The sequence below is a fragment of the Cryptomeria japonica genome, chromosome 8 (assembly GCF_030272615.1).
Source record: "Cryptomeria japonica chromosome 8, Sugi_1.0, whole genome shotgun sequence".
NCBI lineage: Eukaryota > Viridiplantae > Streptophyta > Pinopsida > Cupressales > Cupressaceae > Cryptomeria > Cryptomeria japonica.
Window position 1 is genome coordinate 255,105,617 of NC_081412.1, and position 72,089 is coordinate 255,177,705.

General features: G+C 36.1%; 1 protein-coding gene across 1 annotated transcript; it reads left to right on the plus strand.

Annotated features, from left to right (window-relative positions):
* Positions 1-15,073: 15,073 nt before the first annotated feature.
* Positions 15,074-44,369, plus strand: LOC131059988 (uncharacterized). Its single transcript, XM_057993059.2, has 6 exons — positions 15,074-15,334; positions 15,919-15,946; positions 43,389-43,616; positions 43,713-43,776; positions 43,862-43,921; positions 44,036-44,369. The coding sequence occupies exons 1-6, from the start codon at positions 15,258-15,260 to the stop codon at positions 44,095-44,097; spliced, it is 519 nt and encodes a 172-aa protein (XP_057849042.2). The 5' UTR covers positions 15,074-15,257; the 3' UTR covers positions 44,098-44,369.
* The last annotated feature ends 27,720 nt before the right edge of the window (positions 44,370-72,089 follow it).

The window sequence follows — 72,089 nt, forward strand, 5'->3', positions numbered from 1 at the left end:
CTCTCACATGCCAAACTAATTTGGGATCTCATTGAGGACAAAATCACAATAGAGTTTCCTCAAAAAGTATAATGGTACCTCATAATTATTATATGGAGAATGATAAAAAAATATCCACCACCTATCCCAAAAATAATTATTACCATCGGTGATGGCACCAAAGGATAAGGAACCTCTTTCATGCACCATGTAAGGTTTCATTGGTTCATGGGTTGGTGAAGAATACACAAAGTCGGATTTTTTAAATTTTTTAAACTTTCTGATATGATAGTTTTTTAATGTAAAATTAATTTTTATGTTCCCTCTTGCTAGAACAAGTATTAATTTGTCCACTCACTAATATTACACGGGAGACAATAGATTATAGTGATTCAGTAAGGTTAATCCTATGAGAGTTTGTTGCTCCAAAATCTTAGCTTAAAATAAACTCCTTGATGTTTTCTATTATTTTCAAGATTTTCCCTAATATGTTTTGTTGTGTTTCTGAAGGATGTCAAGGAATTGAGAGAGATGTTTGTTGCAGTTGTTGTTTATGAGGGTTTTGATGAGGAGGTCATTCAAGATTTTTAACATTTGGAGGTGCATTAAGTCAACTCTTAAAAATTAAAAAAATAATTCAATCTACTTATTTGATCCAAATTTGACACTAAAAAACAAATATACTTACTTCTTCGACCTCCTCAACATCTTGATGACATATTGCCAATAATTTGACAAAGACGAGATGAAAAATGGGCTTAATAGGAATGTGAGCACAAAAATGGGATGCACAATTGTACAACCACAAGGGTTTTCACAGCATAATGAGAGATTGAAACATATAATTTTATATTTATTTCAAAATTAAACATAATTTGATCATGTTATAACACACTCACATAATGTTCTCATGGGGGCCAAAAAGAGGAGTGGCCACTTTTTGGTCCCCCATCTTGGTGCACACACCTAGTCATATTTTAATATTGTTGACCTTAAAAAATGTATTACTTTTGATTTGAAATGTAAAGAGAAACAAACTAGAATGTAAGTTTTCTTTTCAAACCAAGATAAAACTTATAGGTAGAGCTCAACAAAAGAGGACAAATGACAAAATAATATAAGTAATAACCTCAAAAGTTGCCAATGAATCCATTATTGATATGTGGATGCTCCTTTGTTAAAAGACTACCAATTTTAATAGCATATACTTAGCTCAAAGCCGGTGGATATGAAATAGATGGATTTAAAGAATTTTAGAAGAGACAATGGATGGTTGAGATTTGATGGTAAGATCAATAGTGAAAGATGCTAAAGAGGATTTCCCTTGGATCACAAAAATAATGGAGGGCTAAGATGGAGGTTGTTAGAATGTGAACGACTAAGATGAACTTATTAGATTTGGCAAGTGGTTGTAACCATGAGAGATATAAGGGACATGTGCATCTAAGAGGCCTATATTCTTGGGTTAGGTGTAGAGGATATTAGAACCATAAGGACAAGTGTTCTTAAGTGTCCTTTATTCTTAGGGTAGGCTGAGGAAATGTGAGCATAATTAAATAATAATATTTATTTTAAAAAAAAAGGATAATTGGGGATGAAATCTTGTTTCCATAGGCAAGAAGAATCATATCCCCTTTTCAATTGCTTTCTATATTTTTGTCTAATGCCCTAGGCTTGTTACAACCACTGTCTTCTCTTGAATTAATAGTTAGTAGGGTTGTTAGAGATGAATTTCTTCCTGGAAACAAACTTCTCCTTGCAGTCCAACATTATGATTTCTAGAAAGGGCAAACAATTATCAGGGGTCTCTTTCCCCGTCACTTTCTCCTTAATAGGCATACTTATACTTCAGTCTATGATAACATCAAGAAAACTTTAGAAATATAGAGTGTTAGATATATTCAACAAGCCTTAGATAATCATGATAGGGTGCTCAGGCAAGACATGACAAAAAGAATTCAGAAAAAGGTCAATGCATTGCTAATCTTGTTAAGTCATGACCATGTAGAAAATGTTCCTCCTCCCCAACAACCTTTGGTTGCTCAAGGTTCACATGCCCAGGTCAACACACAACCTCCAATTGTAGACCTTAATAATCCTTCAAGGATGATAAATATAGACAATGTAGATGACACAACAAGTAATTCACAATTGTCGACTGCACAAGAAATTGGGGTGCCTCAAGAGTAGCAAGATGAAAATGAGGTTGACCCGCAAGCCATGGAGGAATGAAAATACTTGTGCAAAACTCACAATTTTGTTGATTATGGGAAATGATGACTGGTTATCTCTTTGTGACTATATTTTTTTTAGTTTTGTCTTCTAGATGGTTGCAGGTGACTATCCAATAATATTCGACTTTAGCTATTAGAAGGGTTGGCCAATTTGTTATGTAACTATTCAAAACTTTGTATGGGATAATTAATGGCCATGTTAAAACATGTAAATTTTGGCATTGTACAAAGGAAATGATAAATTAGTAGTTAGGTTAGTAGTAGAAAATGTTATAGCTAGCTTTGATATGGTTTGTAAGATCTTTGATTTAATTTGAGCTATAACCAGAGGTTTTCTTTCTAGTTCTTTCCTTATGCTCTTTGAACCAAATTTTGTCTAGACTCTTCTTATATTAATATATATTAGTGACTTGCCACTTTTGCCAACAATATTTATTTATTTTAGCCACGTGTGAGGTAAAAAATAGTTAGAAATGGAGATGGAAAATGATATTTAATTGAGGGACCTTAGGTGAAGGGGACTTAATTAGGTGATGAGGACTTGACTAGGTAATGAATTTGATACAATCTAGGACTAGGTACACTTACAAAATATTTAGGTGCCTAAAAAAATGATGAATTTTTAATTTCAAACTAGAGAACACAATCACTAGTGAGATCTAATAGAGGTAAAATAATTTGGTAAAATAGACTAACATTGTTACAAATGAAAGATTTAATTTAACATAAGATGATAAGAAGTTCAAGATTATTGTAAAATATTGTATCATCATAAATTGTACACCCTTAATTGGGTGGTACAATTCCACACTTAGGTTAGCACCCACCTTAGTGTGTTTTCATCTTATATTTAAAATTTTTGTTTAAGTATTTAATTAATTAATTTAATTTAATCTAATGTCTTCTTTCATCACTCTACACATCATAAAATTGGGCCCTTTACATTAAGTGTGCCCCTTTTTATTTTATTCCTTCAATAAATCATTTCATCAAATACCCTAATTATGTCCCATTTTGACCTTCAAGACCCGATTTCGCATATCTAGACATCTCAAGTTCCCATATACTCCTGTAATTGACTTTAAAATCACAATATCTTGCTTCCTTGAAAATTTGGCAAAAATTTGGTCGGACCGTGTGTTCGGACCAAGTAGGTAGCTAGTTTCATAAATATAGCATTTCCTTTCCTCATTTGAAGGAACTGATCTACTAGCAATTGAAGGAACCTCTTATGAAGTGAAAGTGTAGGTTATGTGGAGTCTACAATCAACAAATCAAGCATTCATCAATAATTTATCAATCATTTTCAACATCAATTAGGAGCTTTGGAGACATTGAAGAATAGTAGGAGATCACCGATTGTTGATTGGCTTGTACCTCTCCCTCAGGGTTTGGCATGGTTTCATGTTATTTTCATGTCTTTGTATGAGCTTCATAACATTCATTTTTAGATTTACATTCATGTTTTAGATCTATTATTTCATTTGTGATTTGAATCATTTGCAGTTACATTTACATTCATTTAGGGTTTACTCTCCAAAGCGTAGGGTAGAACTCTAGATCTACTTTCTTGTTCATTTAGGATCTTGCATAGACACGAGATTCCTGTACACACATTTTCAATACATTATCTACTATATGTGGAGGTGGAAGCCACCAAAACAAGGGTTTTGACTAAGGCAAAACCTTATATAGCCACCTAGACACCCTTTTTCAAGTTGTAGGTGCAGGTACAAGAACCCAACTCATGCACAACTTTCAAGACCGACATAACACACAGATACAAATGCAACCTCAGAATTTGACCTCAGTCTTTATGGACTAGGGTGTGGCACCCTGGTCCTCCTAGGATGAGGGTGTAGCTCCCTGGTCCTTTGGGTTTTTCAACATTTTTTGGCAATTCTGCATTTTAGGTCTTCAAAATCCCAGATCCAACAATTTTAGCCTCCTACAATATCAGGGACCAAGGTGCCCAATGCCCTGGTCCTACCCAATTAGCTCCAAATTTTAGGCATAGGTGCATATCTAGATTCCCCTCCCTGCTCTATGTTTAGTTTCTCAATTTCAGTCAATCATATTCTGCATTATCATTTTATGTTGACTTCATTGTTTATCTCCTAGCATAGTTGGTTATTGCATCATATTTTGTACACCTCCTCTATATTACAACAAAGGAATAGAAACCCTAAGAGATATTCCTTGACTCTCTCTCCTCTATAAGAAGTTAAAGTGAGATATCTCCCTAGGCTCTTTCGTATTCCAATGTGTGTACATGAGAGTAAGATTAGGTCTTAGCTACTTGGTTCCATTTTTATGCATCACATTTTGGTGAACTTGACATGAATACCTTTAATTCTGATTTATGTTCTTAGATCTAAGTATTAATGCAATTTTAAATTCAAATTTTCATTCACAAGTTTGATTTCCTTGCAATTTTTTTTAAAAAATTTGAGGTTAATTTCACTAAAATCCTAAATTTTAAATTCAAAATTGAACTTGTGCATTGCTTAATTCGGATTAATTATTTGATTTGGGAACATTTTGAACTCTTAGATCTTATCAAATTACATAAATTTAGGGTGCTTGCATTGGTGAAAACATCATTGAACATTATTCTCTATGTTGAAAAATTGTTGGCATAATGCCTTCATTTCATAGATGTGGTAATGGGTTAGCCTCCCTTGTTTCAATTTACCCCTCTTAAAGATCCTCCTATTCATGAAAATATTTTAGTGCAAAGAAGAGTTGTTAACAAGTCCTTCAAAACTCTCTCATGTTCTAAGGATGAAGATTTGAAGAATGATGTTGATAATTCTCCCAAAATGTGCCTCTCCTATGATACTATCTTAGAAGAAGAGGATGATATCATAAACACCCTTCTTAAGGTTACCCTGCCTTCCATACATGATACTTCTCTTAAAGAAAAAGTGTTGATGGACATTGATTATCTTCTCCCGAATTTGGTCTTACCAATGGGGGCACATTAGTGCAACAAGAGGTTATGAACACGTCTTTTAAATATCTCCTTCCTAAGTATGAATCTTTGAAGAATGATGTTCATTTTTCTCCTAAAAAGTACTTCCCCCACGCGGACCATGTGGTGCAAGAAGATGGTATTGTCCCTACTTTTTCTAATTATAGCAAACCCTCTTTTGATTTGAATAAATTTCCTACTAGAGATGAAGCATTAATAAGTTATGCTGGTCCTTTTCCTAAATATTGTCTTAATAATAAAGATAGTTGGAAGAAGAAGAGAAATTATAAGTAATTTCCTAAATTCTCTCTCCTCTAAGGATCCTATTAAAGACATTTTGAGGCAAGAGGATGATTTCAACAACACATGTATTAATTCTCTCCCTTCTAAGTATGGAGCATTAATAAATGATGTGCTTACCTCTCCCAAAATTGGCCTTAACAATGGGGACATCATTGTGCAAAAAGACATTTTTAGCACCGCTCTCAATGATCTCCCTCTTTGGGGTGTGCCTTTGAAGAATGATGTTGGTTACTATCTTACTATGTCTCTCCCTCGTAAGAATACCTTGGCCAAATAAGATGTCATCATGATAAAAGAGGGTGATATGATTGACAACTCCCTTAATAACACCCCACCTTCTATTCATTTCAATAAACCTCCCTCCAAGGATGAAACATTGATACATAATGCTCTCCGCCTTCCCAAACTTGGTCCTACTCATAAGGATACCCTAGATCAAGAAGAGATTATTAATATCTCTTTCAAAGATCTTCCTCTCAAGGATGAAACTTTGAAGAGTCATGTTGGTCCTTCTCCTAGAGAGTCCCTCTCCCATGTATATCCTTTGGTGATAGAGGATGATATGATCTTTCCTACTAACATTGTACCCTCTTTCAATAACTTTATCTCTAGAGATGAAATATTAATGCCTACTTCTAGTCTATCTCCCAAAATTGATCCTATCCATGATAACATTTTGGTGCAGGAAGAAACTATCAACACTTCTTTCAATAATCTTTATCATACGAATTGTGTTTATCCTTCTTCTAAAATTCATAAGGACACCTTGGAACAAGAGAATGATCTTAGGTCACAAGGGTTTGATATTCCTAATCCATATTTGATTAATATGATACACGTGAATGGCTATGAAACACCTAATAAAACCCTCTTCATAGTTCAAGGTGCTAGTCCTTCTCCAAATTCTCAACCCCTAAACAAGCCTCTCTTTGTGGTTCAAGGTGTTTATAGTAATGACTTCTTTTACACCCCTAACAAACCAATTATTACTATGCAAGGAGGTTATCCTACTAAGAGCCCTTATTAGTATGATAAACAAATCACCTGAGAGAATTACAATGTGGTTTCTCACACATATAATACATAGAACAATAGACAACTTGGTCCTCCTCTGGTTATTCCTTCTTCACTTCCTACTTCTCAACCTATTCCTCCACCAGCACCTCATATATCACAAACTCTTAGTAGGGAGTATGATCTTATTGAACAACTTAAAGCTACTCCTGCCAAGATATATCTTTTGGATTTGATTCAAAATTAATCCACTCATCATGGAATGTTACAAGATGATTTAAAAAACTTAGATGTCCCACCTGCAACGACACATAATAATATGGCTTCTTTGATTGACTCCATGACAACACCCAAAGCTAAAATTGTATTCACACAAGATGAGTTGCCTTCTCATGATATCCAACATCAATATGGTCCTATTATGATTGTTGTCCTTATCAATGGTAATTCTATAAGCAAAACCCTTGTTGACAATGGCTCTGGCCTTAATGTTTGTAGCATTAAATTATTGCATAAGATCAATGTGGATACATCTCTTATTAAACCAGATTCTCTTACTATTTATGGCTTTGATAATGTTGCTAGATCTTCTTTAGGTAATATAAACTTCCCTATTAAGGTGGGACCTATTATTTTTCCTACACCTATTCATGTCATGCTCGATAATTTTACCTACAATCTTCTATTAGGGCGACCTTGGCTTCATAATATGCAATTTGTCCCTTCTACTCTTCATCGCAACGTCAAGTTCATTTATAACAATAAGATGTATACTTTGTACATTGATACAAATTTACAAGTCTCACTGCAAACCTCATATTCTTGTTCAACCACTTCTAATCCTTATTCAAATATTCCTACATCTTCAAGTATGCCTATTTCCTTGAATACCCCTATTCCCTTCAGTGATTCCACGACTCCCAAAAAGGATTCTACTCAATCTAAATCCTCTCCCAAAGATATCTTTTCTCCCAAAGGAGTACTCTCAGATGATAGTTCGGGATCTCTAGACTTTAACCCTACTTATGTGGGAGAATATAGAGTCTCTTGGAAAGGATCTAAAATTGAGAAGGAGAAAGATAAAACCCACTTTGTCTAAACAATTAAGTAACAATTTTGTGGCTGCCTCTAATTCAAACAATTCTTCAAAATTTTCTTCTTCATCATCTAATTATGGCATTGAGACCTATGAGGCCCCACCATCTCTTTCTTATATGGCATCCTTTTATGGTCCAGGTTTTCACATTTTAGCTAAGAGTGGATATCACGACAATGGTTGTGGCGCCAATGAACAAGGAATTAAGGTTCCTTTATAAAATAACATATGTTAATCTTCATTTGGACTTGGATATAATCCCTCAAAGCCCACCAAAGCATCTAAGAGACCACATCTCAATGTGAATGCTATATCTAGTAGTGATAATGACTTCACCTCAATTGGATCATCCTCTACATCTCTCAATACTCATCCCACTCATAAGGAAATCATGGTGATTGACAACTCTCTTTATGAATCTCCTCAACAGATTTCCAATCCCACTTATGAGGCCTTATCTTCTATTCATTCTAATATCCTCTCTTATAGAATTAAGGTCCTAATGAATTATACTTATCCCTCTCCTAAGGCTTATTATGTTCAAGAGGAACATGACTTAGCTACCTATTCTTCTCATACAAACTACTCTCTTGATCAAGCTTCAATATTTATCATCTTATACATGTTTTTAATCTCATAGATGGTAGAGAATTTAACATTTCATAATCAAATTCTTCATCTAATATGTCATATCTTCAAATAACATTAGTGGCTATTATGTTGCTCATTATTATGTGACATTGGTAGCTCACTTATTGGGGGCTCATTGTCATTCATGATAGTACAATTTTACATGCAATCATACTTTGGAAGCAACATAATAGCCCATTTTTGTCCCATCTCTTGTCTCTATGTGTGTGGGACAGGAGTGATTTCAAACATCTCTCCTTCTTAAGGTTAAAACTTTCCCTTTGTGAACCAGCGTCTTCTATAAGGATTTCTTATTGATTGTAGAGGTGTATATTCCTATTGGGAACTCCCTATCTCATATTGGAATAAGTATTCCTAATAAGGATCTTTAGTACATATCCTTAATTGGACCTCTTCCTTAGTGTGGGAAGTCTTTAATCATGCATCAAATTATTTTCTTCATTGGGTGGTATCTTTTATAAGGAACTCTTCTATGTTGTGAACGTGCATATCCTTGATGAGGATCTCTTTCCTTCTTTTAGAAGAATGTTTCTTTTATAAATGATCTCTCTTTAATGTCCCTGTCTCTATTCTTGGGGGCAAGGGTGATATTTCAATCTTCTCTCTTTTTCTAAAGATCCACTTTTCCTTTATTGAGTGGTATTTTTCATTTAGTGTCATTTCCTGCACAGAATTTGTGTCTTCCTTATCTAGGACCTATTATCTGTTCGAAATGATACATATTTCATGAACAATCTCTCCTTAGTGAAAGTGTGCAATCCTCCGCTAAGAATCCTCTTTTCCTAAATATTGGAGAAGGTTTGTATTCTTATTTTCCTCCTCCTCCTCCTTCAAGATGTTATCTTTATCAAAGATCCCCTCTATTCTCAAAGGCAGATGTATTTGAATAATGATGTCTTCCTCCTTTTTCAAAATTTAAAAGGAAATTCTTTTCTAAACCCTAATTTTGCATTTCTTTTCCACTTAATCTTTCATCTTGTGTTAGAGAGCTCCAATCCGGATACTCTTGGTTGTGTTGGAATTGGGTTCAGTTCTCTTTCTTACCAAATGTTCCATGATGCACTTCGATCTTGTATCAAGCTTCGTTGTGAGCATTTTTCATCACCTCTTTTCACAATTCGCTATGGTAAACATGATACCCTGTTTCACCTCACTAATTAGCAAGCCAAAATAGGGGGGCATATAGCTACCTGTGAATTTCATCACTTTCATAGTAAGCATTAGGTGATTTTGTGATTTTATCTAACAAGTGGTTTTGTAGGGTGCGGTTCCTAACAGTGTAATGCAGATATCGCTAGGGGATTCGTCTGACACTTTATAGATATATCCTTTTTCATGAATGTTTACTTTTCTACACTTTAGCTTGCATATGCACATAGTGTCATATGACCGCTAAAGTGGGGGGTAAATGTTGCATCGTAAATTATACACCCTTAATTAGGTGGTATAATTCCACACTTAGGTTAGCACTTGCCTTAGTGTTTTTGCATCTTACATTTAAAAATTCCCTTTAAGAATTTAATTAATTAATCAAATTTAATCTAATGTCTTCCTTCATCACTCTATACATCATAAAATTGAGCCCTTTACATTAAGTGTGCCCCTTTTTATTTTATTCCTTCAATAAAACATTTCATCAAATACCCTGACTATGTCCTATTTTGACCCTCAATGCTCGATTTCGCATATCTACACATCTCAAATTCTCATATATTCTTGGAATTGACTTTAAAATCACAATATCTTGCTTCCCCAAAAATTTGGCAAAAATTTGGTCAGACCGTGTGTTCGGACCAAGTAGCTACCTACTTGGTCTCGAGTACTTTTTCTCCTCGAATTTTGGAAGCATGTTTTGGTGATATTTTAATATTAAAATCCAAGAGATTGGTGGGAACTATTATTTCTAGGTTGGCCTATGACTCAAAACAAAGTTAGGGTTTCATAGATATAGCCTTTCCTTTCCTCATTTGAAGGATCCAATCTACTAGCAATTGAAGGAGCCTCTTATGAAGTGAAAGTGCAGGTTATGTGGAGTCTACAATCAACAAATCAAGAATTCATCAATCATTTTCAACATCAATTAGGAGCTTTGGAGATATTGAAGAATAATAGGAGATCACCAATTGTTGATTGACTTGTACCTCTCCCTTAGGGTTTGGCATGATTTCATGTTATTTTCATGTCTTTGTATGAGATTCATAATATTCATTTTTAGATTTACATTCACGATTTAGATCCATTATTGCATTTGTGATTTGAAGCATTCACATTTACATTTACACTCATTTAGGGTTTACTCTCCAAACCGTAGGATAGAACTCTAGATCTACTTTCTTGTTCATTTAGGATCTTGCATACACACAAGATTCCTGTACACACATTTTCAATACATTATCGGCTATTTGTAGAGGTGGAAACCTCCAAAATAAGGGGTTTGACTAAGGCAAAACTCTATATAGCCACCTAGACACCCTTTTTCAAGTTGCAGGTGCAGGTATAGGAACCTGACGTATGAATGACTTTCGAGACCGATAAAACACACAAATACAGATCTAGCCTTAGAATTTGACCTTAGTCTTCAAGGAATAGGGTGTAGCACCTTGGTCCTCCCAGGAATAAGGCATGGCGCCCTGGTCCTCTAGGTTTTTCAACATTTTTTGGCAGTTCTGCATTTCAAGTCTTCAAAATCCTAGATCCAACAGTTTCAGCCTCTTGCAGTATGAGGGACCAAGGCACCCAATGCCTTGGTCCTACCCAATCGGCTCCAAATTTCAGGCACAGGTGCACATCTGGATTCCCCTCCCTGCTTTGTGTTCAATTTCTCTCAGTTTTAGCTCAATTAGATTTTGCATTATCAGTTTATGTTGACTTCATTGTTCATCTCCTAGCATAGTTGGTTATTGCATCATATTTTGTACACCTCTATATTACAACAAAGGAATAAAAACCCTATGAGATATTCCTTGACTCTCTCTCTCCTCTACAAGAAGTAGTCAAAGTGAGATATCTCCCTAGGATATTTCGTATTCCAATGTGTGTACATGAGAGTGAGATTAGGTCTTAGCTACTTGGTTCCATTTTTATGCATCGTAAGTATAATGTTAAAGATCAAATTAAATATTATGCAAAAACCAATTACAATTGGTTTTTACATCCACTTCCTTTATTTTAAAATTAATAAAATAATATTAAATTAAATAATTAAAATGTTAAACAACTACAAAATGTGTTGTTGATTCTTATGAACACTACTTTACAAAATTTAATGTAACTTCAATCTATTAAACACTTCACATCCACACCTGTGTTATTGCAATAAAATACATAATGCCTTTATCCATTGTATTTGAATTTAATCTCCCTCTCATTGACATCTTTGAATCTCCACAAGACTTAGATACTGAAGATGTGAGTCAACTTCGAGATCATCCCCCCTTCTTGCTAAATTTAGAAAGGCATGCAAAGTATGGGGATTTTTCCAAGTTGTAAACCATGGAATTCCAGTAGATCTTATGGAAAGGGTTGACAATGTTTGTCAATATTTATTATCTGTGCCCATTAAGGGAAAGGGCTAACAATGTTTGTTGAGATTTATTATCCGTGCCCATTGAGGGAATGTGATGGCAATGTTTGCTGAGATTTATCATCCGTGCACATTGAGGTCAAAGACAAAGCCTTAACAGGTAATTCGTTGGACACTTATATCTGAAGACCAAATTTTGAGGGCTTTCACATTCCAAATTTTGATTAATCCAACTTCTGTTGAGTCATTCCCATCGAGGTCAAAGACAAAGCCTTATAGGTAATCCAATTGGACACTTATATCTGAAGACCAAATTTTGAGGGCTTTCACATTCCAAATTTTGACTAATCCAACTTTTGTTGAGCCATGCCCATCGAGGTCAAAGACAAAGCCTTAATAGGTGATCCATTAAACACTTATATCTAAAGACCAAAATTTGAGGGCTTTCACATTCCAAATTTTGACTAATCCAACTTCCGTTGAGTCGTGCCCATCGAGATCAAAGACAAAGCCTTAACAAGTAATCCGTTGGACACTTATATCCGAAGACCAAAATTTGAGGGCTTTCGCATTCCAAATTTTGACTAATCCAACTTTCGTTGAACAAATGTGTGCAAAAATATGCCCAAAAGGGAACCCAATATCTTGGTATATTTTTTACCTTTCCTTTTCCTTTAAAGTTAAATTCATTTTTGTCTGTTGTATTTCAATGGGAGCATGTTGATTGAAAGTGTGTAAATAAAATCCATTTTTTTCTAAGGATAACTGTCGTGCTCTGTGAAGTGTACCTATACCTACAACCACAATGCACTCAATAAATCATTACAAGCAATGGTTAGAAGATATAATCAATGAAACACAAAACCATAGCTAATCGACTTATTGCCTCCTAGTAAATGCGAGTATGAATTTTGCTCTTAGATCTTAGTATGCAAATTCCAGTGACTTGACTACACTTCGATGGAGGATTTGAATGCTGAAAATGCATGATCTAGCAAGAATAGCATGATTAAGCTATATGAATGATTGATTATCCTAGCATGATTAAGTTAAGATTTAAGCTAAATTGAGCATGATAACATTGCTAATAATGATAAACTATAAGCTAGATGCCTATAGTAACAATGCAAATGATGAAATCAAATTGGGACCAAATGAATGTGAATTGGCATGAATTCGTAAATTGGCCATTTGATCTCCAAAATAGGGTCTATTTATAGGATTTCCCAAGGCTAGGGGTGAGTTGGCATGAATCAACGGTTGAGATTGATCTAAAGATATCAATGGTTAAATTGGAGGAAGTTGGCAAAGGGAGTTGGATCAAAGGGAACACTTAGTGACAAGTGTCACAAAAGTTCTAGAAGATGTTGGATGAAAGGGGACAAGGTGGTAGGTAGAATGGGTTAGGTTTAGGAATGGTTAGGTTTAGGAGTGGTAGAAGTTAGGATAATTTGAATTTAGAAATTCAAATATTAGGAAAATGACTAATTAATCTCAACAACTCATAAATTTGAATTGTTTTAATTAATTAGGAGATTTAGAAGAAATGATTTTGGTGGAGGGAATTAATTAATTAAAGGGGTGAAATGAAATGAACCCATTTAATAAATCCTTATATTTATTAATAAGTAGATGAAAAGGGAAATATAATCAAATTGCTTAGTGAATTCAATTAAATTGGGAAGGGAGATTAACTAAATAATTCCTTATTTAATTGATTATCTTCAGACCATTTTTAGGTGTATACATTAGATTAGTTATGGTTTTGTGTTTCAATTTGACTAATCCAACTTTCGTTGAACAAATGTGTGCAAAAATATGCCCAAAAGGGAACCCAATATCTTGGTATATTTTTTACCTTTCCTTTTCCTTTAAAGTTAAATTCATTTTTGTCTGCTGTATTTCAATGGGAGCATGTTGATTGAAAGTGTGTAAATAAAATCCATTTTTTTCTAAGGATAACAATAAGAACAAATATAAAATAAAAATCTAATGATATGATAATATAATAATAATAACAATAATTTAGTCTCCATAGCTTTTTTGTTTTTGTAAAGAGTTTGTAAAAATATAATAATATAATAATAAAAATTTAGTTTTAAAACTTTTTTGCTTTTGTATAGAGTTTAATAGAAATATAATTATAATATTAATATATTAAAATATAATTATATATAATAATAATAATAATAATTTAGTATCAATTACAATAGCATAATATAATAATGACTTAATATCAATTATAATGTAGCAATATAATAATTGTTGAAGTGAAATAATGAACAAATATGAAATATATCTATAGTTTTACATAAATTTTTCAAAATATAGGTATTCTAGTTATTAGAACTCTTGTATTATTGTTTGACATCAAAACAATGGTAAAATAAACTTTGTCTTTCATCTTGAAAAGAAAATAAGAGAATGATACTTGAAAGCATGGGGTTGAATGCCAATAATATCTACCACTCTCACTTTGAGAAATTCGTATAAACAACTATCCATCGATAAAATATTTTTTTATACGTAGGACGTATCCCCATGACCTAGCCGAGCGACTAGCAGCTCGTACCCTGGGTACCTGTGCGAGCTAGGGAAAGACTATCCATCGATAAAATATTCATATAGAAGAGTAGATAAAATATAAGGAAAAACAAAAAATAAGATATATATTTAACTAAAATTATCATTCATTCTATTAAAGGTTTCTATTTTTAATCTATTCTATATTGTATGAAATTTTTTCTCGATTTCACTCTGTAAAATATTTATCAATTCTATATTCTTGCGGTAAAAACCTTTTATCAAAGAAAACATGTACTTTTTTAACTTTGAAAAATTTATTCAAATCAATTAAAGAGATAAGAGTCCAGAGTCCATGCTGAATTTCCATGCCGAATTCATATATTATGCTTCTGAATTTAGTTGTGTAGAATGTTTTTCTATATCAATGTTTTGAATCACACTTGAATTCATATATTACAAAAAATTCTACACAGCGGAATCGAGAAGCATAATATATGAATTTATTCAAATCACCAAACTCCTCAACACCACACACAATCTATATTAAAAAATAGTATTTTAAAACTTTCATTAAAGACACATTATTTAAATTATATATTATAAAAAAACAAAAAATTCCCAAATTTCGAAAAAAAGTAGGATCGACATATTTTCCTAGCCGTTAAATTGAGCCAATCGAATTCAAACGTTCATATCGTGGACTCCAAACAGCACAGCTAACGGCAATGCAATTGCTTCTGAAGTCCGTCGATGATTAATAAATACATTTTAGTGATCACTTTTCCTGCACATACAGTTTTATAAAAGCAAGCTGTACAGTTATTTTACTTGCGTGGCTCTGCGGATGATTAATTATAATTTTCCACATTGCCATTGAGATTTGTTTCGTTGGTTGGTTTTTCTGTGATCTGTGGGTGTGAAAAAAAGTTCGAATACAGTACTGCGAATACGCGCATAATGCCCAGTGCACAGGCCGCTTCTGAACAAACCCAAGCAATGGCCAAGCCCATCGATAGCCGTGCTGCATCACGAAGGTTAGGGTTTTTTTATTTTCCACTTCGTTGCTGATATGCTTTAGATGTAGGGTTTCTGTTATTTTGGATGGTTTGGATTAAAAGGCTTGGTCTTATGTTGTTTGAGTTGATTTGGGTAAAAGTTTAATTGGGTGTCTGTTCTTTCGATTGATTTAGGTAAAGTTTTAATTGGGTATGTGGTTTTGCGTTTTGTTTCAATGAAAATCTTAAATGGGCGTCTGTTGTTTTGATTGCTTTCAGATTGATAAAAATTTGTGTCATTTGGTTTGTTCCAATAGAGCATTGCATATAATTAGGTGTGAGCGAACGGTGAGGTTAATCCTGGGTGTATAACTTACTTTTTGGCTCACTTTGGATGGGTTTTATACTACTTTTGTGTTTGCAAGTTATAAGTTGTGAAGCACCTAATGGGAATTTAGTAGTTGAGACCAGGATAGTTTATGGTGTGTATCATGATGTAAAAATTATTTGCAGGGTGGGGTTTGATGATCTATTTCAGTAACAGACAAATAGGGCTAATGGTAGGGTGAAAGCAATTGCAGGTTGGGGTTTTGATGAACTTTCTTTTTGTGTTTCTTTGACAGGTTGCAGTCTGAGCTGATGGCATTGATGGTATGCTATGCCTTAATGCCCCTTTTATGCATATTTTGTAATAACTGTAAATGTAGTGGGCTTTCGAAAAAATTATATTTGTACCGTGATGGTGCTGTTATTATTTCTTCTTTCGTTGAAGCTTTTGTCTTGCTAATGTTTAAGGAACCCAAAAGGAGATGAGCTGAAATACGTCTTAGAATGGGTTATTAAATATAGTTATACGCCTTTACTTTTGAAAGCGTGTACAGTTCCTTTGTGTTATTTGATGCATTGGTTTTTTTTTATCAATTTAGGTGGTAGGTACCTCTGAATCCTAGAGAATATCGCATGAAAATTTGATGCTATGCTTTCGTGTCTATGGATTTTCTCGAAGATATACTTTTTATCACGGAAATTCATGTCTCTTCTTAGGACTTGAGCTTTGCAATTATCGGTATTGTAGGAAACTAGTGATTGACTCCTGTGAGATAATTATAGCCAGGCCAGGAAATATATCCAGATATGTAGACATTCAAATTCTTTTCATTTATTATCATTCTAGTCATGTTTCATACTGTAGAATAAGAGATTGCAACTTCATTGCTGATGATTGTTTCTTAAGGTCGTGGGTTTTGAATGCTTAACCAATATTTCTCATGGGGCAGGGTGTTTCCTTTTCTCAGTTATTAGCTGGTGGCCATCTTTGTTTAGTTGAGAAAATATGGGACAATATGTTTAACAGGAAGATATATTTATTTCAACAAAGGCATAAAAACTATTTTCTTATTTAGAATGCCTTCCTGATCATAGGCCTCTTCTAACCATTACATGAGGTGATTGCTGAACATGGCAAAATTCCCAATTGGTGTTGGTAAATTCTGCCCGCTCTGTGCCTAAGGGATAACTGATTCATTCTATTGTTCATCTATGCATATTTCTCTTTTTTGCATTTCATACCTGCATGCGTATAATATTATCTAATATTGATCCAGACCAGGTGATTTTTAGTGTGGTTGGATAGTTGTTGGTTTTGGGGTTAGGAGTCACTATGCCTAATAGGTCAAATTAGGGACTATGCATTTAATGGCATGCCCTCAAAGTGGTGGTAAAGGTGGTAGAATGAATGTGTATGCACTTTTCCTTACACCCACACACATGGCCTGGGAGAAGTCCCTCCACATAGATCGACTCAAGAATTTGAACAAGTTGCTCCCAATCCCCAGCTGCCATCTAACCATGTTAATATGGAAGAAAAGAGAATAGAAAATCAATCCCTAAAGAAGAATGGTTTGATGATTGAAACTTGGACAGTTTCATGGAATGATTTGATGATTGATCTATACAGTGAAGGACCTGTTGATGTGTGTTTTATGCACATGCAAGCATCAGAATAAAATACCAAAGTACTTTACCCTTTCTTGAACAAAATCACCTGATATGCTAAGGGTAAGATCAACTAAAATGATTTCAAGGTTTTTACAAATAGGTCTTGAGGAGTGGGTAACTCAATAGTTTTCACTTGGGGACTTACACAATTGTTCGAATCAACTTCGCGTATAATGAATATGGAATGGGTGTGCTGATAACTTAGGATTTAACAATGAAGCTCTTGACTCAATTCTAACAAGACTTTTAAAAAAAAAGACAAAAGGAATAGGGTTCATGAATTCTATTCTAAAGCCTAGAATGCAAGAAGTGGTGAACAAATTCAGTGGAATCAAACTAGGCAAGGTCTCACCATCAAGTCAAATAGATTTTGACACCAGCTTAGTGCAACCATCTAAGGTGTATTTCATAGATTTTCAAATTACTACCATCAAACATTGATAACATCCAAGTTGATGCATAACAATGGACGTATAATAATCGAAGTTAAGCTTGCATAAACTTCCAGTTGACCACGCAAGACACACTTACAATCAACAAGAGGCTAGTGGTATGGATAAATGGATTCCACACAAATACATTCAACAAATTCTTTCATTCAATCTAACAAACTTGAAAGCAAATTCTAAACTAAATTGGAGGAATTGAGAATCTTGAATGCAAGACAACACTTAAACAAAAATCACCATCAATTCGAAGAATGATTTGTATTCAAATCTGCAACATCTACCAACAATTCTAAAAAATCTCTCTTACAAATGAGAGGCAATGGGGTATATATTGAGTCTCATACAAAATCGATGGCCAAGATTAAATCAAAATCAAGGGCCAAGATCATGCCAACACAACCCTACAGTTGCCCTAATTAGGGTTTACATAAAAAATGGAGCCACCAACATATGGCCCAATAGAAAGACACCTAGTCATCAAATAGGGAATCTTCTAGAAGATTCCGTCTTGCATCTCTTTCTCTCATAGCATAATCCAAGAATCTAGCGAATATAGAATCTAATTCTTCCATTGAAATGTTGGGTAAGGTATCCTGTTGTAGATCAATCATGTCCAACGCATCGGAGCAAGCATCCAAGGTGTTCTCTCAATATGGCATGAGCTTCTGCGAATTGTAAACATGAATCAACAAAGACACTAAGTCATCCATCTGACTCTTCTTCAAAGAGTTCAACTGATTGAAGTACATGAATTTCATTTTGTCTCTCAATTTTGCTAAGTGTAAACCATTGGCTTCATTGACATCAACTCCCAATAGTTCCTCAATTGAGGCAAGGATCTTCGACTGAATATCATGAATTGTTCCTTCCATCTCTGCACAATCCTTTTTTATGTGCTCATAAGTTGATTTCTTCATGGCCAATGAACAATACCAGCCATGGAAATCGTATCTGTCTCCATCGTGCACAATATTCTCTCTGATCAATGTGGACATAGGAATTTTCTTCAAGGCTCTGAGGCGTGGAATAGTCTTCTCCTGAACAGGTCGGAATTCTTCCCAAACTCCCTCCAAATACTGTATCCTGAATATGAGCCCTATTGTCCTGTCAAAAGCCTAGACAAAGTGAGTAAGGAAATCATCCGACCGTCTCTTCGTATCTTCAATCCATTTCTCCACTTTCGAGAGTGTATCTCTCGCTGTCTCATAATCTGCATGTAGTCCATGATCAATTGCAATAGGGGAAATAAGGGTAGGATTCTCACGCCTTATCCCTGCAATGTATTCTCGAAGTCAGATATTTTCTTCTTCATACTTCTCTTTCTTTTCTATCTCCTTGTCTAACCTTGCATTGATTGCCTTGAGAATATCACCAACTTCCTGGAATTCCTGTTCTTTTGTAGTATGACCAAGGGCAACTAAAGTAATCTGGAAATCCATGGGAGTAGCAACATCCTTCGTCAAATCTTAGCTTTCTTTGGTTCTTTTTCCTTGTTGATCTTGGCTAAGTAGTCATCAATGTCATCCATTGGCTGCGCCTCTACCATTTTCTTACTTTTCTCCATACTCTTCATCAGCCAATCAGGAATAGCGGCCATCTCCATACCATCATCGAGACACATCACCATCATCGAGACACATCTCTCGATCAAACTCTCTCAATGTCGAGATAACATCATCATCATCATCAGGATTATCCTTAGTCAAATCATATACATTCTTCCCCAAACTAACCTCGAAAAGGACAATAGGGGATCCCGGCTGATCATCATTACGCGAATATGAGAATAGGAGAATACGAGAGTACGAGAATACATGTACGGGAAGAAGATTACGAGAATGTGCCTTTAGGGTTAGGGTTATTCTTTGTTAGCCAACTTTGTATGTTGCCCTAAAATTACATGTTATAAGCGGCTGGAATGCATAAGGCATTGTAATGATGTACTGATTTACTGGATAATAAGAAAAGATTGGATGACTGTGTTTGGTGGATGTAGCCCATCTTGGGTGAACCACGTTAAATCTCTGTGTTATCTGTGTTATGCATTTTTTTTTCATCTTTGTGTTTGTATCTGCATATAACTGTTAATGTGTATTTGCTCTGGATCTGCCTAAACCCTGACAATTGGTATTAGAGCCGTGCATTTCTGTAAATTGGTAGCAACTTTCAAATTTGAGTGGGAGTAATGGAAGAAACCAAATTCAAGGTCAAGAAGTTCAACGGCCAGAATTATCAGTTATGGAAAATGTAGATGGAGGATTACCTGTATCAAAAGGATCTGTGGCGGCCACATCAAAGAAACCGATCGCGATGTCAGATGAAGATTGGGATATTCTGGATAGAAAGGCACTGGGAACCATTCGGTTGTGTCTTGTGCCGTCTGTAGCATTCAATATATCAAAAAAGCTACAACGATTGTAGATCTGATGTCGGCATTGGCTAAATTGTATGAGAAACCCTCAACTTCGAATAAGGTATTTCTTATCAAGCGTTTATTTAATATGAAAATGAGTGAGGGAGGATCTGTAGCAGATCATTTAAATGAATTTAATATAGTTTACCAGCTAATTGTTTTCTGTAAAAGTTAACTTTGATTAAGAGGTTGGCTCTCTTAATTTTATGTTCTTTGCCAGAAAGCTAGAACAGCTTGGTTATGGCTGTAAGTAACTCTGTCTCTGGTTCAAATATTTTGAAATTTGATGATGTTGTTGGTGTTATCCTAAGCAAGGAAATGCGACGGAAAAGCACAGGTGAGACTTCAACATCATCGGGTACTGTTTTAAATGTAGAGATCAGGGGAAGATCAAAGAAAAGAGGAAAAGGCCCTGGGCGTGAGAAGTCACGAGGGAAGTCAAAGAAAGGATGCTCTCAATCCAGAGGAAGAAAGGATTGCTGGTACTGCGGAAAGCTAGAACAATTAAAGAAAGATTGCTGGTCTCGAAAAAACAAACAAGGAGACGAAAATGAAGATTACAGTAAGGAAGCTAATGTTGCAAGTAATACTTTACAAGATGCCTTGATTTTGTGTTTAGATAATGTTAATGATTCTTGGGTAATAGATTCAGGGGCTTCATTTTATGCCACACCCCATAAAAAATATTTCTAGATTATGTTCAAGGTGATTTTGGACAGGTATATTTGGGTGATGACGAGCCCTGCCAAATTGTTGGAAAAGGCAAGATAAAGATCAAGTTGCAGAATGGGAATGACTGGTTGTTGTAGGAGGTAAGGCATGTTCCTAATTTAAGAAGAAATTTAATTTCTGCAGGACAACTAGGCAGTGAAGGCTGCATAGTTACCTTTATAGACAATGTCTGGAAGGTCACTAAAGGTGCATTAGTAGTAGCTAAAGGTGCAAAGAAGGTAGGCACATTGTATTTTTTGTACTGGTAATACTTATTCCACCTTAGCTACTACAGAAAAAGTTGTTGCAGGGACAACTACAATAGATGTTGCAAGGACAAATTTAAAACTGTGGCACCATAGACTTGGGCACATGAGTGAGAAAGGGATGAAAATCCTTCACTCTTAAAATTTGTTGCCAGGATTGAAGCAGGTTGATTTAGAATTTTGTGAAAATTGTGTTTATGGTAAACAAAAAAGAGTCGGATTTCTCAAGGTTGGGAAGAGAAGAAGAGTGAGAAATTAGAGCTTGTGCATTCAGATGTGTGGGGACTGGCTCAGGTATCATCTCTTGGTGGCTCTTGTTATTATGTTATTTTTATAGATGATGAAACCAGAAAAACATGGGTATATTTCCTAAAACAAAAATCAGATGTTTTTGAAACTTTTAAGAAATGGAAAGCTTTGGTTGAGAATGAGACAGGAAAAAAGTTGAAGTGTCTCAAATCTGATAATATGGAGGCAAGTATTGTAGCAAAGAATTTGAAGATTACTGTTCTTTCCATGGAATCCGAAGGCAGAAAACAATTCCAGGAACTCCCCCACAAGAAAATGGTGTTTGAGAGAATGAATAGGACTATCATGGAGCGTGCAAGGAGCATGAGATTGCATGTTGGACTGCCCCTACAATTTTGGGCAGATGCTATACATACTGTTGTTTATTTGATAAATAGAGGACCTTCAAATCCTTTGGATGGTGGCATTCCAAAGGAGGCATGGATTGGTAAAAAGGTAAACTTTTCTTTTCTAAAATCCTTTGGTTGTGAAGCTTTTGTCCATGTTGATAAAGAAAACAGAACCAAGTTTGATGCTAAATCTCAAAAATGTACCTTCATTGGATATGGTATGGATGACTTTGGTTATCGGTATTTTGAAAATCAGAATATAATTAGAAGTAGAGATGTTATATTCAATAAGAAGGTCATGTATAAAGAACAAATGCAGGAAAAGAAGCATGAACAAGTCAAAAAGGAATATGTGGTGCTGGATGAGATTCCAGAAAATAAAATGCCATTGGTACTCGATGCTCAACAACAACAAAATATCCCACAAACTCCTGCAAGTGTTAGAGGAACCCCAGAAGAAAATGGTGTCTGAGAGAACGAAACCCCACAAGAAAATGGTGTCTGAGAGAATGAATATGACTATCATGGAGCGTGCAAGGAGCATGAGATTGCATGCTGGACTGCCCCTACAATTTTGGGCAGATGCTGTACATACTGCTGTTTTTTTGATAAATAGAGGACTTTCAAATCCTTTGGATGGTGGCATTCCAAAGGAGGCATGGACTGGTAAAAAGGTGAACTATTCTTTTCTAAAAACCTTTGGTTGTGAAACTTTTGTCCATGTTGATAAAGAAAACAGAACCAAGCTTGATGCTAAATCTCAAAAATGTACCTTCATTGATGCTAAATCTCAAAAATGTACCTTCATTGGATATGGTATGTGGATGACTTTGGTTATCGGTATTTTGAAAATCAGAAAATAATTAGTAGAGATGTTATATTCAACGAGGTCATGTATAAAGAACAGATGTAGGAAAAGAAGCATGAACAAGTCAAAAAGGAATATGTGGTGCTGGATGAGATTCCAGAAAATAAAATGCCATTGGTACCTGATGCTCAACAACAACAAAATATCCCACAAACTCCTGCAAGTGTTAGACGTTCTACGAGGTTAAGCAGACCTCCTGAAAGATTTTCTCCTTCTTTGTATTCTATTTTATTAACTGATTCTGGTGAGACAAAAGGATATGAAGAAGCAATGCAGGTGGATGCTAAACAGCAATGAGAGCTAGGCATGAAAGAGGAAATGGATTCCTTGATGAAGAATCAGACTTGGGACTTAGTTCCATTACCTGCAGGAAAAAGAGCCTTACCAAATAAATGGGTTTATAGGCTGAAGGAGGAGGATGGAGGACATAAAAGATATAAGGCTAGACTCGTGGTTAAAGGTTTTGCACAAAAAAAGAGTATAGATTTTGATGAAATATTTTCTCCAAGTGTAAAAATGACTTCAATTAGAACTGTTTTAAGTCCCGTGGCTGCAAAAGACTTGCATCTTGAATAACTAGATGTTAAAACAACTTTTCTCCATGGGGATTTGGAGGAGAAAATCTACATGCAACAACCACAGGGATATGAGGTCAAAGGTAAGGAGGAGTTAGTGTGCAGGTTGAAGAAGAGTCTGTATGGCCTAAAGCAAGCACCGCGACAATGGTATTTAAAATTTGATAGTTTTATGGTTGAACAAAGTTACCACAAATGTCATTCTGATCACTGTGTTTATTTTAAGAGATTGGATAATGGCAGTTATATTATCCTGTTACTTTATGTTGATGACATGCTTGTTGCTGGGTCTAACATGCAACATATAAATGAACTTAAACAGAAATTAGCAAAGTCATTTGCTATGAAGGATATGGGTGCACCTAAGCAAATCCTTGGTATGAGGATTGCACGGGACAAGAAAAATAGAACATTAACTTTGTCCCAAAGTGAGTATATAAAGGTGTTGAAAAGATTTAACATGCAGAATGCAAAAGCAGTTGCTACACCTTTGGCTGGTCATTTCAAATTGACTAAGGAGATGTGTCCAAAGACACATGAAGAGGTAAATAAAATGTCTAACATCCTGAGTTCATCAACTGTTGGCAGTCTGATGTATGCGATGGTATGCACATGGCTAGATATTGTACATGCAGTGAGAGTTGTGAGCAGGTACATGAGCAATCCAGGAATGGAACATTGGAATGCTGTCAAATGGATTCTCAGGTATTTGAGAGGTACTTCTAGCAAGGCATTATGCTTTAAAGGATCAAATGTTGTTCTACAAGGATATGTTGACTCCAATCTTGTTGATGATATTGATACAAGGAGGAGTACTATAGGGTATGTTTTTACTGTAGGGGGAACTGTAGTTAGTTGGATTTCTAGACTGCAAAAGGTTTTTGCGCTTTCAACTATTGAGGCTAAGTATGTAGTTGCTACTGAAGCTAGCAAGTAGATGATTTGGTTACAACGTTTTCAGGAGAAACTGGGACAGATGCAGGAGGATAGCCCATTGTATATTGATAGGCAGAGTGCCATTCATCTTGCAAAGAATTTTGCTCTTCATTCGAGGACAAAACACATTAGCTCAGGTACCACTTCATATGGTCTGTTTTGGAGGATAGCTAGTTACGACTTGAGAAGATTCACACAAGTGACAATCCTGCAGATATGTCCACGAAGGTAGTCCCACGGGAGAAGTTGATTTCCTCAGTTTCTCTTGACATTCTTGACTGAACATTGTCGAATTAAGGTACAACAGAGTCCAAGAGTTTTATCCAGTGGGAGCTACAAGTTTAGTAGTGTCGTCTAGGATCAGTCTCCAAGTGGGAGATTGTTTGGTGTGGAGCTTGATCAGTCTCCAAGTGGGAAATTGTTGGTATGTGGCGACTGATCATGCTAGTACTGTACACTCATTGGGCAGACGAGTCGGCCTGAAGGGAGGCGATTTCTCGTACGTACGAGAATACGAGTACGGGAAGAAGATTATGAGAATATTCCTTTAGGGTTAGGGTTATTCTTTGTTAGACGACTTTGTATGTTGCCCTAAAATTACATGTTATAAGTGGCTGGAATGCATAAGGCATTGTAATGATGTTGTATTGATTTACTGGATAATAAGAAAAGATTGGACGACTGTGTTTGGTGGATGTAGCCCATCTTGGGTGAACCATGTTAAATCTCTGTGTTATTTGTGTTATGCATTTTTTCTTCATCTTTTGTGTTTGTATCTACATATAATTGTTAATTTGTATTTGCTCTGGATCTGCCTAAACCCTAGCAGAGGGGAGGTGAAGGAATGATAATCTTTTGCTTCTTCTTAACCTCCTCAATCTTCTTCCCTCTAGCTTTGACTTCTCCTGGTGTGTTCTTCCTTCGCTTGGGAGCTTGACTCTCATCCGCATAAATCCTGACATCGTTGATAGTTCTTTGATCATCTTTGGAAGAGGATTCCTCCCGTTTCATCTTTTCATATGTGAAGATAACACCCATATCAACTAACTTATTCATTTGACTATCCACCCACTTCGGGAGAAACTCAAGACCTCTCTCATCAATACACTCAAATCTGTCACTTCTTGTTCTGATCAATTAGGCATTTGGATTGCCTTCTTCATTTCATTCTCATATTGTGGATGTGTATGATCCTTGTCATCTAATATCTGATCAGGAATGAGGAAAAGTCCACACTCATGAAATCCACGGACATTTTGGACCACATTCTTCTTTTCACTGCTTGCTCGTCCATCGGGTTGGCCCAATAATCTTTTATGTCCACCTTGTTAATGAACTTATCTCCCCTGATCTTTCCAACTTTCTTATTTGGATCAAATCTTTCTCTTCTTTTGTATGTCGCAAGGCGATAAAATGCAAGTTCTTCAATAACAGTCTTAGCTGCAGTGGCAGAATGACAAACCTCCAATGTCTTCTCTACCGAAATAGGAAATGTCATCCCTGTTCTGTGTTTGTCCTTTAGATAAAATCAAACTCCAGAAGCTGTCTCACCACCTCAAGTAATATCATTCTGTTTGTAGGATACCTAGGAAGCGGGTAAGGTTCGGATTGAAATCCATGAATCCTTAGGTATGTGAAAGTGGGAAGTTGTATGTACCACAACCCATATTTCTCTATCATCTCTGTTGCCTCCTTGGACAACTTCTTGTGGATTCCACTCTGCAACAATCGTGTGATGTACATAGTGAATGAATCATTCACTCTCTTATAGTCTTCAATTTGATACATGTTTAGTTGTGGATAGCATTTGCAACTCTTGTACTGCCCTTGTCCATTCCCGACTTCGCCTCTGCATATCAATCCTTTATAGGCAACAAATCATGCAAGTAGATACACCAGGTAGGAAGTCATGGCGAATGACTTGGATCTCTCCACATTCCTTAGCTGAAAATCCAGATTGTCAGTTATGATTTTTGACCAATTAATCAATGTTCCCTTCAGACAATCCTGGATGAAATAGAACATCCATCCATCATATATTGCACCTTGTGGCATCCCGTTGACGTGTTTTTTATGCACATGCGAACACAGAATAAAATACCTAAAGGTACCTTATCCTCTCTTGAGCAAAGTTTCCCTACTGCTAAAGATCTCGCCGAAGGATCAGTCGAGGCAACTCCAAGGTTCTCGTATGTAGGTTCTCTACTCGTGGATAAGCTCTTTGTGGTATGATGTGATTTTGCTGGAATCACAAGGGGACTTACACTTGATGACTAAATGTCTGATTTGCTTTGAATATTGCTGGAACACAGGATTTCACTAGCCTAGATTTTGAAAAAAAAGAAAAAAAGGATGAGGGCGAGGAAAGGATCTAATTTTGACACTAAGAATGTAGGAGCAATGAATAACCTTTGGTGAAATTCTAACTAAGTCTTGTTTTGACATCCCAAGACCATCTCCACAAGATTAGTGCGATCTTCGGAGGAAAGCTTTATGATGTTCAGATCATCGCTACAAGCATAGACACCATCAGGGTGATGCATATCAGTGAAGAAGCGACAATTGAAGTTAAGCTTAAGCTGAATGATTCCAGTTGACTACACAAGGCAAGTCTGCACTCAACAAACTGCTAGTAGTATGGATATACAAATTTCACCATCAATCAAACACATTTCTTCCACTCATCTAATAACATGAAATCAAATCTGAGAAGTATAAAGGCCATGCAAATTGTTGAATCGACCCATAGATTTCACCATTTCTTCAATGAAGTTTTACAAGTCTTTTACAACAACATCTTGGCAACAATCTTTGCCTTCTCTTGCTATTCTACTCTAATTGCTATTCTATCAACTGACTATTCACTATTAGCTAACTATTCACCTTCTAACTACTGACTAACTATTAGCCTTTACAAAATGAAGAGCCAGGCTTATATAGTGCCCACATTACAATTCAATGGCTTAGATCAATTTGAGGTCAATGGTCGAGATTTTACAATGAAAACCCTAATTAGGGTTTGTTACAACAAACTTAATTTTGACCAATGAAATAATTGCATTATTTGGACACATGTCTTCTCTGGAATATTTGACCAATGGATAGCTGGGGTAGGTACATCGAAGTTTGTGTCTTTTTTGATGAGTCAAGTACATTGAACCTGGACATGCTGAGGTGGACCAATCCAAATGGAGGGATGATGACTGGGACACCACCTTGTCCGACACTTGCAACTTGGTAGATATTCAATTTGATGATGTTGAGAAGATGACTTTAATTAACTTTTCTGACACCGTCTGCTTCTTCAACGAACCCTTGCTTTAACCTCCTTTGTCTTTGATGTGCATGATGGGTGGTGTACCTTTCCTTCAAATGCTGGTCTGGAAGAGGTTGTCCCTGATGATGCTAGAGAAGGTCGTCCTTGATCTGGCCTGGAGAAGGTCGTCCTTGTTGATGCTGGACTGGAGAAGGTCGTCCTTGTCTTGGCCTGGTCTTCTTTCAACTGCAAGACAAACCAAAAGATGATTAAGGACACATAATAAATTCATTTCAACATAGCATTTTATATCTTAAATCATCAACAAGAAGACATCAAAATTAAGTTTGTTCAAGAGTCTTTCCAGGGACGGGCCCTATCCAAAATTTCGCTTTGGACCCTCTGGAAGGGTTAGGAGCGAAATTTGCATTCCTGGCCAATTTAGACCTCTTTTCAACATTACCTCACAACCAACACTTTGCCTGGCCCAAACAAGGTGAAGAATAGGCTTCCCTAAGGATTTCGCCCTGGACCCTTTGGAAGGGTCAGGAGCGATTTTCTTGATTAGGCCTCAATTACCCCATTTTTTCACTCCAAAATCCTCCGGAAGGTGAGCATATGCTTGTTTTAGTCCAACAAAGTTTAGGGATCCATCCTTTTAGCTTCTCACATGGGCAAATTAGGTGATAATGAGAATTTCGCTCTGGACCCTTTGGAAGGGTCAGGAGCGAAATTCCTTCTTTAGGCTTTATTTCACACTTCCTTTACTTCAATTCGCCCTACAAGGCAAAGAAACATCATTTCAACCTCAACTACGCCTTAGGACTCCAAGTCTTGACTTGACACAAGGAGAAAATAGGGATTTTGATGAATTTCACTCTGGACCCTTTGGAAGGGTCAGGAGCGAATTTCTTGCTTGTAGTTCACTTCTTCATCATTTCAACTTCAATCCACCTCACAAGGCAAGGAAACACTTCACTCCTTTCATCCAACCTAAGTTTAGCTTGATTTTGCAAGGCAAAATAGGTGATTGAAGGATTTTCGCCCTGGACCCTTTGGAAGGGTCAGGAGCGAATTTCCTCCTCTGGCCTAAAATCATCATTCCTGGAGACAACAATCAACACAAGGGCAATCTTAAGGGAATCTTTTACCTTGGTCTAGGCATAGCTTAGCATAAATTTGAAAGGAATAGGTAGATTTTGGGATTTTCGCTCTGGACCCTTTGGAAGGGTCAGGAGCGAATTTCTTGTTTTAGGGCTATTCTTCCATCTTTCAACCTCAACCAACTTCAAAAGGGCAAGAACATCAATCCTCACACTCATGCAAGCTATAAAAACCCAAGTTTGACTTGATTTTGCTAGGAAAATAAGGGATCTTAGGAATTTCGCTCTGGACCCTTTGGAAGGGTCAGGAGCGAAATTCTCATTTGGCTTCAAAATTTGCATTCTTGGCGACCAAAATCCACTCTAAGGCAATCCAAATGACTTCTCGCACCCTTGTCCAAGTTTAACTTTGCTCAAATTTTGGAAGAAAAGATGGTTTTTAGGATTTTTGCTTTGGACCCTTTGGAAGGGTCAGGAGCGAAAATCACTTTTAGGCTCAATTCCTTCATCTTTCATGGTTTCTAGCAACTTAAAGTCACTCTCAGGGGCAACTTCTCCTTGATTTTACTTTATCCCACACTTGATCTAGCAAAAAATTGATAGCAAAGAGAGGTTTTGAGAAAATTCGCTCTGGACCCTTTGGAAGGGTCAGGAGCGAAATTCTCATTCTTGACCAAAAATCATCATTTTTTCAACTTGAAACTTCATTGCAAGGTAGAATCTCATCCTTCATTGCCCTAGGAACAAGGTTTCATGTCCAAGAAAGGTCAAAAAGTAGGCTTATAAGGAATTTCGCTCTGGACCCTTTGGAAGGGTCAGGAGCAAAATTTCCTTTCCTGGCTAAAATCCTTCATTTTTAATGTTTTCAAACACTCTCAAGGATTCCAACATGTCAATTCTCTCCTTCAACATGCCTTGGACATCACAATTTGGTCAAATAGGGAAGGAAATGAGGTCTAGGAGGATTTTCGCTCTGGACCCTTTGGAAGGGTCAGGAGCGAAAATCATGATTTGGGCTTGATTCTTCTTTTTTCCAACTCAAAATCACCTCAAGAGGTAACTAAACATCATCCTTCACCCAAGGGATAAGGTCTTAAGCCAAAACAAGGTCAAAAGAATAGGTTTGCAAGGAATTTCGCTCTGGACCCTTTGGAAGGGTCAGGAGCGAAATTCACCTTCTTGGCTAGAATCCTTCACTTTTCAAACTTCAAACCACTTCAAGAAGCAAAATTAGATCATTTTCCACCTGAGGAAGAAGGTTTCAAGGTCAAACAAGGTAGCAAATGAAGTTTATGATGAATTTCGCTCTGGACCCTTTGGAAGGGTCAGGAGCGAAATTCTCCTTTAGGCCAAAATCTTGTTTTTCAAAATCAATCAAACTCCCTCTCAAGGCAAAAACATACCCATTCATCTCCCATCAAGCCAACGCCTAGCCAAAATAAGGAAGAAAACAAGAGTTATAAGGATTTTCGCTCTGGACCCTTTGGAAGGGTCAGGAGCGAAATCCCTACTCTCGGCCAAGATCCTGACTTCATTTTCACATTTCTTCATTCAAACAAGCGCTTTTACCTTCATTCAAGCCTAGGAATGCGTTAGTTCTAGGTTTTGGTCAAAGTAGAATGTCTTATGGAGAATTTCGCTTTGGACCCTTTGGAAGGAAGGGTCCAGAGCGAAAATCCCTACTCTTGGCCAAGATCCTGACTTCATTTTCACATTTCTTCATTCAAACAAGCGCTTTTACCTTCATTCAAGCCTAGCTATGCGTTAGTTCTAGGTTTTGGTCAAAGTAGAATGTCTTATGGAGAATTTCGCTCTGGACCCTTTGGAAGGGTCAGGAGCGAAATTTGACATTTTAGACTCTCCGTCAAGATCATTTTATGGAATATAACATTTAAGTATAAGTTCTTATACTTTAAGTTATATTCCATATATACTTTCAGGATGTTTGAGAGTGGTTTCGGACCTCCATGAGTTATATTGCAAAATCTAGATTTTGGAGGATTCTTCAGTTTTCCAGACTTAGTCAAATTTTAGGATCAGGACATTCCAGACTTAGCCAAATTTCAGGGCATTTGAAAATTAGGATGACATTCCAGACTTCATCACTCACCAACTTGACCTAGCTCGGACCTTCAAGAATGATACCCGCTCACAAAGCAAGACACAATTAGCAACAAGAGCAAAACCAAGCCCTAAGGAAGACTCTCAAAGAAACCCTAACTTGGAGCACCATGCTGACTCCCCTGGCTCAAGCAAAGCCTACCATCCTATTGATCCCCTGGCGACACTCAAAATGCAAAGGATAACAGACAAAACCCTAAAACCTAGAAAGCAAAACCCCACAAAGCGAAAAAAGTAGGGGTCCCCATTTGCAATGGGGTGATGTGTGAATACGTCACAACACATCCCCACCACTCCGTTAAGCATGAATACCAAGTCGCTATATTCCTCTTTAAAATTTGTGCACATGAGTGTCTTGGGAGCCTTGGAATGATGAGCCCTAGGTTTGATCATCCACTTTGTTGATGTGTGTTTTATGCACATAACATTACACAATAAAATACCAAGGTAATTTACCCTCTCTTGAACAAAATCACCTCAAATGCTAAGGATAAGATCAACTAAAATGATTCCAAGGTTTCTACATATTAGGTCTTGACGAGTGGGTAACTCAATGGTCAATGTGAATTCCTAGGATTATCTTCTTCGATCATGAAAATGCGGAATAGGTGTACTAACAACTTAGGATTTAACAATATAGCTCTGGACTTAATTCTTACTAAAAAAATGGGCAAAAGGAATAGGGTTCAGGAAATCTATTCTAAGCCTAGGAATGTAGCAAATGATGGACAAATCTAGTGGAATCAAACTAGGCAAGGTCTCACAAACAGGTATTGACACAAGCTTAGTGCAATCGTCTAAGGCTTAAGGATTTTCAGACTATTACCATCACACATTGACACCATCCAAGTTGATGCTTGTCAAAGGTTGCATAATAATTGAAGTTAAGCTTACTTAAATCTCCAGTTGACCACACAAGGCACACTTACCAGAGGCTAGTGGTATGGATTAATGATTCCACACAAATATATTCAACAAATCTTTCACTCAATCTAACATACATGAAAATAATTCTAATTTAAAATTCTAATCTAACTTGGAGGAATTGAGAACCATGAACGCAAACACAACATTTGAAGAGCAAAATCACCAACAATTGAACAATGATTATGATTCAAATAGCTGTAGCATATACCAACAATTCTACAAAAACTCTCTCTTACAAATGAGAGACAAGGAGGTATATATAGAGTCTCTTACAAAATGGACGGCCAAGATTGATACGAGATCAACGGCCAAGATCATGCCAACAAAACCCTCGAATTGCCCTAATTAGGGTTTACATAAAAAATGGCGCCACCAACATATGGCCCAATAAAAAGATATCTAGTCATCAAATAGGGAATCTTCTATAAGATTTTTCCCTCCATCTCTCTCTCTCTCTCTCTCTCTCTCTCTCTCTCTCCTAGCATACTCCAAGAATCTAGCCAATACAGAATCTAACTCCATGGAAATGCTAGGCAAGGTATCCTGCTGCAAATCAATCACGTCCAGTGAATCCGAGCAAGTGTCCAAAGTGTTCTCCCAATCTGGCATGAGCTTCTGCGAACTATGAACATGAATCAACAAAGAGACCAAGTCATCTATCTGACTCTTCTTCAAAGAGTCCAACTAGCAAAAATACATAAATTTCATCTTGTCTCTTAATTCGGCTAAGTGTAAACCACTAGCATCACTAACATCAACACCCAATAACTCCTCAATTGAGGCAAGGATCTTCATCTGAATGTCCCGAATCAATCCCTCCATATCCATACAACTCAATTGGGCGTTCTCATATGTTGATCTCTTCACGGCCAATGAACAATACCAGCCATGGAAATTGTATCTGTCTCCACTGTGCACAATTTTCTTGCTGACCAAGGTGGAATTAGGAATCTTCTTCAAAGCCTTGAGGCGTGGAATAGTCTTCTCCTGAATAGGCCGGAATTCTTCCCAAACTCCCTCCAAATACTGGATTCTAAACACGAGCCCTGTTGTCCTATCATATGCCTGGACAAACTGAGTAAGGAAATCATATGCTTGCTTTCTTGCACTCTCAATCCACTTTTCCACCTCCGAGAGTGTATCTCTCGCTGCCTCATAGTGTGAATGTATTCCATGGTCAACTGCAATAGGGGAAATAAGGGTGGGATTCTCACGCCTTATTCCCGCAATATACTCTCTAAGTTTGATATTCTCTTCTCTGTACTTTTCTTTCTCTTCAATTTCTCTGTCTAACCTTGCGTCGATCGCCTTAAGGTTATCACCAACCTCCTGAAACTCTTGCTATCTTGATGTACGGCCAAGGGCAACTGAAGTAATCTGGAAATCCATAGGAGTAGCAATGTCCTCTGTCACGCTTGCAATAGGAACAACAAGCTGCGCAATTCGCAATGTCCTCTGTCTCATCTCTAACTATGTGCGACAAAATCTCAGCTCTCTTGGGTTCCTTCTCAGCACTTCTAGCTAGCTAATCATCAATGTTATCAATAGGCTGTACCTCTATCATTTTCTTACTTTTCTCCATACTTCTCATCAGCCAATTAGGAATAGCGGCCATCTCCATACCATCATCGAGACACATTTCTCGATCAAGCCCTCTCAATGCCAAGATAACATCATCATCATCGTTAGGATTATTCCTGGTCAAATCGTATATCTCATTTCCCAAATTAACTTCCAAAAGGACAGTAGGGGATCCCGATTGATCATCATTCTCATTTGGAGGTGCAGATGTCGCTGTGGCATGTAACTCCTGAATATTTTCTGGTAGTATCACTGTGTTGGAACATTGTTGGGTTTCCCTATTCTGCTTTGTTTTTTCAATCACTTTAATTGATGAGACACTGAGAGGTGGCGAAGGAATGATAGTCTTTTGTTTCTTCTTCTTCATCTCCTCAATCTTCTTCCCTCTGGCCTTGACTCCTCCTGGTGCGTTCTTCCTTCTCTTGGGAGCTTGACTCTCTTTGTCTGCATGAATCTTGACATCATTGACAGTCCTCTAATCATCTTCGGAAGTAGACTCTTCCGACTTCATCTTTTCATAAGTACCCATGCACGAGAGAAACTCAAGAATCCTCTCATCAATACATTCAGATCAATAAGTACCCATGCTCGTCCATTAGGTCGGCCCAATAATTTTTAATGTCTACCTTGTGGATGAACTTCTCTCCCCTTATCCTTCCAACTTTCTTATCTGGATCAAATCTTTCTCTTTTTTTGAAGGTTGCAAATCGATAGAATGCAAGCTCCTCACTCACAGTGCTGGCAGCTAAGGCAGACTGACAAACCTCCTATGTCTTCCCAACTGAAATAGGGAATGTCATGCCTGTCCTATGCTTCTCTCTTTGAATGGAGTCAAACTTTAGAAGATGTCTCACCACTTCTAACAAGATCATTCTATTGGAAGGATACCTAGGAAGCCTATAGGGTTCGGATTGAAACCCATGAATCCTAAGGTACATGAAAGTGGGAAACTGAATATACCACGATCCATATTTCTCTATCAGCTCTATTGCCTCCTTGGACAATCTTCTGTGGATTCCGCCTTGCAGCATCCGCATGATGTACATTGTGAATACGTCATTCACTCTCTTATAGTCTTCAATTCTATACATGTTTAGCTGGGGTAGCACTCATGAATCCTGAATTGTCCTTGCCCATTCCCGACTTCACCTCTGCATATCAATCCTTTGTATGAAACGAACCGTGCAAGCAGGTATACCAGGTAGGAAGTCATGGCGAATGACTTGGAATGCTCTACATTCCTCAGCTGAAAGTCCAGATTGTTAGTTATGATCTTAGACCAATTTACCAATGTTCCTCTAAGACAATCCTAGATGAAATAGAATATCCATCCATTGAATATTGCACCCTGCGGCATCCCCATCACTCTGTTGAGCAGGAATACTAAGTCACTATACTCCTCTTTGAAGTCTGTACACATGAGTGTCTTGGGAGCCTTGGAATGATGAAGCCTAGGCTCAATCATCCACTCTTTGTTTATCATACTCTTACATGCATCCTCTTCTTCATGTACCGCTCTTTATATTCATCCTTAGTTGCATCCTTCATATCTATTCCGCATGGAATTCCGAACACCTCAACAATAGCATCTTCAGCAAGGTAGGCAATAACAACGCCCTTAGGAGTTTTGATCATTCGTGAGTGAGGATCATAACATCATGCACACTCCAGGATAAGCTCACTGCATTGTATGGACTGTGGAAATCCAACGGCATGAAAAATACCACTCTTCATAGTGTTTACATATGTTGGGGAAGGAATTTGATTTCCGACTCCGAACATCCATTGTCGCATCAGGTTTAGGTTCAGGAAATGCATGTTTGTATTCGTAATCTCCTTCCATCTGGATGACATCTTGGGCTCTGGATAGAATCCAGTCTCCAGTATCTTTTGTTGTTCTTTCCTTTCCTTAAATCCAGACTTCGACATCGCACCTGTATGAAACTTGAGTTAGAACTTAGGAAAATAAATAGTATTTTTAATAAAATTCCTGACTTCCTAAAGATTTTAAGCTAATTAGAGCATGAAGTCGGGAATATAGTCCACACTCTTGGTAGATCTCGACAATTAGATTCGAAATGTGACAATGTTAGAGTATGAAACCCTAATGAAATTCATTAATACCTCCTTATACTTAGAAATTGTGTAAACTAAAGTGCAAAGGAGTATACTGGATCAACGGTGACTAAGGAAAGGTGTGAAAGGTTGTGTTTTCACACAAAGTATGTCTGAGGACACCTTTTGCAGTCAACAATGAAGGTCAACAAAATCTGAAGACAACCTGAAAATTAAACTTTTAAAGCATGTTGCAATCACCTAGATATGCATAAATTTGATGAGAATCAACCTTCCAAGGCAAACTCAAGAAAATTTGAGCATGTATGTAGGGCTGGAAATGAAAACTTAGTCTAAAGACAAATCTGGAAATGAAGTTTTCAGACTTACCAGCACCCTTAGGAATGATAAAATACTCAGAAATAAACTCCGGAATGAAGCAAGACTGCTTCCCAAGTGAAATTGCAAGGTAGGTAGGTGGCTGGAAAAAAATATTTTCTTAGAACAGCCCCCTACAATGGAGTTTCAGATCTGCAACGATGGAAGATAACTCTGAAAATTGATTGAGAATGTCTCCAATCAGGCCCTTGGATAAAATCACTTAAGGCACAAAATAGCTGGGAACAAGATATAAGTCTGAAAATTGATTTTCCAGCCAGCTATGGAGGTCGAACAAGCTGCAACAATGGAGGATAAACTCAGATCTGCAACATCAGCAAGTAGGGAGTGATGGCAGCCACCAAGTGTGAAGGGATTTCACCAAAATAATGGCACAAACACTTGCCAAATCAAAATCGTAATTTCCGGCTATGGCGCCATCCTTGAAAAATTTGAAAAATGTCTTCAATGCATCTCCAATCTGCCAACAATCTGCAACTAACATCTGGAACAACAAGCAATAATGGTGAAAAATCGTCCAAAGTTCATCAATCACCAAAAATCACCACCCTTCACAAAATCGTGATTTTCACCAAAAATGGCGGACTTCACCAAAATCGAAAATCTGAAAATAATGGAGGCAAGAAACCTCAATGGCAGCAATGGAGAGGATTGCCAAGCTGGAAAAAATGGAGGCCTTCAATCAAACACTTCACTTCAACACTTCGCCAAAATTCGCCAATAAGAGAGAAAAATCGCCAAACATGGAGACACCTGACAAACTAAATAATAAAATATTGCTGGAGACTCCTCTCTTATACTTGCTTTTGCCTCTCACTTTTACCACACAAGCAATGTGGGATAAAAAACTTGTTTGGCAAAACTAACTTACTTCTAGAAGGATAAAAAACATTAAATGCTCATTGCAAGTTATTTAATTTTGCTTTTAAATTTTAAATAATCGTCAATCATCATTTAAAAACAATTAAATTTAGGGCTCATTTATTAAAATATTTCAATTCAAGTCAAAAATTGAGCCATAAGGGAAAATTGATATGAGTAGGGATTAAAAAATCCCATTAAAATCATTTAAAATGCCAAAATTTTCCCCACAAGGGAAAATCGATCTTAGTGTGGACAAAAATCCTCATCAAAATTCACAGAAAATAGGCAAGGGGAAAATCGATATGAGTAGGGATTAAAATTCCATTCAAAAATTAAGTCATCACCCAAAAATACCCCTCTGGTGGAAAGTCGACCTCAGTCTGGATGAAAATCCAGACTCAAAATAATAAAATGCACTCTCAGTGGAAAATCCCTATGAGTTTGGGTAAAAATCCGGACAAAATCCTCAAAAAATTTGTCACAAATCCCTGGTGGAAAATCGACCCAGGTTTGGAATGAATGCAAACATCATCAACAACCTTGTCCATACCTCCCTGGTGGAAAAACGTGGGTAGTTAGGATAAATCCTGACACTTAGACAAAATTTAATGCTCCCAAGGGAAAAACGACCTTGGTATGAAATAACAGTGGTGGAAAAATGGAGCAAGTATGGATTTAAGGGGAAATCCATGTCCAGTCCGGATCTTGAGTGGGGAAAACCATGGGTAGTCAGGAATATGAGGGGAAAAGCATCTCTAGTATGGAATTTTGACCTTTTAACCCTTAGAATATGGATTTTACTCCGGAAAATGATGATTTTTCCACTCAGAATCACTTAAAAATTCCGAAACTTAATAAAGACTTAGGCAAATTCATCAAAAATTGGAGCGTAACACAAGGAAAACTATCGGGATAAAGTGCGAAATCAACTTGAATAATTCTCTAGGAGCGAGAAAACAACTCCAAAAGGTCTGGAAACACTTTAGCACTTTAAAATCACCAACGAGGACATTAAAAAACACGTTAACCCTCCAAAAAGGGTGGTCTACACAGACAAAACTAGGATCACTAAGAAATCTCAATTTTACGCGCTTGATCCTATAACTTCAAAAACCCTAAATGACATTAGGCATGATCGAAACTCTGAGACTCAGGCATGAGAAACACAAAATTGCCAACTAAGTAGCCAAAACCCTAACCCAACAACGCAGAAAGCCAAAAAAGAGGGGGTCCCCGTTAGCAATGGGGCGATGTGTGAAAAGGTCACAACACACTCCTTGTTCACTATGGTCTTGCATGCATCCATCCTCTTCTTGTATTTTTCTTCATATTCATCTTTTGTTCTTTCATGTCTGTTCCACGTGGAATTCCAAACACCTCAGCAATTGCGTCCTCAGCAAGGTAGGCAATGATGGCACCCTTAGGAGTCTCGATCATTCGGGAGCGAGGATCATAACATCGTGCACACTCCAAGATTAGCTTGCTGCACTGTATGGACTGTGGGAACCCAACGGCCTGATAAATACCTCTCTTCATAATGTTTGCATAAGCTGGGGAAGCAATTTGGCTTCCAATTCCGAACATCCGTTGCTGCATTTGGTCCATGTTTAGCAAATGCATATTCGTGTCTGTAATCTCCTTCCATCTAGATGATATTTTGGATTTTGTATAGAATCCCGTCTCAACTATCTTCTGTTGTTTCTTTCGAATGCTAATTCCGGACTTTGACATCGCACCTATATGAAGCTGGAAGTTAGACACTTTGGATAATTTTCTTGACAACTATTTCCAAAATTAAAGAAGTTATGATTTCTTAATGATTTGGACAATTTTAGGCATAAAAATCAGAAATTTTATCCACATTCTCAATGAATTCCGAAAATGGAACAAAAATGTGATAAGACTAGGGTATGAAACCGTCATGAAATTCATTAAAATCGCCAATTTTCAAACTTAACAAAGTTTGAAGACACACCTTCTTATACTTAGAAATTTTATCAAAATTAGAGTGCAAAGGAGTATACCGGATTGGGAAATGAACTAGGAAAGGTGTGAAAATTAGTGTTTTCACTCAAAAGTTGTCTGAGGACACCTTCCCAAGGTCAACAATGGCTGCCAGCAAGTTTGGAGACAACCTGCAACTCTACAAATAAGTCCTTAAAAACAAGTTGCAATTGCGTAAAATGTGCAAACTTGATGAAAATAACTTTCCATGGTGAAAACAATCAATTCCGGGTGCGTATGTATGGCTGGTAAAAGAAAATTTTTCTGAGGACAAGTCTGAAAATGATGCGTTTCAGACTTACCAGCACCTTGCAAAGTGCAAAATGGTGAGAAAAATGACCCCCAAGCAAAATCGCCAAAGTTGGGAAGTGGCTGGAAATGAAGGTTTTCTGAGGACAGCCTAAATCAATGGCATCTCAGGTCTGCAACAGCAATAATAGGCTCTGAAAATGCACCTAGAACTCCTCCAAACAACCCCTAGACAAAATCGCCTAAGGTGAGAATTAGTTGGCAACAAAGTGTATGTCTGAAAAATGCACTTCTAGCCAACAATGGAGGTCGAAAATCTTCAGCAATGGTGAATGTGTGCAGGTCCAGCTCAGGCTGAAATTAATGGCAGCCAACCAACACTTAACACATTCATCAAATTACCCAAACCAAAGGGAAATGACCCCCAAAGTTAAAATCGACCAGCTGGGGTATGGCGCCAAGTTAGGAAGAAACCCCCAAAATCGCCAATAATGGTGGCAAAAGTCACTGTAAATTCTCCTCCAAAAGGGGCACCAAGGCTAGACAAACAAATCTGCAACTTTAAAATTTCAAATGGTGTCCAATGGACACTTAGCAAAAAATCGGCCAGCTGGAATCAATGATATGTCTTCAACTTGCCACTTAGCTATCACCATCAGCAAATATAATAATAAAATATTGCTGGTCTCCTTCTTTTAAACTAGTTTTTACTCCAAGTTTTCATCACACAAGCAATGTGGAATAAAACTTTGATACTTATACTTGCCCAGGGAAAATCGATTTGCGTCTAGAAGGTAAAAATCATTTAATGTTTATTGCAAATCATATATTAATTATTTTCATTTTTTATATAATCATTAATGACCACCAAAATAATTAAATTTGAGTCAATTTATTAAAAGTATTTCAAAATTTAGATCAAAATTGACATCGAAGGGAAAATCGCCCCATGTTGGGATAAAAATCTCAATGAAAAAAAAACTCATTAAAATCATTTAAATGCCTTTGGGGGAAAATCGATCTCTATTGGGTTACAAACCCCAACAAAATTTCATCAAACTTGCACAAATTCGCCTCCAGGGGAAAATCGATCCCTGTTTGGAATGAAAATTCCAACTTAAATTGTCATTCAGCTCAAAAATCACTTTGGAGGAAAATTGACCCCTATCTGAACTCAAAATTGTCAAAATCATCACTGGTGGAAATTCGCCCTATGTTTGGAATCACTATCCGCATTAAAATCCTTAAAATCTCGTCACAAAAGTCCTAGTGGAAAATCGATAGGCATTAGGAATCATCATTTTGTTCATCATTAAAGTCATCCGCAATCTTGATGGAAAATCGTGGGTCATCAGGAGGATTTCCCACACTTAGTCAAATTTTTACCTTTCTGGTGGAAAATCCCCCCATGTCTGGATAACGAGTGGGGGAAAATTAGTTCCATCAGGAATCCAGTGGAAATTCACATCTCATCAGGATTTTGAGGGGGGGGAAAATCATGGGTCATTGGAAATGTGGGGGGAAAAGCACCTCCCATCAGGAATTTTGACATTTTGACCCTTAGAATATGGATTTTCATCAGGAATTTAATGATTTAACCACTCAAAATCGTCTAGACACTTAGAATTTTCAATAAAACGCGTAAGGACTTAGACAAATTTACCAAAATTTGAGCGAAACAAAAGGAAACCTATCATGATAAAGTGCAAAATCAACTTCAATAACTTCCTAGGAGCGAGAAAAAAACTCCTGAAGGTCCTAAAATACCTTAGCACTTAAAAATCACTGACAAGGACGTTCAAAAACACGTTTACACTAAAAATATCAACTTTTATGCACTTGATCCTATAACTTCAAAAAACCCTAATGACAAATAGGCATGATCAAAATATCCGAGACTTGGGCACAGGAACTCAAAATTGCCCACTATACTGCCAAAACCCTAAACTAACCAATGCAGAAAGCAGGAAAGAGGGGGTCCCCGTTTGCAATGGGGCGATGTGTGAAAAGGTCACAACAAGACCTTAACTCTTGTATGTGTGTATATTGCCTTGGAGTTATGGGATGCATTGATTTTATAAATTTAGGTGGAATACATTCCAAATCCTAGAGAGTTACTGGTGGAAACTTAGTTGAATCTTTTTTGGTGCATGACTTCCCTGGGAAATATTATTTTGATCATGGAAATGCAGATGACTCTTAGTACTTCCACAATCTGCTTGCAATAAAAGTTAAAACCCAAGGCCACTGATATTATGATAGCTTGGAAAAGTTTTTTTGATAATAGAAATGCAGAAGCCATGTTCCTTGGGTTCACTCCAGTTGCTAGTATTCTACAACTCTGATGATTGTAATTTTTAACGCTTTCAAAGCATTTTCATTTTCCATCATCTTATCTCTGTTTCAATCCATAGGCTTTCGTTGTTGATATCTGTAGCGTAGGTTCTGGAACTTCAATCCTAAACAAATATCTCCCACAGGGCCAGGTGCTTTCCATCTTGGCAGGAAGGAAGTGGATATGGTTTATTGTTTCTTTTCAGCTATTATATCACATTTTATAATTAATATACCTGCTATGAGCAAAGCTCATAGTTTCTCAGTTCTTACTTGTTAGGTGGTGACTGTCATCTTTTAGATGAGAAAATATGGAAATGCTAGTCCTAAACAAGTAAATACAGCAAGTAAAAACCCAATGCATGTAATGCGTTCATGATGTTCCATGACAGCATCGCTTCGCATCCTGCATCCCAAGATACGTGATCTGGGACAAAATGTATGTAGCATTAGAATCTAATTAATTTAACGAAGGTGTAAAAATTATTTTCATCTTTAGAATGCATTCCTGATTGTAGAGCCTTAATTTTTTGTACTGAGAAATAATTGAGAAAATTGTTGGATGTTGTAAAATGCATAAGATCATGATGTTCCATGATAGCTTTGCTTCACATTCTGCAACCGAAGAATGCTGTCCTGTATCTGAGCTGAGACAAAATGTGTGTGGCATGAGAATCTAATATATTTAATGAAGATGTAACACATATTTTCTCCTCTATAATGCATTCCTGAAAACAATTTTGAATTTTCTTCTTTAGAATGCATTCCTGATTGTCATCCTCTAGAATGTATTGATATATTTGAGCTATGCTTCTATCCAGGAAAGTCTTGCTTCTACTTATATACACAAAAAATATATCTACAAAGAGCTACTAGTATTGTTCTAGACTGCTTGCTTTAGTAACTACCTACTTATGGACATGCGTAGCTCTGCCGTGAGTACTTTGTCCACTGGGTGTTGTAAGATGCTTTGGTGTCAATATATTTGATTTTGTAGCATCTATTAGGAAAAGTTGCTTCTACATGTATATACACAGGATATGCACATAGTAATGTGTTCAGATTCACCTGAAACACTACTGTAGGGACATGGACTATGGTAACTTCACCATGCACCATGACTATTTATATATAATATTTTACCTGTATCTACTGGTAGGTTTTATGACCTTGGCCTTTTTGGATGAGTACTTACCTGACTCTATTCGTGGTCTTATTTTTTATTAGTTTGGCAGCTTTTGAGGCATTTTTTGTTTTAACATGTTTTACCTTGCAAGTAAAACATATTAGCTGCTTCTGGATTTGTTAATTTCAGGACTATACTTTCTATCATTTGTATGAATAAGAGATCTATTTAAATCCTGTTAATTGTATGTACCAAAGATGAAAAAATTGCCAAAAAATCGTATGAATTGTGATTTATCGGGAGCAAAAAACCCAAACGATTTAATCTTTGAAAAAATCGGGAACAATTTTTATGGAAAAATCGCATGTTTTTGAGCAAAAAAATCGCGAGTAAATGCCAGAAAATCGTGTTTGGAAAAGTCATTTTGTTTTTTTAAAAATCCTAAAAAGGTCATGCGATAGTTTATTTTGTTTTGATGTTGGAAGGTGCAGGCGCGCGAGAGAAAAAAAATACGCCGCGATTTCTTCTCACACTGGCACGATTTAATCTCACGCTGACGCCATTTCTGTCACGCTGATGTGATTTAATCTTCTGCGAATCGATAATTTTTTTTATAAATTTTAAGTTAAGATGGTCTTGTTTACATTTCTACAGGCATTGGCAAGAGTATGAATGTATTGCACACGATGCATTGAAAATATAGAGTTAGGTTTCATATATGTTTTCCCTGGTTTCAGTCACTGAAACATGAACAACACATATGAATCTATTCCTACTTCCTATACTATTAGTATTGGTCATTGATTTTGTTTTTTAAAACGATGTGAAGGTTTGAGATTTCAAAATTGGTTACTTATTAGGTAACAATGTCAAACACAACCATCAAAATACTAGATAAGATGTAGCAAGAATATTTTAAAAAATTATATATTTTCAAATGTTTGAAATTTATTGCCGATTTTTTCCCGATTTTAAAAAAATTATCAGCCAAAAGATTTATTGTCGATTAAGAGTTTTTCATCTTTGGTACACTACTATGTAGTGTGTGTGCTTTTAGTTGCTGGCCACAATTGTTTTCTTACTCGACTTATTTTACTGCTTGAGTTAAAATTTGAATTAAATTGTTTGGTCTGCAGTTGTAAATGTTGCCTGCAATTTTATTTGTATCGGTGATAGCTTTATCAATCACGATAACCTTTAATTTATGCTGACATGTCCAGATGAGTGGTGATCCTGGAATTTCAGCATTCCCAGAGGCTGATAACATGTTCTCCTGGGTTGGTACGATAAATGGTGGAAAAAATACTGTTTACGAGGGACTGGTATATAAACTTTCTTTGCGTTTCCCAACAGTATATCCATTCAAGCCCCCTCAAGTGAAATTTGAGACAGATTGCTACCATCCGAATGTTGACCAGCTTGGAAACATCTGTCTTGATATTCTTCGGGTGAGTATAGTTTTCTTGTTTTCCACTCCTGGCTTGTTATAATTTTTACAGAAATGATTATTGCATTTATTGGACCTGAATAATGTTTGATTGCAGGATAAATGGTCATCAGCATATGATGTTCGAACTGTACTTTTGTCTATTCAGAGCCTTTTGGGAGGTAAAAATGAACTTTTGCTTTCATTCTTTTCGTTTATGGATTTGTTGACTGTTCCTAGCAATTTATGCTACCATTTGCTATGCAGAGCCAAATAATGACTCTCCGTTGAATAGCGAGGCAGCATTACTATGGAGCAATCAAGAAGGTAATATAATTCTTTTGATACTAGCAAATGGAGATATTCAAACAAATAATTGTGAGTTTTATAGAGTCAATGTACTTTTGTTTCTTGTCTTATGGTTTCCTTGTCAATGTGCAGAGTTTAAAAAGAATGTGCTAAAGCATTATGAGGATGTTGGTGGTGTTAGAAGTAGAGCTTAAGAAGGTCAGATCGAGGTGGAGGACAAAGATGTTTTATTATGGCAGAGGGCGCTCACTGCCAAAATTAAAGAGAATTTCTAGCTGGTTTTAGAGCAGCGTAAGCTTTTTCTCTATGTTTTGCCAGCATGAATAGCACAGGATACTTCTGAGGGGCAGCAAATTTTACAAATTCCCCAAGTTGTTTCTTTCAAGCTAACTGTAATATTGAATGTATGTTAATGTGATGGTATGATGCTCTTATTAATGCTAATGGTAAATTATCTTTAAATTTATTGCAAGACACAAAATGAATTGAAGAAAATGTGATATTGTTATGTTTTGAGGTTGTGCATCTTCCTTGTGTTTAACTTGTGCTTTTCTAATACATGGGTAAGCCTAAGCTTCCTTTATTAACTTCATATAAAACTACGTAAGATGGAAACAAAATGTATGGAATACCTTAATGCAAGTGAGATATACTCTCTATGATGGGAAACTACAATGCTAATAAAAAGTTTGCTTGGATGATTGAAAACAAAAAATTACTTGGATGCCTTTGTATCCGTGTTTCCCTTAATTTACTATTTTTGATTGAGCCATGTGCTATACCTGATGAAGCGTAAGAAAAATTATAAAATTATATGATAAAATTGATGAAGTCACGGACTAATCAGATCGGCAGAGTTGACGACTCTCCATCCAAATCTTTGACAACATCCAAGACTTCATTACCAATGTTAATTAACTGAAGTAAAACTCCAAGATTGTGGTACTGATATAAAGGGCATTTAGTGGGTTTAGAACACATTGAACAAACAAAAGACAAACTTGCAACTATTGGAAGAAGGTTGAACGTTAGAAATGTTCATGTCATGGGAAATAAATTAATATAGACGAAACATCTTTTGAAAAAGAATAGCATTAATTCTCTCTCCTTACATGGTGAAAGGAAAGCAACCAATCATTGGAAAGTAACCAACCATACTTTTTGCTTCCACATTCTCCTCAACATTGGATTCTAAGACTCAAGTTCTTGGCTTGATAGAGAATAATTTTCTTTGTTAGAAAATTATTGGATTCTAAGACTCTTTTTGCCTCCACATTCTCCTCAACATTGGATTCTAAGACTCAAGTTCTTGGCTTGATAGAGAATAATTTTCTTTGTTAGAAAATTATTGAATATAGGGATTGGTACAATTGAGGATGTTGTTTGTATGCCTAACTTGTTAGGCAACCTTATCTCCATCTACCAAATCGCCCAAAATGGTAGGAAGGTTGAATTCATTCCAAAGCTTCTTGACTTTAAGAATCTTATAGGTAATTCTCTTCCTGCAGTGAGAAAGGCCAAGTACCACTTGACTTTATTCTCTCTTATAGATAATTCTCTTGTAGTGAGAAAGGCCAACTACCACTCTTGACTTTATTCTCTCGCGTAGATAATTCTCTTCTTGTTGACATCAAGAATCTTGTAGGTAATTCTCTTCGAGAAAGGCTAACTAACACTCTTGACTTTATTCTCTTATAGATAATTCCCTTCTTGTAGTGAGAAAGGCCAACTATCACTCTTGACTTTATTCTCTCTTATAGATAATTCTCTTTTGGTGGTGAGAAAGGCCAACTATCACTCGACTTTATTCTTTCTCTCACTTTGTATTTGATGCTCCTACTACAATATTTCTCACCCTTTCAAATTCTATGAAAAGTATGGTATGAATGGTGTGGGCATCTTAACTACCACTCCCTTCAATAGCATAGCACATAAGAAATGGTCACATGTCTTCCTTGAATTAGTTTTCTAATTGTGTTTATTTGGGTTGTGCCTTGGGAAAGCCTTCTAAGGATAAGTTTGACAAAGTGGTCACATGTCTTTCTTAAATTAGTTTTCGAAAGGTGTTTATTTGGGTTGTGCCTTGGGAAAAATTTGTAAGGATAAGTTTGACAAAGGGAAGGCTCGGAGGGCTTCAAAAGCCCTTGAGCTAGTTCACAATGACATGGTAGGTCCTTTTTATCCTCGTCTTTATGCAAGGCTCACTATTTGCTCACTTTCATTGATGACTATTCTAGAACATATTTGTCTTCCTTCAACAAAAGGTGAAATCTTTAAAAAAATTTAAGAGTTCAAAGCTCGAGTTGAGAAATGATCTAGAAACTACTTGAAGATTTTCTACATAGATAATGGCAGAGAACATATGGACCATCACTTTGAGAATTTTGTACCCTTGAAGGGCTTGATCTTTAATATTTTGTTGCTTGTACACCTCAATAAAATGATATAGTAGAGAGGAAAAATAGATTCTTAAAAGAGATGTCTAGTAGCATGATTCACACACACTCTTGCATTGAAGCGATCAATTATGCCACTCACATTCAAAATAGTTTTCCGCATAAGGCATTGAAGGGCATCACTCCCTCTGAAGCATAGTGTGGTCGGAAACCTATTGTGTGGAATTTCAGGGTTTTTGTCTCACCAACTTGGATACATATTCCTTGAGAGAAGTGTAGGGCCTTGAAACCTTAGAGTTAGCTCTACATCTTTGTTGGATATCTAGACAATGTCAAAAGGATATCAAATTTTAGATTCTAAGACACATGATCTCTTCATTGAGCAAAGTTTTGAGGAAATCTTTCACAACTTATCCTCTCACATTCTTCCTTCTTCCATTGTAGATTCAAATGATATTGACTTACATGATCTTCCTCTAGCTTCTACTCCCAAGGTTCATTATGAGGTTTCACCTTCCCCTTCACTGAGTTCATATTTAGAGGTTGAGGACTCACCTCTTCCATCTTCTTCTACTATGCAATGATGGGATTGTTAGACACTTTTCTATAGGTGCTCTTTTGGAGGTCCTTTAGATTCTAAGACTTAGTCGTAACATCAAGACATTCCACGTTCCTACATTGTCATAGCTTTAAATCCACATTTCAGGCATTCCTAAGTGGGATTCAACCATGGAGGAAGGGTACAAGTCTTTAATTCAGAACAACAAATGGGAGCTTGTTTGTCTTCCTAAGGGGATAAAATTGGTTCAATGTAAAATGATCTATTGAACCAAATTCACAATGGGTGGATCCATATACAAATTTAAAGATCAACTTGTGTCCATATTTTTCTTGAAGGTTCTAGGTGTTGTCTACAATAATATATTTGCCTCCCCCAAAATGAACTCTATTTGCTCGACTCTTGTTATTTCTATAGCTCATGGTTGGGATGTCCATTAGATGGATGTGAAGAGTATTTTTCTTTATGAGGATCTATAGGAGGAAATTTACATGGAACAACCATAGGGATTCATTTAAGATTCTTTATTAGTTTGTATTAGATTGAGAAAGGCACTCTATGGATTGAAGTAGAACCCAAGGTATTGGCATGCCAAGATTAACTCTATTCTCTCAATTGGATTCTCCAGATGACACTTAGATCCAAATGTATACATATTGAGATATGAGGATGCTCTTCTTTTCTTGGTTCTCTATATTGATAATTTGATTATCACAAGGAGTGCCCCCTGCATCATTGTGAGAGAATATTTCTTTGCATGATCGATTTGAAATGACCTATTTAGGTCTCTTGTACTTATCTCATTGGGATTGAGATCAATGAGAACTATTTTAGGACTTCTCTCGCCCAACCTAGGTACGCTTGTGATCTTCTAGCTCATTTTTGTATAGTCGATTGTAATCTTGCACTAACTTGGTTTCTATATGTTGTCATTGATGTTAAAGGAGTGTTGCCTTTGATGTTAGAAGTGTGTCAATTGTGCTAGTCAATTGTGTCATTGATGCAATGACCTCCAAAAGATTGGAGAATGCCTAATATTGTCATGTCATATCAAAGCATTTTGAGTTGTAGAAGTGTGGCTTGCTATGGTTAATGGAATTAATTCAAGAATGACTATAGTATCATATTGCATCTCTTCATGTCAGTGGAAGTGATCTAGAAGTATGATCTATAATGTATGAGGTAAATTGCTCAAACATTGAGCTTGCTTTAGTAACTAGTTATGATCCCCATTTCTTCATGTTTCTGATTTGTCATGTGGTTTGAAAGGAGGGTATGTCTACACATGTTTCATCAAATTCCAAATTTCCAAAATTGATGTTTATTAGGTAGAAAGTTTTAAGTGACAAAAAGGGTCATTGTGCTAGTTAATTAACCAAGTTGTTGCTCCAATTCAATGCTACAAATGTTTGTAGCATGTGCTCACTGGAGGTAGCATGTGGATGATCATTGGGACTTGATATGGCTATATTGAGAACCACATGGTGTGTTCTCTCTTTAGAGTAGCTTGTGGGCTTTTGGACATGGCCTATTTCATGTTTGTTTAAATAGTTTTGTGCCACTGACTTTAAGATGCTATTTTTTATGTTTTGGGTTGACATATGAATGTAATTGTAATTGTATTTGCATATGTATAGTAATCTAGGATTTTTCCCAGGTAGATGTTGTTGTTGAAATGCTATGTAATTAGGGCTTCAATGCAAATATAAGAGTGATTGTTGTACAATTGGATATGTTGTGATGTGAGTTGCATTGCAATCATTGTGTGCCATCACTAGAAGATCATATGAAGGTTGGGAGAGTTTCTAAAGGTTGATTAGATAAGGTCCAAGCTGAGTTATCAGTCTTCAAGGTTCACAAATCATATCTTTGTATTTTGGTAGGATTGGTGTCTTACATACTGAGTTGGTGCTTAGATCTTTGTGTTGGGGATTGGTGTCTCTACTGGGTTGGTGCTTGCAAACACAATTGGGGATCGATGTCTCCGATAGGTTGGTGCCTACTTCATATTGTAAGTGATTCATCCTTTCTTTGGGAGGCTAGATTTGGGAAATAGATCCAAGCAGTTATTCTCACCGTCGTTTTTCCATCTTGGGCCTCCACGTATATCTAGTGTTCATTATGTGGATATGTGTTTTTAATTGCTGCATCATTAAGAAGATTTGTTAAAGCTGCATTGATACTTTAAGGATTATGCTTGGAGAAGTTGGTTATGACAATTAATGTTTAACTAAGTTGAAATTGGGATATATTGATTCACCCCCCTCTTATTATATTGTGTGCCCTTCACTATCTAGAGTTGAGCTTGAGGCAAGATGTTCCACACCACTTGTTGATGCCACTTTATATTGTCAACATGGAAGCCTCATCTATTTGACTCATAGATGCCTAGATATTTCATTTATAGTTGACATATTTTGGTACTTCATGAGAGGGACACATGAGCTTCATAGAAGGATGCTAAAAGCATTTTGTACTACATTTAGGGAACTCATAGTTATAGGATTCACTATGTAGTAGGCACATTTTTAGATCTAATTGGATACATAAATTTTAATTGGGTTGATAATCTTAGATGATCACAATACTTCCACATATGGATATAGTTTTCACCTTAGTTGTGACTTAATTTTTTAGAAAAGTGAGAAGCAACGTGCTATTCCTCTCTGTTTGACTAAGGCTGAGTATTAGGGAGCTATCATTGGCACCATTAAGGCTATTTGTCTTTGGAATAACTTGACTAATCTTGGAATTAATTTTTAGAAGCCATTAGTCACCTATTGCAACAATCAAAGCACCATATAGATTTTGAAGAATCCAATGCATCATTAGCAAAACAAACACATCAAGATCCACATGCATTTTCTTAAGGGGTTGATTAAAGAATAGGTCATTGATTTGTGCTATTGTTTAATAGTGGAAAAATTTGCAAATATCTTCACCAAAACCTTCACTAAGAGAAAATATGTATCCATTTTCAAGAACTTTTGGGGGTGTAGGATATATGGTTAGGAGGGATTGCTTATTTCTTCTTGTATTTTTCTCTCATGGGAGGGAGTTTTTTCAAATAGGTTTTTTCCTTCGCTTATATTTTGAAGGGATATTTGTACATGGGTACCTCATTAAGCCTTGTTGTTGGGACCCATATTTGAGAATCAATATCTTTACTTCTTCTAAATTGCACTTAGGAGATGGGTGTTAGTGTGAATAGGGTATATTTCTTAACTAGTTCATTTGCTAGTTAGTTCTCCACCTAGTTCATTTTCAAACTAGGTTAAGCTTGATGAATGATTTTTCACATTATAGCAACTATACAAATCTATGCTACACTTTGGACCTACTAAACAATTTCGATGAAAGGTTGTTTCTCAAAAGGTACTCACCTGAATGGTTTTCAACCAAAACCATGTGGCAACAACGTGGAGCCTAGGTGGCATGTACTATTTGGTCGAAAACATTTTGGGTGAAAGGTTTTTGGTTGAATAAGTTTCAATCGAAACTAACCAATATAAAATTAAAAGAAATGGGTCTTGAGCATTTTGCTTGGAACCTGCTCGCTTAGACAACATTCATTTGAACCCTAAAAAGTTGCTAACAATAGAGACTCCCACCAACCTACCTAAAACCAACCAAGTTAGTAAAGTTTACTTTCAAAATTTTAAAAGATTTCTCAAAGTATTGTTGACTTATTTTAAGTAATTTCAACTTAGAATTTTTATTTTCAAGGGAATGTAAAAAATAACAAAACTTTAGAGGTAACAAAGATGAAGGGTTAAACAAAATGTCTTTAAAACTTCTTACAAACCAGTCTACACCAAAATCATGAGAAATTATTTTCATGAACATTAATAACAACTTCAAGATTGAAAACCTATAAATTTATAAACCTACAAATCTATAAACCCGCTAACCAAATCAATTAACACATATTTTTTCATGATAAGTATGCAATTATAAATCTCTTAACCCTACCCCATTTATTCCCCTTTTCTCAATAAAAGAACAATAATCTTTCCATTAACATTGGTCAAATGATTGGTTCAACAAGTTCTTATCATAGTAAACTTGGTCTTCATTTCCATCATGTGGAAATTGTATGAATTCCTATTTAGAAGCATCTTATATTATTTTAGCCTTTTAACATATGTTTTTTTTAGTTTTGGTATAAAATAAGGTGATGTAGGAGCATCAAAAGGTGTAAGAGTAATCTTGCATCACCCAAAAAAATGTTTTACTTTAATTTTTGATAGTTTTGGTTGATACCCATGAAGCTCATTTCTCTAAAATGCCCCAAAAGACTTAAATTGTAGGTTTTTAAGTTTATAAATATTGCATTTTATTATGTAGGGACTTGAAAATTTACCCAAAGCTTTGAAATTGTAAAATTAGGCTAGGGTAAAAAATTAGCCAAAGATCATTTGTAGATAGTTAGATACTAATATTTCAAGGTTGAAAAATTCTATAAAAATATTCAACTTGGATTTTGAACCTTTAAATGATCGAGTGCATGAGTTTGATGAATGTCTATTCAATTTTTTATTTGGGAAAAACATGGTGTAGAGAACTTTGAAATCTAATGAGCTCTATTGGGTGCCCAGATCAAAAGTTATGACTCAAAAGTTGCACTATGTTAAGGAGATTAAAATTTTCAATATACACTGAGAGGTGCCAAAACCAATAGGAAATGTTATTTTTGCATATCCTAAGGCATGTAAAATGGAGGGACAAATGTTAGTTCAGCAAAAAGGGGAAAATGATAAAAATATGTTTAGTTTTCGGGAAGCTACTTAGAGGAAGAAGGCTATAGAAGTAGGGGAATGAAGTTATGTTGTGTCATAATCTATTTCATGCTATATTTTTAATAGATTAATATTTGCATTTTTGAAATTTGTGTTATGGTATTTTTGTGTTTGAAAGAAAAATCACCAATTTGATGTAGCTTTGTACTAAGAATTTTTGTAGAAATTGTAAGAGGATAAATACAAGATGCCTCCATGAAGAAATCATGGTGGAAGAAATGTTCGAGTCATAGAGGAAGGATTTAGGGCTTTGCAAAGGTAGATTAATGCAATCGAAGAGGAACTAAGAAGAGGGTTTGAATATAGAAGAGGAGATAAAAGTGAAGATGAAGATGAACCATAACCTAATTTGGTGTAGAATCTGAAGGAAGTGAAGAGAAACTTAAACAAGTTGTATACACCTAAAATTGGCTTGAGAAAATTAATTAAATACATGCTATTTAATTAATACATAATTCCTCTATCTATAAATAAATTCTTTAATTTTTTTGTATGATTCATGACATTTATTCCTCCTGTTCTAAAAATTATTTCCACATCATTCAACAACTCATCTTAGCATGCCACATCAAATTGCCACATCAACATGTCTCATAAATTAAATATTTTCAAATATTTAATTACTCAAATATCTTCAACAAACTAAAGAGACACATGGCATTGCAACCAATTCAACCAATCGAGAGGACACTTGACATTCCATTTTCCTCTCCATCCTCCACATATCACTTGTTTCCCCTTAAGGAAACATGATCCACTTTTCTCTCTAACTTCTCCATCTCCAACCCTTCATCTTCTCAAATCGAATCTGGACCGTCCATCTTAGCCACATAGGAGATGAGCCTTGGAAAACATATATATATATATATATATATAAAAACTCTCATTTACACAAATCAAGGTCTAGAAGATAATTTGCACAAATCAAGGTCCAAAAAATCATTTGCACAAATTAGTAGCATTAAGCATTTCTAGCAGTTTAGCAATCTTTGAGCATTTTAGCATAGCATAGCCTAGTTTGCATCATTTTATCATAGATCAATGAAGTATTTCGTGATAATGTAGATCAAATTGCATCTCATCTAGATTAATCTCATGCAATTGTAGGAAGAATTTCTTGCATTTGCATTCAATCTCATTCTCTAGGTTGTCATTTTGAAAGCCACCAGTGCATAAATATGAGAGCTAATTGATAAATCCTTGGAGATAGAGGACAATGGGATATTCACAAGAAGGCTAAGTTTGAATTCCTTTATGTTAATTTGCTTTCAATTTAGTCTCATTGATGTGTTTTAGTGTCTTAATTTCATTGACGCAAATTCTGGTAGACACAAGTCATATTGTTAAAATCCATAACAAAAATTGGGAATAGACCAAAGCTTGATATCTCCACATGTTCGAGTAGTCTCAATCCCGAGTAACCAATAGGTTGGATTGATTATATGGAAGAGTATTTTGAATTTACAATGAAATAGATCTTGGGAGGGTAAGATTTGCCAAGAATAAGCTTAAGGATCATGTTGGCGTTTTGTGGAAATAGGTGTAGTTAGAGAGAAATTGAAGAGGAAAAGAAAAGATAATTAGATGGGATAGAATGATGAAAAAGATGAAGAGATAGTTTCTTTGAGTAGATTATGAGATGGAGCTCTTAAAGAAGATGAAAAATTTGAGGTATTCAAGAAAAACACACAAATAATATACAAAAGAGTTTTACACGGTTATCATTGTTGGAAACTTGTGTTGTGTTGTCGTTGATGTTATACTTGTCATAAATACCAACCTATCGGGTGTTGTCTTTGGTGTTGTCATTGATGTCACTATGAGGAAGTTGTAGTTGTTCAGTTGTGCATATGTCATAGATGGTCTTGAAACGAGTGTTTAGATTTTGTTATGTTTTCTAGTGGTGATATTGAGATAGTATGAGGTATTTGTGGTATCGAGTTAGATTAAATGGTGAAAGGTATTTTATGTTGCTTATTAATGATTATTCTAGAATGACATGGGTTACTTTCTTAAGAGAAAAGTTTGAAGCATTTAATAGATTTAAGATATTCAAATATATGGTTGAGAATCAATTTAATGCTAATATCATTTTTTTTTATGTCTGATATAGGAGGACATTTTACATCACATGAATTTGATAGATTTTGTAATGAACATGATATTAGAAGGCAATTATCTACACCTAGGACTTCTTATCAAAATGGAGTGGTTGAAAGAAAAAATAGGACAATTGCAGAGATGTCTAGAACTATGTTGAAAGATGCTAATCTACCTAATTTATATTCGAAAGAAACTATGCATATTGTTGTATATATTATTAATAGGGTACAAGTAAGAGTAAATCATACAAAGACACCTTATGAGCTATGGCATGGAAGAGCACCTATTGTCAAGTATTTCAATATATTTGGAAGCAAGTGCTACATAAGAAGGGATGAGAAAGACTTGGTAAAGTTTGATGCAAGATCATACAAAGGAATATTCTTGGGATCCTCTATAAAGAACAAGGATTGCTGATGTTACAACTAGAGGTTGAAGAAGATTGTGGAAAGTATGAATGTCAAAGTGAGTGAAGAATGAGATCATATTGCACCTGAACTAGAGGTTGAGATAGAAGATACTCCTATTGTTGTGGAAGAGAGGGAAGTTTTAGAAGACAAGGAAGAGACAAATGTAGAAGAGAAGGAACTTGAACAAGCACCCAAGACACCTGCAATGTGTAGAAGAACCATTCAAAAGATCAGATCATTGGAGACAAAGATAAATGAGTCCAGACAAGAAGAAGACTTACTGAGACTAGTGAATAAGAAAATTTATATTTTCCATCTCAGGTGGAGCTCAAGTTTTTTTTAGAAGCTAGCAAGGATGAAGGTTGGATGAAATATATAGAAGAGGAGCTAAATAGATTGAAAAGGACTAGACATGGGATTTGGTACCTAGCATAGTGGACAAGAATGTGATAGGATTAAAGTGCATGTTCTAGAATAAGTTGAATGAGTATGGAAAAGTCACGAGGAACAAGAGAAGACTGGTTCATAAAGACTATTAATAAGTTGAAGGGTAAATTTTGAGGAGAATTTTGCTCCAGTGGCTAGGATGGAAGCTATAAGGACGTTTCTTGGATTTGTTGCATATAAGAACTTTAAGGTATATTAGATGGATGCCAAGTAAGCATTCTTGAATGAAGAACATGAAGAAGAGTTGTATAATAAACAATTGAATGGGTTTAATTTGTCAAAAGATCCAAATATGATCTACAAAGTCAAGAAGGCGCTTTATGGACTTAAGCAAGCTCCTAGAGCTTGCTACACAAGGTTGCATAAGTATTTGTTGCAGCAGAACTTCAAGAAAGGTACAATAGATAGTAATCTTTATTTGAAACTTGAAGGTGATAAACTATTAATAGTTGTTGTGTATGTTGATGATATCTTTTTTGGAGGAGATGATAGTGTTTCTAAGAGATTTGCAGATCAAATGTAGAAAGAATTTGAGATGTCAAAGATCGATGAGTTATCATTTTTCCTTGGTCTTCAAATGACACAATTAGAAGATGGTATTTTCATTTCTCAAACCAAGTATATCAAGGAGATGTTGAAGAAATTTGTTATGGAGAATTGTAAACTATGTTGGCATTTGCATGAAGATTGGATTAATGATATGTTATGTTGTCATTGATGTCAATTAACCGGTAATGATATTGTAGATATTGTTGTAATATTGTTACTGTAACCAGTAGGAAGAATTTGTGAGGAGAACCGGTAACCAGTGTAAACCCTATCTATTGATGTAACCGGTAAACCCTACCTGTTGTTTTTGATAAACCCTAACCGATTAAGTTTGGTGAATTGGTTATATTGGTTTATGATCCGATGATGAGTGGTAATGATTATGACATGTATGATTATTGCATGAAGACAATTTGAAGATATTTTGGCAAGTTGTTGTAACAGTTTTGTCTAGGGAATGAGCAAATGTATTGCATCTAATGCAAAGCACATGATGAGTTACTAAGTTCGATGAAGCGGTGATCAAGGAGCGATCAAGTTTTTCTTGATTGATGTGTAGAGATTGTTATGTAATCCAATGATCATACTTGAGCCGATTTGTTTGTAATCTCTATGAGAATTAGGTTTTTGTTGTGTTACCGACCTAATTGATTTGTTTATAAGGTCGATGAAGTTGTTTAGTTTAATGAGTTGGCAAAGAGTTAGCACAGATCAGTTGAGTGTGTGGTTGCTGAACCGGATGATGTATCTGCAGTTTGAGTAAAGGCAGATAGGAGAATGAAATGGATTTGATCAAGCAAGTGTAGTTCTATTCAGATAGATTAACAAACTCCTATTGTTTTCTAACAATTACAGCAGAATTGAAATCCCCTAACCAGGTAAGCTCTAACAAGCTTGGTGTTATTCAAATCCTCTAACAAGGTGATCCATTAGCTTGGATTTTCAAATCCTCTACCGAGGTTACTCCTTATAGGGTATTGCTTCTAACAAGGCATTGTAGTCAATCCCTTTAACAGGCTAGGCTCCTAACAGGGCGAACTTCAGAAGAGTTCAAATAGTTATTTTGTGAGTTTCATCTCACTGTGGTTTTTACCTATTTTGGTTTCCATGTCAAAAAATATTTGTGTCAAGGGTGAATGTTTTTGTGGTTACGTTTTTATGGTTGATTTACTTAACTACTAAACTACTTTGATAAGTCATGATAACCGGAAGCATTGAGAAATGAAAAAGTTGTTTACTGTTAATTTGTTGTAATAGTCAACCAGTTTATCTTATGAGTTTTTATCTTGACAGTGTTATTACATTGATAGTTCTAAGTTTACTTTGAGAGATTGATTTTTGAGATTGGTGAAGTTTGTATCAGTTTTTCTATGTACTGATTCAACCCCCCCCGCCCCCCCTCAGTAGTTGACTGGATACTTATTCTTTCATCATACCATCAAACTAGTTGGAACTCCTATGACTATCGGTTGCAAGATAAGTAAGGATGATGGATCTCTGAAAGTTGATTCGAACCAATATAGGTCTGTGATTGGAAGGTTTTTGTATTCGACTACTTCAAGACCAGATATTATGCATGTTGTCTGTTTGGTTGTTAGATATCAAGCTAATCCAAAATGATCACATGATCAAGTAGTGAAAAGAATATTCAAATATTTGAAAGGGACTTTAGATTTTGGTTTGTGGTATAAGAAGAATAATAATTTCACTTTGAAAGCATACATAGATGCTGATTGGGCTAGATGTGTTGATGAAAAAGAAGTGTAGAAGTGGTGGTGCATTTTTCTTGAGAGACAGATTGGTCTATTGGTTGAACAAGATTCACTATGATTATCTACTACAAAGGTAGAATATATTTCAGTAGCATCTTATTGCACTCAAGTTATGTGGAAGAAGAAAATTCTCAGAGATATCAAGGTAATGTATGTTGAGGCAATTCTTGTTATGTGTGACAATACAAGTGCAATTAACATTCTAGTAATGCATTCAAGTGCCAAACACATCTCTATCTGGTATCATTTCTTAAGAGAGAAGGTTGTAGAAAAGAAAGTAAGATTGGAATATGTGGCTACAATGGATTTGATTGCAGACATATTTACCAAGGAATTGAAAAAGGATACCTTGAGAATCTCCAACAGAAGTTAGGGGTCATTTCCACTCCTTCAAAATAGATATATAAAAGTGGCGAATCTTTTCAAGGGGAGAATTAAAGTTTATCTTTTGTCTCCTGGATTGTTGTGGTGGCTGCTCTCAAGGGGAGCAGTGAATATTGTGGTTACCCTTGTTAGAGGGAGTGTTGTAGTTATCAAATTCATACTCGAAAGGGGGAGAGAGAGTTTTACATTTGAGGAGAAAGTTATCGTGTACATTATTACACCTTTTTTCCTTGATGTCAAATGGGGAGAGAGATACAATACGAAAGGAGAGATACATTTGGAAAGATTTTATTGTTGATTGGTGGTACAAGAGTTGCCATCAACGACAAAGGGAGAGATTGTTGAAAACTTGTGTTGTGTTAACATTGATGTCTCTATGAGGAAGCTGTAGTTGTTAGTTGCGTGGATGTTGTAGATGGTCCATAAATGAGTGTTTAGATGCTGTTATGTTGTCTAGTAATGATATTGAGTTAGTATGAGGTGTTTTCAGAAGGCTATAGTAGTGGAAGATACAATATGTAGTAAAGAGTATTTAATGTCTTTATGGAAGAATGTATGCATTCCTTTGATTCTTGATGATGTTGGCTTGTGGTTATAGATATAATGTCTATGTTTTGTGGACGGTACACTATCATGTTTTCAAGTTCTCAATCGCTTCGTTGATGAAGTTGGTTGTGGTAATTTGCTAATAGTGAGGTTGTCTATTAGGAATGGTCTAGAGAATGCTTTGCTTTTCTCTATGGTATTGATTCAAGTGTTGCAACTTGGAGGATGTTCATATCATTCATATAGTGTTCTAGTTCATATCTCTAGTGTTGGTTTATTCGACAAGTGAAGTTATGATGTTTTGTGTTCAACTTTGTTAGTTGTGTTAATCTTTGGTCGAGTCAATTGATTTATCTTATTTGGATCATGATTTTTTGGTGTGGATATACATTAGAGATTGAGTTAAAATGTTGATATGGGTCTCACCGTGGTGTGTAGATCCATATTTTATATTTTGCATGGGGTGATGTTTTTGGGTCGAATGGTTAGTGTGCTTCATTGTTTATCTACACGTTATGTTTGATGTTGATTTTGGAGGATGTTTTTGTGTGTGTGGTTAATTGTATCCAACTTAGGAAGATGTTCTATGATGTATTTGGGTCCCCTATATCTACTAGAGTGGACTGCATTATGTTTTTTTGGTCTAGGTGGCCAACTGTATTTGATTCATGTATACTCTATCTGTGGCCGACCTAGTTGAGGGTTTCAATGTATAATCTTGTATGAATGGAAGTATAGATGTGTGATTTAGTGTGTGGATATTTGTGAATTGGAGTTGAATGATATGCAAGTAATAGGAGTTTGTATTTTAGTTTGTGGTGAGCTTTGATGATCATATCTTTAGTGCAACAGTGTGTTGAATGAAGTCAAAGATGTTTGTCGTGATATTGTTCACTTGACACAGTGGTTCAAGGATAGTTTTATTATTAGGAAATCATGTTCATTATAATTCATTATTCCCTCTAACTATTGAAAGACAATGAGTCCTTTGGTAGCCTATGAAATTCATTGAATCTTTCCCTGAGATTGTGCATCTCAATATTGCAAGTCCCTTATATCTTGCCCTAAGGTTGTGCACCTTAGTTTTGCAAGTCCAATCAAGTGCACCGAGCTCCTTGGACTTGAGCCTAAAACTTTGTAATAAACTATTCATATATTGAGTGTGATTCTCACCATGGTTTTTCCCTCCTTGGATTTTCTATGTCAATTTGGTGTTCTTGTGTTTGTTTTGCTTTGCGCTTTCATATTTTATAATTGCAGAGATAAGCTAATTGTGGTTTAAAGTTTGAAAGGCTACAAGTTATTTTAGGATATGGACTAATTCACCCACCTCTTAGTATTGTGGTGTGTTCAACAATCATCGGAGCTAGCCATACATCATCTAATAAAGAAAAGGTAGCTAGAATATCAATGGATTGAAACCCAGTTGTAATATTGTGAAAATTAGGGATTAGGGTGTCACTAAGTAAATCCACTATAATCCAATTAACACCACTACATTGAAAGAAGGGCGAATCCAATAGATCTAGCCACAATCCAAATAAGGAAATGGCTTAAATTCTGATTAGATTCATTGGTTTATTTTCCTCCTTTCTAAATTGAAATTGGATTCATAATTGCAAAATTAGGGTAAAACTAGGAATAGTTGAAGTAAATTATTGGAAACGATGGCTACAAATGTCCCGTAAAGCCACAAACTAATATATGGGTAAAAGAATAGATTTGGAACTTGTTCCCAGAAGTTTGACCTAATTTTTTAGGACCAGGTAGCACAAATCTTCCTCGGTCCTCTGAATTTTCTATTGTCAAAAGCTAAACATGTTCCTCACTGTGGACACCTCCAAAATTCCCAAGTACAACTCCGACACCTATTTCCTGCATACAAAAAGAGAGAGAAATATGTTAGAGATAGGGGTTTGCCTAGGTCAAACCTCAGTTTAGGAATTAACTTTGAATGAAATAATGTAAACACTGAAATAAATGTTAAGCAAATATGCCTCAGATCTACAATTATTGATGATGATGCAATTATCTTTGAATGTAGTCACAAATATTGAATGTAATGGCATGAAAAACGTATGGACCTGAAAAAAACTAATCACACACACTTTCTTGCATGAAATTCTTGAACAATGAACATGCAGCTTTGAATCTTCTGAAAATGCTTGATGATGAATTCTTCATGGATCCACAAATACTTTAGGTAGAAAAGGGATGTCAAATTGAATTGTTATGATGTCTTTATACGAGGTTCCCTATGTAAATTTCCAATTAGGCCAACCGCCAATTGTCATGTGTAGCCCTGGGGACCATAATCTATTAGAGAGGTAAAGGACTCGCCCCATAGCAATTTGGGGCCTATTTAAGGGGGACCGGGTTATTTTGGATTGTCCTGGTCTAGACTAGGGTGCTCCACACCTTGGTCCTCTAGCAAAGAAGACAATACAAAGAGAAATGGGAGAGGGACCTCCAAGATGAGACCCACCAAATGTTGTTCATGACATCAAAGTTGGAGAATAGGGTTAAATCGGACCTAGAGAAGGGATGAAGGTAGGACATGCTAAAGTAGGAGCACAAACATGAGGTGTAAATTTTACTGGTTATAATTTATGACACTACATTTAGCCCCCATTTAAACGTGAGTATGAGCCTATGCAAATAGACGTGGTAAAGTAGAAAGAATGAGAGAGGGGAGAAATTAGGAGCTAGATCACAAGGAGATAAGACATCACTAATTTTGAGGAACCAAGCCCCAACCTTCGGATTTTAACAAACACAATCACATGAAAGATGAAAAAACTTTGTGTTTTTATCCCCATCCAAGAGCCACTAGATCCTCGACTTTTGTTTCTAGAAAACTTCTTATTTTCTATTGAGTGTAAGTCACTTATTTTTGATATCCAGGTCCTCCTTGGAATTTTCTTCTAAATCTTGTTGTTCTTCCATTTTAGATTGAATAGCTTGTAGATCACCGATTAAGGTCTTCTTCTCCTCAAAGATATTACCGAAAGAATATTTGTTCCATCCCTTAACTTTTTCTTTGAGAATATTTAGCTTTTGGGTAATGTTAGACATGGGTGTGCCCACAACAAGAGTGTTGCACAATTCTTCAACCAATTCTCTAAAGTCTTTATGTTCAACACACATCATTTCATACCTAAATGGGTATGGATTTCTAGTCCCCAGTTCATCTATTCTTAGGATGATAGCATTGTGACACAAAGAGGAAAACAAAGACAAAAGACAAACAACACAAAAAAGGCTTCAAGTCAACTAGTTGAAGAGACATAGATAATGAAAATGTCTCACCCACTAATATCATTCTCAAAATGTTATCACAACAATACAAGCGGTCACATAAAAAGATCAAGAGCATGCATCAAATGGTGAACCATGACCGACAAATAGAAAATCTATGAGCTCACGGGGAAGAGAGAAAATAGAGAAGATGGATGCCATGGGCTAGCAACCTATGTTATGCTAAGTGATCCATGTTGGGGAGGAGAGTCAAAATAGTCTAGTTGTGTTTTGCTAGTTCGACTCATCCTGCTGCATATGCTACTCTTTGGTTTTAGGAATTAAGCATCTTGTATAAGACTTTGTTTTGTCCAGTTTCAAGCATGCAACAACCTGTATAAGACATGGTTTGAAAACAAAAATGTCTAGTTTGGGGAACATCTCGTATTGGACTTTGTTGGTCCGGTTTCGAGAATGTATACCTCATATAAGACATAAAAATATTGCGTCTGGTTTCTGGCATGACGCATCTCATATAAGAATTTTTTTGTTTGGTTTCAAGAATGATTACCTTGTATAAGACATATAAAATATAGTACAAAGAGGGCGATATACAATGTACCCCACTTAAGATGTCAACATAGTCCTACGTTGATGTGTTGAGGAAGCTAGAAACAAGGATACACACCTTCAACACCAAGGAGATATCCTTTTAGGCAACAATTTTTATAAATCCAAGCTAAGGAAACATGCTCTTATAAGCAAAGAAAATATAGTTGTAAAAGAGATATCTTGCAACAAGTGTAAAGGTAATCCTTTGGAGGGGAAGAGATCTTTTCTCAAGGACATCTACCTCCAAGAGGAGATTTTGAACAAAAATAACATCATTGACCAAAAGAGAGGAAAGAAAACAAGAATTCATACCTTCCTCCTATTGCTAAGAAAAAGTGATTCTTGATGAAAGATAACACACTTTTGATCCAAAGCGAGGGGTTTCTTTATAATAGACATAAATTGCCAAGTGAAAAAATGGTTGTAGACAAGTACACAAACCTCTTTCATAAGAGAGAATCATTGAGAAAACATACAACTTCACACAAGGAATAACATCGTATCATAGGTAAAAACCACTTAACAAAGTAAAAGTGGATCCTTAGTTAAAGATATCACACATTCACGAAGGAGAGATTGTTCATAAGAGACTTATTGTTTCAAACAAAGAGTAGGTCCTAAACAAGGAACACACATGTATTCGCATGGAGGATAATTTTATTGAAGAAAGGACGTCATGTTATGAAAAATGCAACTCATAAAATAAAAGGTGAATCCTTAGAAAGATGAAAGAGAGAAAATTGTTTTTGTACCTCAAGCATAGAGACAAGAATAAATAGACTACTATCTTGCTCACTAAGTATGATTGCACCTAAAATTGTACCACTATGAATGAAAACGAGCCCCCAATAGGTAAGCTAACAATGTCACATAGTGAGGAGCAACATAATAGGAACTTGAATGTGTAATGTGGCCAATGTGTATTGGTGGGTGAAACATGTGTGAATGAGAGATCAAGAGGAAAACTACCCTTTCCCTCTAAGGAGAGATGAGAGTTTCACTACGGATTTCCCTTCAAACACTTTTCACCTAATTACATTGGAAGAGGAGAGAAGAATTCACTAGATTCAATCTCCATAGAAGAAGATAGAATTATGAGTGAAATGGGAATGATAAGCTAATCCCCTCTTCCTATTTGAAATGGAAAGGAATTGATTGAATTATGTATTGCAAAAGTGACAAAGAACTGATTATAACTTAAGATCGAAATATGGGATGAATCTGTGCACTTGGATCTGGCAGTAACATGTCGAGATGAAGTCGTCTTGCGAATTTGAGGAAACGTTGCCCGGACCGTGGCGGGAATGTACACGGTCCTCCAAAAAATCTGCGAAACGAAAAGGGTTTTTCCGCCTCTGCAAATGGAGCCCGAATATGAAAGTACAGCTGCGCACCTGCAACCCACACACAAAAAAGAGAGGAAAATGGGTTGGGATTGGGGGTTTGCCTTTAGGTCAAACCCCAGTTTTGGAATTAACCAAGTAATGAAAGAAAGTACTTGCAAATAGATGTAAATGAAAGACTGAAATGTAAATCACCTCAAGGGAGGTTGTAATAGCAATTTTGATAAAAATGCTTGTGTGGAATTGAATGTTGGAATCAATCTCCTCTTCAATGGTTGAATCCTTGACTTGAATGCAACACCTAGCCTTGAAGGGAGACTTGAGATGCTCAATGCTTGAAAGGGATGCTTGAATGCTCTTGATCGCAAATTTTCACCTAATTGAACCTATGAAAATGAGAGGACAAATGCCACTTAAATACATGTCAATTAGGGTTAATGAAACTGATTTTTTGTCACAGGCCGACATGACAAATACATGGACATGAAAATCCCTAATCACACACACATGCTTGCATGAAGATTGATGTAACTTTTCTCCACAATTCTTGAATGATCAATATGCAGCCTTGAATCTTCTAAAAATGCTTGATGATTAATGTTTCATGGATGCACAAATACTCTTGGTAGATAAGGAATTTCAAAATGAATTGGTAGGATATCTTATTATAGGGTTCCCTAGGTAAATTGTTGATTAGTCTGACCATCAATAGTCATGTGTAGCCTCGAGGATCGAAATCCATTGTAGAGGTAAAGGGCCTACCCCATTTCAAATTCAGCCTTGTTTAAGGGGTACTAGGGCATTTTTGGGCACCCTAATCCGGAGCAAGGCACTCCATGACCTGATCCTCTAGAAACTAGGACCAATACAAAGAGAAATAGGAGAGGGACAGGTCCAATATGGGACCCACCAAATGTTGTTCATGATGTCAAAGTTGGAGAATAGGGTCAAATCAGGCCTAGAGAGGGGATGAAGGTAGGACATGCTAAAGTAGGAGCACAAACATGAGGTGTAAATTGTACCGGTTACAATTTACAATGCTACACTAGTATCTAAGAAGAACTAAGATTGGTTAGATTGGCCACTATTAAAGATGCATACCATTTTGTAGTGCAAGTAGAAGAAAACTTGAATATAAGATTTGAGAGTAAGAAAAGAGGAAGAGGTTGTTGAGTAAAAAATAATGACAAATCTTATGGAGGTTGACAAGATAAGAAAAAAAAGAGTAAGAATGCAAGCTCTAATCACAAAAAACTAGGGTGAAAATGTATTCGCCCAAGAGACCAATGATGGATATCAAAGAGGAAAAGGAAGGTTTGGAATATAATGATTTAGAGAAACATGTTTTAGATATGGTGAAAAAGGACATCTAGAGCTTATGGATATCATTAGAATAAAAGATGATCAAATAGAAAAGGTTAATGCTAGAGTTGCCCATGTAGATGAGGAGGCTAGATATAAGAAATCAAAAGAAGCAGAAAGAGGAGAAACCCTTGTTGTTAGAAGAGCCTTAATGAAAAATGAAGGGAAAGGAGAACCAAGCCAACATAAGAGCTTATTTAGAACAAAATGCAATTTAGGAGGTAAGTGTTGTTAAACACACTAGAATATTGAGAGGAGTGGGGTGAATTAGTTATCAATAAAAACTCAAAGCCTTTAGCTCTATTAAAAACAAACACATAGATCAACAATAATGAAAATCTAAAGGAACAAAACATTCAACACATTTGCACATGAAGACACCAGATTGACATGAAAAAACCCAACAAGGGGAAAAAAATAGTGAGTAAACTACTTGGATCTACTATCCAAATCTATCCCCACAATTTAATATAAATAGAATTACAGTTTAATTTTAGAGCATCAACCCAACGAAGCAATAAATCCTAAATCACAATTTTATGGCTATAAATAAAGGAAATTCACTACTTCCTGAGAGTTACAAAACTTATAAAAGGAGGCTACAACCTCATAGTATCATAAAAAATGATGAATTTCTACTACAATACATCCACACCATCAACTTCCTTAAGATCACTACCTCTAGCACACTTCTAGGCTTATTCGAATGTAGATACCTTTAGCTCACTATGTTTGGTATTCATTAAGCATTTCTTCGTGCACTTCACAATTACCACTCACTTGCAACTGATTTGATCTTTCGTTTACATCCTCTACGAGCATCATCAACCTTTTCCAAGTTGACCAAGATGAAACATCTAGACATGAAATGTGCATCGACCAAAGAGGTTAGCCCAAAAACTTTTGTGGTGGAGGGGAAGCAACTACAACCCAAACCAAGAGATAAACATGAACAAAAATATTTTATCACACATCTCCATTCTAGCGCACACCTCAAGGCATAAGCGCAAATATCCTAGGTCAGCTAGACGATGATTTAATTTTTTCATACATCCACTCCAATCCACAAATATGTGGAGCACATACAAGCATTGTAGTCAACAAAACTATTGTAATAATAAATAATGTTTTTGTTGGTGTAAGTAATTATTCATCATGGATATTATTACACCTTACTTAAGTTTACTTAGGTACATGCATTTCATAGTAGTTTGGGTATGAGACACTTGGGTGTTTGTGCCACATTGGGATAGTGTGTCTAGAAGAATTTTCACCTTTTATGGTGTTGATCTTATCTTGTTGTTACATTCCACCTCATGTGGAATATAATATTGTTTCTCTTACCTACCCACACCTATTTCCTACCTACCCTTGTTTCTTATTGAGCCATATGTCATGTTTGTGTGCTCACATATCCATAAACCTTGCCTATATAAGCAAGCTCATCTACATTGTTTGTATGGGCAATCATTAAACATCTTGTAATGATCCAGTTGATCATATTCTACATCTTGATAGATTACAATTTATTCCTATCATCTATTTTAGTCTTTCTTATTTGTGCTTTCCATTGCCTCTTGATCTTGGCAAAATCTCACAGTTTTTTTAGTATAGTTAGCAATGTAATCAGTTGTTCCCAATAGGTTGTGGCAATTATCAATGGTTGGCAGGCTTAACCAACCGTCAAGCACTATATGTACTCTCATTGTTGGATTGGGAAATATTCATGATTGTACAAATTACACATTGATACTATAGAATATATATTTCTCCCATATATTGTGTTGAATACTGTTGATTGGTATTATTTTTGGTATGTTTCTATGTCTGTATTCTATTTACTCTGTGTAATCAACTAAGTTACCTTTGGAAGTAAACATTTTTTCATCGTTGTCGATTTGAATTTGGAGTTTTTTGAGTGATCGAGAATGGCGATAGGCAGGATGAAAGAGTAATGGGCCAACCAATTGAATGACCAGATTAATCTGAGGAAGAAGATATTTCAAGATAGGACGAGTTGTTACAGGACCTAGTGTGCTTGTGGGAGGTGTTCATCAACTAGTATGTTTAATGAGAGGCTTGTGAAAATAAGGTCCTCAAGAGCATTGTACGGGATGCCCTGTTAGTGAACATTGCTACCAATCATCTCCTTTCCAAACTACTAGGGTTGTTAGCATGTAACCTCATTTCCCTATAGGACCTACGCAAGGACAAAAACCAAGAGTAGAATCAATAACAAATACTACAATGGTACAAAGAGATAAACTATAAGAAGGAAGAAGAGAGGGATATGAGAAAACATCATGCCCCTACGACTAAACAAAGAAAGGAAACATATTGCAAACACTAGAGATGAGAGAGAAGGATCAGTGAGAAGGTCTCTATGGATCAAGAAACAAAGTGATAGATGACAATAGTTATGAATAATAGCTGAGGAGTCCTAAGGCCATCAAGGAGAAAGAGTGACATAGTAGACTTCAGCTAAAACCCAACACAAGCTCTATACCCTGGAAATAATGATAGGAAGTTCAGGGAAAACAAAACAATACCTACAGACTTCTTGGCAGATTTTTGACAAGAACATAATAGAGAATAATACGAATCAATAACGGAAATGAATTTAACACCCAACTACAAAGAGAATGGGAATCATCAACAACAACCAACAATTCAAATGTGAACACCAAAAATATTAACTTTATTATTACGCAGCATATGAGGATGGCTACATAAAATAATAGATGTTTACAATAAACTACTGGCCATTTATTTGTTGATCAACTTCTCTCTGCAACTAAGAAACCATCAACACTTTGGCTAATGTGGCAGGCCAAACCCCCTTCTAATACTCCTTTCTAAACTGCTTTCTATCTTTTTAAAGCCTTCGTTTGTTTAGTCGGATTTAATTTCTCCTATAGCCATTCGATTTCTTCTAACTGTTCGGCTACCAATTCTCATCGCTCATTATTCATTCCAACTTCCTTTTGCCTATTGATCTTCTTCCTTTCAGCGCCCATCCTAATCGGGTCAGCTCCACTCTTTGTAGTTTCTTCCAAACCATTTCATTACCCTCCTGCTGATGTGGTGGCAAGATTAGTGATCAATCAATGCGATGCTCCTACATCAAACTCCCTAGGAGACAAAAGATCATGTGCTCCTACACATGGCTATTAATCAACACTTGCCTGTATACTGTTTCTTCATTCTTCATAAATTTTCATCTGCCTAGCCTTGTCTTGCCTCTTTCAACAGGTTCACAACAATATCTTCACAAGGACACAGGGTTGTCCTTTCAACTACTCCCATCAATGGCGTAATAACAATTAGCACAAGGTTGCAAACTCAAAGGTTTCAAATATCCATGACTCCTATTTTTGCTTCCTCACACAATCACCAACATACTACCATCTACCCATCCAAGATCCTGGAAGATGCACTACCACCCTTCCTCAATGGTCTCTCTCTTTGCACCTTCTACCCAGCTTCATCTTGTTGGAGGCAATATCACAGACCTCTTTCATGTCTGCCACAGACACACCTTCACAAACTTCTTCCTTACAACAACCTTGATGGATCAACCTGCAACCAAAAAACTTAGCAACACAAAATCTCAAACCTTTTAGCAAGGTCCTGGTGTAGATTACCTCCTTCGATAATCTATCTACACACTCAAGATCTTCTTTCTCTGATACCACTTGACATAGTAGACTTCAGCTAAACCCCAAACACATGCTCTATACCCTGGCAATATGATAGGAAGTTCAGGGAAAACAAAACAACACCTACAGACTTCCTAGCAGATTTGTGACAGGAACATAATAGAGAATAACAAGAATTGATAAAAACAATGAATTTAACACCCAACTACAAATAGAATGGGAATCATCAACAACAACCAATAATGTAAATGTGAACACCAAAAAGATTAACTTTATTATTACGCAACATATGAGGGTGGCTACATAAAATAATAGATGTTTACAATAAACTAACTGGCCATATATTTGTCGGTTGACTTCTCTCTGCAACTAAGAAACCATCAACACTTTGGCTTTTGTGGTCTGGCCTACAGGCCGAACCTCCTTCTAACACTCCTTTCTAAATTGCTTTCTATCTTTTAAAAGCCTTTGTTTTCCTAGTCGATTCAATTTCTCCTCTGGCCGTTCAATTTCTTCTGATTGTTCAGCTACCAATTCTCACTGCTCATTATTCATTCCGACTTCCTTTTGCCTATCAGTCTTCTTCCTTTCGGTGCCCATCCTAATCAGGCCAACTCCACTCTTTGTAGTTTCTTCCAAACCGTTTCATTACCCTCCTGCTGATGTGGCGACAAGATTAGTGATCAATCAGTGCCATGCTCCTGCATCAAAGAGAAGAAGTGCCATCGAGAGATGTAGTGGGGAGAGGCAAAGACCATGTACATGGAGTGAGTGGGAGGACGTTTCCAATAGCCTACCACTCCCTAATGAAGTAAATGAGGACCTTGCCATCTAGGAAAATACTCACTTCATACACTTAGTATCAAATGAAGGGATCGACTCCATAAAAAGTAGCATGTGTGTACAATGGTACGTGGCGAAGAAGACAATGAAGAAAGGGATCTCCAAAGCGACGTTGTTGTGATTTTTTAACACAATTTACACCACATTGAGAGACTATCCATAAGAGAACAATTGAGAATAGGGGGTCTTGAACCCAAGACCCCAGAAAGGAGGGAGCCTAGAAATGAGGAAGGTAGCTAAGGTGCCAAGGACGCTCAAAGTGGAATTATAGAGGGCACCCGCATGAAGGAGAGTGCAAGAGAAGCGTCAAAACATGGTCGAGATTGAAGCAAACCCGTAGAATTCGTAATATACGATACATACCGACATAGAATGGTGGTGACTCCCCTAGCGAATCTAAGTGTGAAAAGGTAGAAGCTCCCAAAGTTCTCAAGGAACATATTAAAGGATCCAGTATGATGTTGTAAGACATGTGAGACCATATGGTTGGCTAACGGTCAAGTGATGGGTGAGGCCATTGATGTCACAACTCACATTATTTAATCATATTTATCAAACCGAGTGTGTCTTAGAGTTGTATGCAATAATGATGTATTTTAGATAGGGGGTTTTTGCACTGAAAATAGTGACTCACACTTCGGTTATGCTCTGTTAGGAGCTCTCGGGATCCACATCTATAGACTAAATTTTTAGCTTAGGAAACTTCTATAATCTAAAAGAAATTGAAATGCAATGAACAAAATCTATCCTAAAGAAACCCTGGTGGTTTCAGTGCAAATCAAACAAAACTTCAAATAAGACCAATCCATGGAATCTTCTAGCTACAACTAAAACTAAATTTAATCTAGAACACATAAATTCGAATTCTATTCTATTTTGCTAAAAAATGAAATCTACTTTACACTTGTAGAAAATTAAAATTCTATTCTAGAGAAGATTTAAAATAAACTGAATTTCATGAATTAACTTAATAAAGTTTATGTCTAATCACAACTTTCATCACCATTGTTACTACCAAACTAGAAACTAAAGTGCATCTACTGATGAATTTGTTGTTTGAATTCAAACTCAACTAGATAAAAACATAAATCTAAATATCCATACAAGAACTAATCTATCTCTAAGTACTTGCTGAAAAGGATCTAGGAATGAAAGCTACTGATTAGAAATGTTGTTTTAATTTTCAATGAATAAGAACTTGCAAAAAGAGAAATAACTTAAGCAAACATACAACAGCTAAATGAAAATAAATAAACAACTAGGATCACCTCCCTTTGGTTGAGCGGGCCCTACTCTTCCTCTAGTGGGATCCTTTAACACCTAGATTTTAAATCAACTTTGAGCTTGCATTGAAATTGGCTCCCAACAGGGAGTAAAAGAAAGTTTGTAGTTTACAGAAAAATTAACGAGACTGAGAATTGATGACTAACTAACTAGCTTTGTATTGAAAGTTGAGGGATATATAGGCATATCCTTGTTTGAATTCAAATGATGTGTCACCCGCCTAGAGGAGTAACAACTACTAACAAAACTGTAGAAAATTTAATATCTTTAATTGCAATGCTTTATTTCTTCAGATGAAACTAGAATTTTCATTAACAATCGATGAAGGTAACTTCGAGTGGTCAAGAGTGTGACCAGATGTTCCACATTGTTGGATAGAGAGTTTATGGCTCCACATCTTGAAACAACTTTGAAAATATTTTAAAACATATCTAGAAAAATAGAACAAGATATAACAACAAATATTCTTGATAATAGATGTTTCTTCAATAAATTAACTATAGAAGTAATACATTTAATACAAAATATCATTTCAAATATATATCTTCTAATTAGAAAAGTATAAGAGAAAAAGTAGTAAACATGTAAGCATATAGTCTACCACCAAACACATTAATTAACAAAATACACAAAGTTTTTAAAGTATAAACTATGATTAAAAATGTCATTTTTAGCACTCATCGTCCTCCCCATCCTCCCATCAACTATGTCCTCATGGTTGAGGATCTAACAGATCTCTATTCATAGATTCAATCCAGATGACCAAATCAAACCGCTAAAATCTATATTCCTAATAAGTCTTGGGAGGACCATATCCATTAATTTCTTCCACTCCGTTCATCCAATTTCTTAGAATTTCTCATGCAAAATGGGGAGGTGCATCCAACCTTGGTGATGCAAATATTATCAATGGTGGCCTAATTATCATACCAATTCAATCTTCCTATTTTTCTTCTATTATTGCAATCATTGACCTTACTCTAGTCAAACTCTACTCGATATTGTGAGGATAAATAGGTGTTCGAATCAATGAACACTAGGGGGGGGTGAATCAATGTTCTGCAATTTTTAACTTTGTTAATTTGTCCTTTAAACCACTTAATGCAAATGAATGAAAGAAAGATATAGAAACATAAAACAATCAACAAGAACACTATAACACCAGAATTTTTATGTGGAAACTGGGTTAAGGGAGAAAATTGCGATGGGGATGAGACCCACAATATCAGTATACTTTGCAGAAGTATAAAAATACTGCATAAGTGGAATGCACATGCATTCAGGCATGCTACCTAGAGCTCACTGCTCAAATTACAATAAGGGCTACAACCCTGAAAGACTCACTGTCTTACAAATGATTAGAGATAATAATTGGAATGTCTGAACTGATAAACAACATCTACAAATGCAAAAAATAGTTTCGGTTAAGTACAAAATACTCTGCTCTGTAACACTGTTGTGTTATGATATTCTACTAATTTCCGGAGCACAAAATCTTCAACCCCGCACATGAAACTTCGCACAATCATTCATACACACTTCACACATAATTAAGGATACCAAAAATGATCATATCAACCACCCTTATATATCTGCAACATCAAATTATGTCTTCTCCATGTCGGCCCAAAAACACATAACATGCAAATAAAATGTGTTACCCAAGTCGGCTCAATCCGATCCAAAATAATCATGCAAACCAAAAAAAATTGTCCACACACTTCCCACAAGTCAGATTAACTTCCTAAAACACATAAATAATCACCAAAATTACTCCGCACAATCCACACAACAAGTATCCACACGTTACTGTTGATGAACACAATTCTATCCAGAAACTCAAAAACCAAACCTTCCAACTCATTCAACGATCATCATGGG

What these genes read in the sequence shown, in the direction of transcription:
- LOC131059988 (XM_057993059.2), top strand. Translation starts at nt 15,258, where the DNA reads ATGCCCAGTGCACAGGCCGCTTCTGAACAAACCCAAGCAATGGCCAAG. An exon ending in AGCCGTGCTGCATCACGAAG is followed by an intron (nt 15,335 to 15,918) that starts GTTAGGGTTTTT and finishes TTTCTTTGACAG; the next exon opens with GTTGCAGTCTGAGCTGATGG. An exon ending in CTGAGCTGATGGCATTGATG is followed by an intron (nt 15,947 to 43,388) that starts GTATGCTATGCC and finishes TGACATGTCCAG; the next exon opens with ATGAGTGGTGATCCTGGAAT.